This window comes from Indicator indicator, chromosome 11, assembly GCF_027791375.1.
Source record: "Indicator indicator isolate 239-I01 chromosome 11, UM_Iind_1.1, whole genome shotgun sequence".
Lineage (NCBI taxonomy): Eukaryota > Metazoa > Chordata > Aves > Piciformes > Indicatoridae > Indicator > Indicator indicator.
Genome location: NC_072020.1, coordinates 28,927,803 through 28,999,891, shown reverse-complemented (window position 1 = coordinate 28,999,891; position 72,089 = coordinate 28,927,803). Strand labels below are relative to the sequence as shown.

Sequence of the window (72,089 nt, the reverse complement as noted above, 5' to 3'; positions counted from 1 at the left end):
GCAATCAGTACACCATGGAGTTAGGTCAGAGGTGACTATAAAAAAAGAGGAAAGGCTCACTTCATGAAGTACCATCATTTTTCACTTTGAATATTGGTCAGTGTGTTTGAACTTGAGGGGGATTTTTCAGAGAAACACTTTGTCACAGAATTTGTGACTCATCAAACTAGGAACTTTTGCACAGGGAAGTTCTGGTAAAGACCCAAATTAATTTTAAGTTTTTTTTTTAACCTGTGGAAACTTTTAAGTGTGAAATATCTTTTTAAAAACTGATTTCCTGTTTCTGGTTCGAAGCACTGTTTTAAAAGGAGTTAATAAAACAGTAAAAATAGTTGGAACAGTTTCAGGCAATCTAACTCAAACGTTCTTCTGCCTTCCATCCTGCTTCCTCAGTGCTCAGCCATGAAAAGTTGAGTCTTTAACTTTTAGCTCAATTCAGAACAAAGTAAAAACAAAAGTGCAGAAATTTCCCACTACTATGATAACCCTCCACTGGGGTGCTTTGATAAAAATATTAATCTCTAAGGCAGTCCTCTACGAGTGGCTGCCAAGTAAAGTTGTATTCCCCTCTGTGAGCTCAATACAGAGGCACAAGAGCTTCGCATTCATTTTCTTTCTCTTAACCAGTTCACAGTCTCACAGTATATCAGAGGTTGGAAGGGACCTCAGAGATCATCAGGTCCAACCTCCCTGCCAGAGTAGGATCACTTAGGGGAGTCTGCACAGGAATGCATCCAGATGAGTTTTGAACGTCTCCAGAGAAGGAGACTCCACAACCTCCCAGGGCAGCCTGTTCCAGTGTTCCATCACCCTCACTGTGAAGAAGTTTCTCCTCATGTTGAGGTGAAATCTGTGTTCTAGCTTGAACACATTGTTTCTTCTCTTAACATTGTGAACCACCGAAAAGAGCTTGGCCCCCTCCACTTGACACCCACCCCTCAGCTATTGATAGACATTGATCAGATCCCCTCTCAGTCTTCTCTTCTCCAGACTAAACAGCTCCCCAGGGCTCTTTTAATCTGCAGTGACAGCCTCAGTCCCGCCTAGAACGGCTTCTCTGCTGCTAAAACAAAAAGCACATCCCTAAATACTACATAATTCCAAGGAGAAAGGATCTTATTCTTCTGGTTGAAGCAAGCAGTGACAAAGGAAGGAGTGATGCCTTAGCAGGCTGGTGTGAATCACAGCCCTCTTCTGCTTTCACTTCTGCTCTCTCAGGACTTCAATGGAGACAGAGTTAATCCAGCCAGCCTGAGAAGAAGGAGCCTCACCACAGCCATGCCCTTGCAAAGGCCCTTTGACAAGAAGCACCCCTGAAGGAACGTCACAGAAAGGCTCTCAGCTGTTTGTAAAGTATCCCAGTTCATCCTGGTGGAGGGGACAGCCATGCTTTATATAGAGGGCATTAAGGAAGGATTTGCTCAGCCAGGAGCAGACAATGAAGCATTTTAAAGCTCATGTTTACACAGACTAGTCAAAGGCTCGCCAGCACGCATGACAAAAGCTAAAATGAGACTTCACTGCATTTCACACCACACTAATTGTTCCCATTTATATTGCTAATTTCCAAATTAGACAAAACTTTCATTTTTTTTCCATTGCAGCAATAAAAGTAATGACTCCTTGGCTCTATGTTTTGAAAAAACAGACTGTATTGCCCATTCAGACAAAGTAAGTTAATTTACCACTTAAATGCATTTTTTCACTTCATTCTAAAACATCTAATTTGGTTTAAGAAGTTTAACAAGTTGGTTTATTATTGCTGTAATACAGAGAGATTTCATTAAATGACCTGCCACCTTCTATCAGCATCACCACGACTACATGCTGCCCTTGGTTTATTTTAATTTATAGGAATGTTTTGCAACTTGCCAACGTGGATTCCTAGTAATTCAACAGAAGTACAAGACTGGCATGGAAAGCAAGCCAGTCACTTCCATTTCCCCTGTGCTCCACATTTCATTTTCACCCCAGTTTCACAGCCTGGTACTTGCAGAGCATCAGATCTAGACACTCTCCTGGTGTGTAGTACGAGGCCTTCCCAGCTGGGAGCTTTTGCTTTCCTACACATCTTCGTCATTATCTTCAGCAGTGGCAAAGTGTTGCAAAGAGAAAGGCTATCTCCACAGACAATAGTTCACAGTCTTGAGCTTTATAGGTCAAACCTCAGCATTCTAAGTTTGTTTGCACACTAGCAGGGAAAATTGGCCTCACAACATGTGTACTGCTTGCTCCACAAGGCACAAGCCTCTAAAGAGGCTGTTTGTTGCTCTAGCCTTGTTTCTAGCTTGGTGTTTAGGAGCAAGCAGCCAGTAGCAGCAATGGGACAGATCATGGTAGCAGTGAATGCTTCTGATGAAAATCACAGAATCAACCAGGTTGGAAGAGACCTCCAAGATCATCAAATCCAACCAATCACCCAACCTTGTCTAATCAACCAGACCATGGCACTAAGTGCCTCATCCAGGCTTTTCTTAAACTCCTCCAGGGACATCCATCCCACCACCTCTCTGGGCAGCACATTCCAATGGCCAATCTCTCTTTCTGGCAAGAATTTCTTTCTAAGATCAAGCCTAAACTTCTCCCTGCACAGCTTGAGACTGTGTCCCCTTGTTCTGTTGCTGGTTGCCTGGGAGAAGAGACCAATTCCCACCTGGTTACAACCACTCTTCAGGTAGTTGTAGAGAGCAGTAAGGTCTCCCCTGAGCCTCCTCTTCTCCAGGCTAAACACCCCCAGCTCCCTCAGCTGCTCCTCACAGAGTTTATGCTCCAGGCCCCTCAGCAGCTTTGTTGCCCTTCTCTGGACATGTTGCAGCATCTCAACATCTTTCTTGAATTGAGGGGCCCAGAACTGAACACAGTACTCAAGGTGTGCTCTAACCAGTGCTGAGTACAGGACAGAATGACTTCCCTAGTCCTGCAATCCCCAGGTAGACGCAGGTTAAAAGAAATGAAAAGAAAACGAAAAGGCATCCTTACTAGATACTACTGCCTGTAAATACCAAAGAGCAGCAGAAGGTGTAGCAATATCCCCAGCTGCAGGCTCTAGTAACATGTGCCAAACACCAGGACTTGAAGGAGCAGCTATGCTCCCCAGTAGACTTTCAGGCTGCTGCTTCGTATCACCCAGATTTAGCTCCATTTTACCTAGAGCTCACTGTAAGTGCCACAGACTTCCACATTGCTGCCTCTATCCACATGATGCAAATCAACTGGGTGTTGGAGAGATAAAGCCCTACACCCCCATACTCTGCATGGCAGGGGCAAGGGGGAACAGCTGTTCCAGGGAGCTCCTGGGACAAAGAACCAACATCTGGAAATGAACAAGTGGTTCAGCTAACAACAAAGCCACTAGAAAACAATTCCAGCTGTTCTTCCAGCTGTTTACACTGACAGTCTGAACAAAGATGGTCTCAGCAGTGTAAACACACAGGTTTACTGATAAGGGGAAGAGTGAGGAACCTCCAGGTACCATATCCAGCCAAGAAGGGCAAGGTACCAGGTTTTGGCACACTGTGTGCAATGGAAAGGGAGACATCAGGGAAATCATAGGAAGTGCTTAGTGAAAATGAAAAGGGCCTTGGAGATCATTAGCTCCTGTTTCACACAGGCCATGGGGTCATGGGATGCTCATGCTACAGGTGAAAAAGAATGGTGGAAACTGTGGCTGGTTTTTCCTTATCAGACAAACATCAGCTGGGCAATCTGAAAGATCTCTTGAGCAGCCAAAGCAATCCCTCTAATACACTCCTCCTCCAAAAGCAGAACATCAAAGATGACTTCCAGCTGCAGTGCCCTTATTTCTTATTTTTGAACAATAGAAAAGTTCTGCTTGAAAGGAAGAAGACTTCAGTGAATCTTCAGACAAGACTCTTCTGTAGCTCACCACCAGCTCTAAACAGGGATCTCTGCCATCTCATGATGTCAGACTTTTACTCTGTATATATTTCACCTTCTGCTTCCTGCCTTTGTGTAACTGCCTGTCTCATATTAGAAGCTGACCACCCATTCTACTGAACAACACATATTGGCCATGATTTTCAATGCAGTTTTATATACACTAGCCAAACTATCAATATTTCCACGATTTCCTGCTCACATTCAGTTGAGGTGACTCTGCTTTCATAACCTCATAAAGCACCAAATGAGGAAAATACTTATTGTGCTAATTCCACTGGTAAAGTTGCATTTTTATCCTCTGAGATGTCTGGAATCACTAATACACAGTCACAGAATCACAGAAACATTCAGGTTGAGGAGAGACCCTCAGGATCACCAAGTCCAACCCAGAACCCTACTCTACAAGGGTCACCCCTAAACCATAGCCCCAAGCACCACATCCAAACCACCTTTAAACACATCCAGGCTTGGTGACTCAACCACCTCCCTGGGCAGCATATTACAATCCCTGACCACTCTTTCCCTGAAAAAGTATTTCCTAATGTCCAGTCTAAACCTACCCAATTGTAGCTTGAGGCCATTCCCTCTTGTTCTATCACTAACTACCTGGGAGAAGAGACCAGCACCAGCCTCTCCACAATGTCCTGTCAGGTAGTTGTAGAGAGCAATGAGGTCTCCCCTCAGCCTTCTCTTTTTCACACTAACCATCCCCAGCTCCTTCAGTCACTCTTCATCAGATTTATTCTCCAGGCCCTTCCCAGCTTCCTTGCCCTCCTCTGCACTGGCTCCAGCACCTCCACATCTCTCTTGTATTGAGGTGCCCCAAACTGGGCAAATTGTCAACGTGTGGCCTCACCAGAGCTGAGTCCATTAACTCATTGCCTAGAGAAACATTTTTTTAAAAAAAAAGAAAAAAAATGACATGTCCTCTACAGTTAACTGTATGGTAATTCATGTCCAGAACCGAATGACCAGACACTCTAGATCTGCACAATTACTGTGCTGTATGCTTTAGCAATCCTGCAGTTCACAGTGATTTATATTTACAGAAACCCTTTAGCATCCAAGGGCTTTTTAAACAGCAGCCTCACAGAGGAAGAAGATTTTTTTCCTTCAGTAACACTATTTATTGTTAACAAGAAATGTCATCATATTTATCATCAGCAAATCATCCCAAGCCTGCAAAGCACCAACCAGCTGCATGGCTAATTTATAAAATCCATTACTATTTGAAATTGTTACTGCATGCCAAAAAAAAAAAAAACAACAAACAAACCCAAAACACCGTAACAAAGAGGATTGACTTTGACACCTAATTTCCTTCTGTTCCTACTTGGGTAACAGTCCAATTGACCAAACAGACTCTTTGTTTTTCAGTAGTGTTTATTATTTGCCTTGCAATAGTGTAACAGGAGCTTGAGCCTTTGACTAGATCAAGGCAACAGCAGTGCCATACAAACACGGAATAGGAGATTGTTCCCTGCCCTGAAGAGCTTACAGTCTAGGAAGCTGCCCCACCTTTGTGACAAGGACCTTTTTTGTTTTTTTCCCCCACACAAGAAAAAAGATGAAATGAGACATTCACCACAACAGACACAGACATTCATTTTTAAGCCTGAGAATAAGAAGTTGCAAAATGTGGAAGACAAGGACTCAACAGTAAATTGCCACAGGTTTTTAAAAGTGCACTATAAATAATCCCCCAAATAGAAAAGCTCCTGTCTGTCCTTTGCTTCATTGCTGAATTACTGAATTAACAGGCACACAATGAGGAGGAGGAGAAGTAGAAACCCCATTTTAATTTACAGGTTTTTCTCCTTGATGCCCCTTTCTCCCCCCTCCTCCCCCCCAAATTAACCAGATCCCTTATTTCCCCAGAGAATAAATTGGCACAGGTTCTATAGAGAAATGTGTACAGCAAAGGTCAATAAATTTATTCAGTGTTTACAAAAATCTGGAGCTCTCCTTGAGTGTTATCATGGGTTGTAGGTTATTTTACAGTCTGATACTCCATTTTGTAACTCCTAACAAACACCAACCTGCCTGAGAAGCAACCCTTCCTATCCAAAAGTCTGCAGCCCACAACACATACACAACTAAAATATTTTTAGAAGGTCTAAACAAAAAATCACCAGCATTTTAGTTCAAAATGAGCCTCTCTTAAGACTTCCATTAAAACACATCTTTAAAATTAACTTCCCTAAGTTTGTAAATAGGCTGCCAAGTAAACCATTTGGGAGCCAAGAAAAATACCAAAGCTAAGAACAATCTGAAGAATTCCAGCACTGCCCTTCTGAGCACAACATGAATCTCCCTACTTATGGACAAAAAAAAATATTTTTGGTCTAATTTTGTGTATGTACATAAATACACACACACACACACATATATATATATTAAAAAAAAAATATTCACAGACCCTATTATTCCATGGACATAATAGCCAAGAGGCAAATATTAAGCTAAAGGTGCTGGGTATTAATGTGATGATTTATCAACGAGTGTGAGTGGCTGAAAAACAAGAGGTTTGTTCTGTGTAAAATTAAATTTCTTGTCTTATTCCCAAAAATTCAAAGCCCAGGGGAAGTGGTAGGCATTTGGTGGAAGGAGTTTTCTGGCAAAAATGCCACTGTTTTCAGGTCTGCTGTGTCTAGGGAAGATCTGCCAGCCAGCCAGGGGCCTGTGTTAGGGGTTCCAGCTTAATGGCAGACTGCCTGAGGCCCTGGGATCATTAACTTCCAACATAATTAGCCAATCTATCAGGCAGATTGCACTAAGGCTGAGGACACCCAAAAGAAATCCAAGGAAGTGTCAAGGTGTGAGTGCTGAGGCTGGAAGTGTGATGTGTGAGTGCATATGGTCACTTGGAACTCAGTAAAATGTGGTGGTGTGGGTTTTTTTCTTTTTTTTTTTTTTTCTTTTCTTTTCAGTGAAACAGTTCAGGCTCAAACACAGATTTTCTGCCAAAAAAAAAAAAAAAGGAAAAAAAAAGGAAAAAAAAGAAAAATCTAGGTGATGCTGGAAAACCTCCAAATACCTCTCTAACCTGAAGGAGATAGACTGTGCTTACTGGAAGAACCAGGACTAATTTAATGTGCAGTGGGGGGTGTGTGTGTCTATTTTTTAGCAATGAAGATAAAAATAAACACGGAGCAGCTGCCCACTTCACCATGCAGCAGTCACAGGCTTCCATCCATTTGATAGACCACAAATCTGCATGGGAAGCAAAGGAAAAGGGGAGCATCCTATATTTATGACTATACTGTACTCACCTAATATAACATTACCCTATTTGCCTTTAGTACATCTGCAGATGTATGTAACTGAGAAACTGAATATGAGCAGGCAGTGTGAGCTTTACAGCCCAGAAGGCAAATCACATCCTGGGCTGCAGCAAAAGATGCATTGCCAGCAGAGCCAGAGAGGTGATTCTGACACTTTGCCCTGGTGAGACCTCACCTGTGTACAGGTCTGGAGCCCTCAATATAGGAAAGACATGGACCTGATGGAGCAGGGCCAGAGGAGGGCCATGAAAATGCTCAGGGGGTTGGAGCACCTCTGCTACAAGGACAGGCTGAGGGAGCTGGGGGTGTTCAGCCTGGAGAAGAGGAGACTCTGGGGAGACCTAATAGCAGCCTGGCAGTACCTGAAGGGGGCTACAGGAAGGATGGAGAGAGACTGTTTGCAAAGGTCTGCAAGGACAGGACAAGGGGCTTTGGCTTTAAGCAGGAGAAGAGTAGATTTAGATTGGATATCAGGGAAAAGTTCATCACTATGAGGGTGGTGGAACACTGGAACAGGTTGCCCAGGGAGGTGGTTGAGGCTCCTTCCCTGGAGATATTCAAGGTGAGGCTGGATGAGTCCCTGGGCAGCCTGATCTAGTTGGGGATGTCCCTGCTGGCTGTGGGGAGGCTGGACCGGATGAGCTTTGGAGGTCCCTTCTGACCTGGCCCATTCTATGATTCTATGATATTTTGATATGCTACATGCATATAATATATAGGCATATAATATGCATATCAGCATAGAAGCATCTCTCTCTCTAAATTTAGTTAGTTGGCCATATTTGAAAAATGTATTACAGGCAAAAGAAAGCCTTAGCATGTCAAATGGAGCCATGCACAGTAAACACCACCCTCACACACCCAAAGTCTGTCTCTAAAGCAGACATTACTGTGCTCAATTGTGCACAGGTAAAATACAATTATAAGGATGTTGCATCGAAAATATGCAAATATTTAGATTGTGGAATAATGATTTTGGGTATTACAGTCCCACACATCTTATGTCTGAAGAGGTGAACCCAAGCCAACCTCATGAAGTTCAACAAGACCAAGTGCAAGGTCCTGCCTCTGGGTCGGGGCAATCCCAAGCACCGATACAGGCTGGGCAGGGACTGGCTTGAGAGCAGCCCTGAAGAAAAGGACTTGGGGGTGTAGGTGGATGAGAAGCTCAACATGAGCCAGCAGTGTGCACTTGCAGCCCAGAAAGCCAACCAGATCCTCCCCCTCTATTCCACTCTGGTGAGATCCCACCTGGAGTACTGCAGCCAGTTCTGGAGCCCCTGTTACAAGAAGGATCTGGAAGTGCTGGAACGTGCCCAGAGAAGGGCCACAAGGATGATCAGAGGGCTGGAGCTCCTCTGCTGTAGAGACAGATTGAGATAGTCGGGGCTGTTCAGTCTGGAGAAGGTCTGAGGAGACCTTCCTGTGGCCTTCCAGTATCTGAAGCGGGCTCCAAGAAAGCTGGGGAGGGACTTTTTAGGGTGTCAGGCAGTGATAGGACTCGAGGGAATGGAACAAAACTAGAAATGGGGAGATTCAGATGGGATGTTAGGAAGAAATCCTTCCCCATGAGGGTGGTGAGACACTGGCACAGGTTGCCCAGGGAGGTGGTGGAAGCCTCATCCCTGGAGGTTTTTGCAGCCAGGCTGGATGTGGCTGTGAGCAACCTGATGTAGTGTGAGGTATCCCTGTCCATGGCAGGGGGGTTGGAATTAGATGATCCTTGAGGTCCTTTCCAATCCTGACAGTTCTATGATTCTATTTTGTAGTAATGGATACACAGGGAAAAAGCACAGCAGTCAGAAAGATGGAACACATTTTTTCACGTGGCTCAAAGTTCATAGCCAAACCAAAAGAAAGCTCTTACTCTAAGTTAAATGTGTCACCTGTTCTTCTTCCTGAAGATCTTTCCAATGTTATTTTTGGGGAAAAAAAATAATGATTGTGCTAATAATACTACTGAAATAGCTTTCTTTCTCAAACAGCTGTCTACCTTTGCTGTCAGTCAAGAGCCCGTTACCAAAATTCTCCTCATCCTTCCTGACAATGATCTCAGCAATTAGCAGTATTTATTAGAGCCAGCATCCCTTCTCAGCCATCAGGGAAGAGCAGCACCTTACATAATTTAAAATGCTAATGAAGATGTGAATTTTTCTCTCTCATGCAGACTTTCCAAGAGATTTTCTTGCTTTACCCCCTTCAGTGTGAAGGAATTTTCATGTCATCTGTTTAGGATCAAACCTGATCACCAGAGGCTCTGCACTACAGACTGTAGCTGCCAGCCTCCTTGGTGGGGATGGGATGCTCAGAACACTCAGTATCTGTGCTGAGGTTTCTTCAATTCATTCTCCCCAGTACTTCACTTCTCCCATTTCTTTCTAACATAAGTTTGGCAGGCTACAAAACATCTACTTGCCTGAGTTTTCCCAGTGGTTAGATTTTAGGTGGTGAACAGGAAGAAAAAGAAGCAAGAAGACTGATCTGTGAACCTCTTGGGTTTTGATGGGGTGTTTTTTTTTGAGGGGGGGTGTGTGTGTATTTGCTTGTTGTTTGTTTTGTTTTGTTTTGCTTCCCTTGAAGTATCATTCCAGCTGTAAGCCATGCTTAGATTCTGCTACCACATTTCCACTCTGTAAAACAACAACTGTCATGGCCAGGCAAGCAAGATAAATCATTACAAGTAATAAATAAATGCAGCTCAGAGAGATTCATTCTGTGCTACTTCAGGCAAACCCTGGTTGATTGCAAGTTTCTAGGAAAAGTAACTTGTGTCCTTATTTGTCTACATAAAGTGCCTAGTACACATCAGTGCTTTTATAGAAATAGATACTAAGAAGAAGACAAAATATTAATAGTAATCCTCAGGATATCTGTGAGAGGAGCAGATACTTGCCTCTGGGTGATGTAAAGCAAGAGACAACTGAGGGAGTGAGCATGGTCTAGGGAGAAAGCCTCGGAAGCATTTTCTGCAAAAGCTGTCTGAGTCACTTTCTTTCCTTTTTCTAACACCACTGTTACTAAAAATGTTGCTTAGACCAACCACAAAGCTGGCACACAAAGTGGTAGGAATAAAAAAACCAAACACTCCCTGTGTCCTTTGGTTTATTTGTTTCTTCCCATGACTTCATGGAACAAACCAGTGGCTATTTTTCCGTCATGCACTCAGTGCACAGCTGATTACTCACTCTCATGCATGTAAATGGTTGAAGTGCAAAGCCAGCCAAGAATGCCCCTGTTTACTTCTAAATTTAAACCCCAGCATCCAAGAGAATTGTAAACCTGATTTTTCTAGGGCAGCACACTTCTTTCATCCTCCCAACACTACAGTATTAAAGAGAGATCTCTTAATTGAAGCTGAGTTCTGATCCTTGAAGCTTTATGATGCTGCCTGTGTTTACAGGAGCAGACTATTTTTCTCCAAGCCAGTTCATATCATGCATGGTCCTCTCAAACTCTCTTCTGAATCCTGAATGTTAATGTCCCTTCCTCCCCCCTGGCTCACCAGGCAATCAAGCTGTGCAGTCTAGATGCTGCACAATTTCCATCAAAAGGCTTGTATTAGTCCCCTAAGTCCAGCTTGCACTTTTAACAATAGCATTTAATAAGCTATATTATTTACTATATTCAGATAACAGAGCCCATTAGATCCACCTGCCTTTACTCAATGCTTTTGCAGAACCTAATTTGTGCACTCAGTAACCTCATTAGCCTCTGAACGAGTTGGAGCTGCTTGCCAACATGAAATGAGGGCTCTGGGCAGGGATGTAATCTGGTCCATTGTGCAACTTTCAACCAGTTTCACCACTGCAGTAGCCTTTTTTTTTTTTTCTAATTTCCTTTTTGTCACATGCCTTTCACTTCCATAAATAGAAAGGAAAAACTGCTCACCCACAGCCAGCCATTCACACACAACTGTGACTTAAGAGTCATGGAGAAGTGGCAACAGTAAAAATTGTAGTCATCTACAGCTGTGGCATTGAGAGGAAGGCAGCGTTTGGAAATTCTTGGTTTTAAAACACTTGACTCCAACCTGGGGACAAAAGCTTGTTTAACTATACAAGCAAGCTGCTGTAGCTGAGAAAAGTTTTCTCAGAGCACTGAGTGAGGCATGAGCCTGATAGGAAAGAAAGGCTGAGACTTTGGACTCAGAATTGTAAAGCCCAATAAAGGAGAGTCCTGGGGTACAAACACCAACCCCTCAGGCACCAGCCTGATCTGGCCTCTTCCACCTCAGGCTCCTTTAGGCTGTCTCAGTTAAAGTGAGTAATTTGCTGGACCTGACCCTCCTCCACAAGGAGCTGGCATTTTTTCCAACACACACCAAAAAAATGCTCTGGAGAAAAATTCCCAATAAATTCAATTTTATGGAATTTCCTATCTGCTGTCAAAACCTTGTACCTTCCCTCAACCCCATAGGAGCAGTTTTCTGCAGTCAGAGAAGAAAAGCCAGCTTTACACAACGTGGAAACCTCCCAGCCAAATGGCTGAGGCTGAGCAGAAGCATTTTTTGGGGGGGTCTTTTTCAAATGGCTAAAATCAGGCATTTATGCCCCTGCACAGTAACTCACTGAGAATAGTCTCATTAAAAAAGCAAAGGAAACTCAACCTCTTTTGCAATCAGAGAAGACAAGAAAAACAAGAGAACATGGGAGATTTAATTGGGAGATTTAAACCAAATCAAACTAGGAGACTACGTGATGCATGTTTTTGTGTGTTGCTGGGTGCTGAGCGCAATCAGAGGAACTGGATTTAGCAAACTGGTTCCAAACAGCTTGTACCAGTGTCTACCCAGGTACACTGTCTTGCGGGCACACAGTGCGTGCTCCTCAACCTGAGACCTAACTGCATCACAAAAGGGTGATACCCCTTGTTCACTATCCAGAGCCCCTGTATTGAGGGATGGAGGTAAAACCAGGCAGTTTCTCAGGGATCTCTGCTCCAGGAGGACAAGGCAAGAGATTCCCTCCATCCTCCCTAGGTAGAGATAAGGGCAATTTCCCACTTTCAAAGCTGGTATTCTCAGGTGCTAAAGACAGCGGTAACTGCTCTCCTTCTTTCATTTCACCTGAAAAGGGAGGAGAAGGCCAGGAAGCTACATGGCACTCAAGAGAATGGGAGATCTCTTTTTTTCCCTCCATTCCACACAAAAACACCAGCCACTTTCTGGAAAGGTAGGAGCCACTCACCTCACAGTTTCAAATGAGCAGGTCTCAAACACTGTTGGTGAGATGCTCAGCTCACCCACAGCTACATCTCCAGGCAGCTGCCAAAGAGTGGAAATTGCTACAGCTGTGGCTTTCAGGGAAAGGCAAACTTTGCATACTTAGTTAGTTAATGTCACCTGAAGCCCAACAGTGGGATACAGTAAGTTGGCAAGTGGCAAGGTACGTGGCTAGCTTTCTGTAAAGCACCTACAAGCACTCTGTGGGGCAGTGGTGGAAACCAGGCATTTTGCAGAAGAGGCATGTTTAACAAACATGGCAGAAAACGAAAAAATCTAGGTGGTCTTACCACTCCCTTTACACTTACAGGGAGATAAAAAACAGATCTGCAAACTACCTGTAGAGCTTAAAAAAATATTATGGAAAAGAAACGGTAACGTCAGCCTCGAATTAGCCTGGCTGCCCACAGAAATGTAACTGCAGTGTATGTCAATCTGTCTTGCCACTTGCCCTGACTATCTTTTGAACCAGTTGACCAATTCTAGCTGAAGCTGATGGAGCAACAGATGTCCTGAGATTCAAGAAATTTGGTAGCTGAAGCAAAGCGAGAGACGCAGCCTGTGGTCTGAGCTCCTCTGCTCTTTCTTGGCTGTCCCAGCAGCAATGACTTCTGCCTGCATGTAGTGAAGAGGAAACATCAAGGGGAGAAGAGGGCAGGAGAAGGAAGTTGGGGGGCAAAGGATAGATGTGTGAAAAGTTTAGAGGGATGTCTGGGCTTACCGAAGTGGAAGCAAGGTGTGCAGAAAGAGCACAAACGAATAAGAAACCAGGCATCACCAGTTCCAGTGCTCATAGGGAAAAAAAAAAACAACTGTGTAACTGGCTCTGAGTGTTTTGTGTCAATCAGAAGTATCTGGAATGGCAAAGGTTTATTTTTTTTTAATGTATTCATAGGTTTTAGTGCTTAAAATTTCAAGGCATTGCATATCTTTGCTATGGGACTTCCTTTAACCCCTTTGCTGCTGGTCCTTCTTGCATCTTCTGTGCTGCGGCAGAAGGTGACTGTTTTCTTTTGCCGTGCCGGTGCTCCATAGGCAGGAACCAGGGTATCTGTGTTGGGGTTTCTGAAGCATAAAGTGGGAAAAAGCCAAAAGAAAGACTTTTTCTTGTCCTGGGAAGGCAAGAGGGGAAATAATGAGGCAAAATAAAGGTGCCGTAGGGTGGTTTTTAGGATGACAGCTTAAATAAAAGTAAAGAAGTCATTGAAGGAAATCCACAGGACGAGGGGGAGACGTCCCAGTGCTTCACACTGGAGATGATTCTGATGGCTCCTCAAGTGAGATTTTTCACTTAGAAGATCCCTCTTTATAAATATTAAGGAGTGTTAAGGCAAAATCCTTACTGGGCAATGCTTTTGAGAGACAATTATTTTACTTAGCAATTGAATTTGCAACCTTTGCTGCACTTTCTCACAGCTGGCTGGGGAAAAAGTTGTCTTCAGTGTTGCTTTCTCAAAGGTTTTTCAGAGCAACACTTGAAAATTTCCCAGTGTAGGACCCTGCTTGTGTGACCTAAAACATTTGGGCTCAACTTATTTGGTTGCTGCCAGTGAAGGAGGAAGGCTGAGCTAAAAAGCCCCACAAAGCAGCCTTTGATTCCAGTCATGCCAATCTTTTCAACTCCCAGAGAACTGGGGCATTTATTTTGTATTTTTTTCATGGAACAGCTCTGAATTGCCTTTTTCCTGCCTGGCTCCCTGCAGTCACCAGTCCTCCTCCTCTCCTTCAAAAAAACCCTGCACACAGAAGAGCATGGAGGCAGCCAGGCATGCCTCCACTGCTTTAAGGAGGGAGAGCCACTACTGTACTGGTGTAAAGAGCCATTCATATAGCTTCCCTGGGTATCCTTCTCTCCAGACTCTACGGAGGGCCCCTTTTTCCACTTGGATGTCTGAGAGAAGGTAGCGTGGGCTGAGCAACCTTGGAGAGACTGACTGTTCTCATGTTGCTCTGGGTAAATGTTCTATGGCCAGCACAGTGTGGTGTTCATGTTTCCCTTTGCCAATAAGGGAGAATCTGGAATTACAACACACCTGAACTACAAATATTACCACACTTCCCAAAACTCGGCACAACCAGCCTGGGTGACCTTGCTGGGGAAGTTAAAAAAACCCAGAGGGGCAATGATGACTATTTGTGTACATGAACACACACACACACACATAAAAAAATTAAAAATTGTTCTTCTAGAAAAGAGAAATGTTACTGACATATAATTCCTTAAGACTTAGTGTAAGAAGAAAAAAAAAAAAAAAAAAGAAGAATTTACCAACGTACCCCAAAAATGATGCCTGGTTTTGGCAGACAGACACCACATCAGCCTCAAGGCTGATGCAAGCTGTTGGAGACCATGCAATTTCCCACATTCACATCTTGGCAATATTCAGTATTCATATAATAGTTATCTGGGGGCCAAAACTAAGGAGTTGCATTTCTTCCTAACTTCTGTTCCTTTCAATAACGGTAAGCAGAACATTTATTACCACTCCCAGGTATTTTAAAAGGGCTGTTCCTGAAAATCAGTACTGTACCTTGGTATCACATACTGGATGCAACCTTTTATTGTATTATTATGTACATATCTTTAAGATATGACCATTTTGTTATGAATTTGGAAGCCTCCTTTCCACTCGTTGCGGTGCCTTCAATGCCAGTTAAGACTACAGAGAGACAAAAAGGCAATTTCTGTAAATCCCTCAGTACCTCACAACTCTGATCACTGGTGGTTTAGAAATGTGTGCATGCTGTTTAAATGAGAAGTCAATGGAATTAAGATCTGCCAACGGATAGATCTTTATTTCATATTTTTGATGTTTACTTCTTGATGTTCTGTCACTCCTGAAGTGAGAGCACAGCATCTGCATTTTCAGAAAGTCAGTGACATAATTTAAAACAGAGAAAAACAGTGGTCACTGAGGTGGGACATACACTTCTTCATACAGACCACATGGTCATATTTGGCAAATACTTCCTTGACTGGAAGTCTCTGCTTCAGAAGATGTGGGAACTAACCACGTTAATGTTTTTGGTTTTGATTAGAGGCTGTATTTTAAAACCTTTCTCCTCAGCTTCTGGCTTGGACAGTCTCCTTTGCCAGAACAAGTTCCCTGGACGCCTTTATTACACCATCAAAACTTCTCAAGCTTGATTTTGAGAGATACAGTAAAGCTCTGTATAAGGAAAAAAAAAAAAAAAGATTGAATGGAAGCATCCAGAGCTAAGGAAGGTAAAGACTGAAGCACCATTGCTGGAGATATACCCATGAGGGGTTAGCAAAGTCATAGATGAGAAAGCTGCAAAGTGTTTAATCAGGAAAAGGACATCCTACTTAACAAGTCTCTCCAAAGCACACAAAGTGAAATCTTACAAGTTGCAAAGCTGAGGTACTGGCACCTTAATACTTTCAAACCTGTGCTTTGTCCCTATTCCAACTATAAAGACATCTATAAAAGTGTGATTAAGGCAAAATGACTTGTCTTTGATTCTGTGCCACAGAAGAATGTTCAAGGGGAAAGGCTGATGATTGAGAACAGTAAGTAATTTTAAAGTGCTTTCTATGCCATTCCTGCTATTGCTTCTGCCTCTCATGGCCCTGTAATTTCTTCACAATAACTGTCTGGTTTGCATTTGCCACTGAGATCAATAAAGCTGTGTTAATTAAAGGAAAATCTGCTGGAGGTTCTGCTTTTTTCTTTGGGGTTTATCTTGGGCCCTGGCTGCAACACCTCACTGACCCTGACCACAATGCCAAATTAGGCTTAGTCAAATGGACACATGCTAGGGTACAACCTGACCTTTGGTGTCAGTTCCACTAGCACAAGTGTGCCTCCTTAACATCCCCACAACAGACTCCCTTCCTCTACAAAGTGACTTCAGGGGGCAGTTAAGTATACAAAATACCTTGTGCATCTATCTTATTATTCCAAATAAACCATCATAAGAACACATTTACAAAACAACCCTAATTACCACAGCCACTCCACTGACACATCATTCTTGAACAAGACAGAGCTGCATTTGTGTTCTAAATATACTTTTTATGCATCTTTGCCTTCCTATCTGTAAGCTGAAGGACAAAATTATCCCTCTGTAAAGCTGTTTGTGCAACAGCAGCAGAGATAAGGACTTGGTGGAAGCCAGGAGAAGGAACTTCACCAGCTGTTGAGATATAAATGTTAATTCAGCTGGGTACAGAGTTTAAAACCCTACAGTGGTGAATGGCAGATAGTGAATAACTCCAAGTTATTTTGGCTAGCAAATGCCAAACACAAGAGGTTTTCACTACACCAGGCAACACGACCACTGATGGACCAATCGCCTTCTGTAAAAGCAGTAAGGCAGACAAGCAGCTAAACAACTTGGGTTCACCAGAGCACTAGTGCACACATACTGCTAGTGGAAGGAAAACTGAGAAGGACAAAGAGCAATGATGTGCTTTCCAGGAGGTAAAAAAAAAAAAAAAAAAAAAGGCATCTTCTGATGCATTCTATGACACCTATTTTTCACTAGGTTCCATGAAAGCAAGCCAAAAGAAAAACCAAAAAGGCATCCCACTGAAAATAAAACAGATAGTTTGAGGCTCATTACAGTGGGTATGGCCTGCACCTACATGTGGGCTGAGGCTCCTCTCTGATAGGCTTCTTGCTTTTAAAATATATCACAAACACACACAGAGTCCAACCATGAGGCACAGATCTGTCAGGCAGACTAATGTCAGCACTTCAGCCTTCTTAGCTGTCAGGTCTGATTCCAAACAACCTTTTGTCTTCTTGTTCCGGCTACTAAATTACAGATCAAGTGAAAAATGTAATTATACCTCAAGAGGCCATGGGGAAAGCATCTTAAAAAAACATCAAACTGTGAGCTGAACAACAACAACAATAATAAAAAGATAACCTAGGGTTACCTGGGGTGCATAGCTAATTCAAAATGCTTCACAGTCCCAGGTAGGTTATTATAAAACTGTTTCCTATTTGCTGGTTTCTGTTTTGCAGGGACAAGTACCACTCCCCCTGCCATATTTTTCTGTGCACAAATGTAGCCACTAAATTTTCAAAGAAAGAAAAAAAAAAAACCAAAACCCTGAAGGAATATATTTTCCCTCAATCAGCTCCAAGTATACTATGTTGGGTTGGAAGTGCTACTGAATACTGAATTAATGTGGGGGTTTTGTAGTCATTTTTTTTTCCATTTGATTTTTGGAATTTAAAATATCCAAGGACTGCTTTTCCTGGATTCTTACACAAGTCTATAAAAATATAGTTACTCAAAATCCTAGAGCATTCTAAGCAACACCTGGCAAGAGAAAATTGCTGCTGGTGGTAAGAGTGCAAACCTCCAGAACTCTTAACCCACTCTACAGACAATCAGAAAGGCTGATGATGGCTGAAGTTTTTTATCTCCACTTCCTTACTAATGTCATGATTCTTACCCTTATTCAAGGATTTGAATGTACAATTTAAAAAGAGAATAGGCAGTAAAATGGGAAAGCACTAACATTTTGGTCACCAACCCTTTATTTGCAGTCTTCTACCTCAAATACAATTTGCAGAAGAATCAAATTCACCATCCCCAACTCTCTGCACCAGAGAGTCTTCTGAGTTGGAGAAGTTACTAAGTACTAGCGTGCACAGTATTCCATTCCCAAATTCAGTCTTGAATTTCACTGCAAGTGAGGCATTCTGCCAGCGTGGTAGAATGTGTAGTAGAAACTCCAGATACTAAATTGAACTAAATGGACTGATTTCTTCCCATCACAAAACTCTAAAGACACTGAGCAGGTGGATGTCTGAACTCCACCCACATTCTTATGTGCAATGCTTTAATATTCCCATTCCTGTCATCCAACGAGATGCATGCACCATGATCTCGAGGTAACCTGCTCAGAACAGCAGCCCATGTGCTCTATCAACTATGCTTATAAAATTAGAGAATCATAGAACAGTCCAAGCTGGAAGGGACATCAGTCAGCAGGGACAACCCCAACTAGATCAGGCTGCCCAGGAGCTCGTCCAGCCTCCCCTTGAATATCTCCAGGGAAAGAGCCCCAACCACCTCCCTGGGAAACCTCTTCCAGTATTTCACCACCCTTAGAGTAAAGAACATCTTCTTGATATCCAATCTAAATCTGCCCTTCTCTAGTTTGAAGCCATTGTCCCTTGTTCTGTCACTGCAAGTACTTGCAAACAGTCTCTCCCCATCCCTCCTGTAGCCCCTTCAGGTACTGGCAGGCTGCTATTAGGTCTCCCCAGAGCCTCTTCTTCTCCAGGCTGAACACCCCCAGCTCCCTCACCCTGTCCCTGTAGCAGAGGTGCTCCAACCCCCTGATCATTTTTGTGGCCCTCCTCTGGACCCTCTCCATCAGCTCCATGTCCTTCCTAGGCTGAGGGCTCCAGACCTGTACACAGTCCTCCAGGTGAGGTCTCACCAGAGCCAAGTGGCAGAATCACCTCTACTTGTGCTGATGTATTGAACAAGCCATCTGAAATGGCTCTATGAGCTGCCTATGCTGTACCTGTTCAGCAGACTGGCTTGCCACAGCCCCAAGGCACTGGACTCTGTGGGTGCCCATCACAGCACACTTGTCCACGTTTCTAGCTCTAGGCAGCTCTCATGGGACAGCTACGTGCCTTGACCCACGGCTATGCTGACTTGCTGCAATTTCAACTGGGGCAGTATTGTGCCTTTGTTGTAGAGAAACACCGATCTGAAGAGGAACAAACTGTACCCCAACCACTTACTTTTTATTTTCTTTAATTGGCAACATAAAATTTGATGAGGACTAGGACAAAGAAAATTGCAGAAGGTTTTGCATTGTCTCCTGATCTTCAGTGGAGGATACAGAGCTTCTCCACTGCTCACATGAAGAATGAAACTTCAGCCACTGAACTGCAAGGTTACTGAAAAAAAAACCACACATGGAAAATTCCCTACAAAGCATCATATGGAAGTTATATAAATTCTGCATTGTAGGCAGCATCTCATAAGAAGCAAGTTATATCAAATGATGACTTGATTTTATTCGATTGGGATTCTGCCAGCCCACAAAGAAACCACAATCCAGCCTTTTTCTCTTCATTCTTAGTGCTTTGAGGTCTACAAGAAACCAAATTATGTGAACAATGTCCTTGAAAATACACTCTCTTTAGTCCAGTCTCTGCTGGGATACTTCATTTTCAGCCATTCTGGAAGTGCCTAAAGCTTTGTCTGCAAATTCACTTGGCTTAACATTTAGCAATGCATTATTGACCAGATGGATTTAGGAAACTGCACTGATTGGATAAATCGTATTATAAGGAAGGGAAGAAGGAAACAAAAGGAAATTTTTTTTCCTCTACTTTAAAAAAAAAAAAAAAATATATATATATAATTAATTTATTTTAAAGAGTTGCCCAAGTATCTGTGTATTTATATTGTAAATCACAGCTTTGTGATTGCAGCCCAGCAGCTGTTGGGGATCCAGCCACTGTGTAAGGGGAATGGAGCAAAACTAGAAATGGGTAGATTCAGATTGGATGTGAGGAAGAAATTCTTCACAACAAGGGTGGTGAGACACTGGAACAGGTTGCCCAGGGAGGTGGTAGCAGCCTCATCCCTGGAAATTTTTAAGGCCAGGCTGGATGTGGCTCTGGGCAACCTGATGTAGTGTGAGGTGTCCCTGTCCACGGCAGGGGGGTTGGAACTGGCTGATCCTTGAGGTCCCTTCCAACCCCAACAATTCTATGATTCTATGAGTCTATACAGGGCAGCAGATCTCAGTTCACTATCTGAGTACACACTCTCTTGTCCTGAGAGCTGGGAAAATAACAGACATATGAAAATATTACAGAGTGCTGGCATCAAAAGATACTACTGAAAATCAAAATAGGTATAAATCCTACTCTGTAATATGAACCTGTCCAGATTCTCCTGATGCCAGAGCACAGATGCTTCGGACACATTTTAGATGTCCTAAGGCAGGCTGTAGGATGTTCAGCTTTCACCCCATCACATTCCCTGGCATCAGATAACAAAATAGCTAGAGCTAGAGCAGAGATTGAACAGGGAGTGTATTTTCAAGGGCATTGTTCACATAATTTGGTTTCTTGTAGACGTCAAAGCACTAAGAATGAAGAGAAAAAGGCTGGTTGTGTGTGAGGACAGGAATAAATTAGGAGAATGGGACCTTCTGCTCTTGAAGAAGACAGGCATGTCTGGGCATTGCCAGTGAAAGGCAAGGGAAGCATGTGTCCCCATAAGAATAATAATAGTAATCCCCACTCCTCAGCAACAGCCCAATGAGCACAGCCCAGTTCAGACCTAGATATTTAGCTTCCTCTCTATATGGCCCACTTGGTCTGTAATGGCTTGCACAGAACAGCTCACACAACAGTTCTGCTGACTCAGAGCTCCGCACATGAGCTACAGCAGAGCAGACTGACAGAAGAGAGTCATAGAATCAGTCAGGGTTGGAAGGGACCTCAAGGATCATCCAGTTCCAACCCTCCTGCCATGGGCAGGCACACCTCACACTACATCAGGCTGGCCAGAGCCTCATCCAGCCTGGCTGCAAACACCTCCAGGGATGGGGCCCCAACCACCTCCCTGGACAACCCATTCCAGGCTCTCACCACTCTCATGGGGAAGAACTTCTTCCTCACATCCAGCCTGAATCTCCCCACTTCCAGCTTTGTTCCATTCTCCCTAGTTCTATCACTCCCTGACACCCTAAGAGGTCCCTCCCCAGCTTTCTTGTAGCCCCCTTCAGATACTGGAAGGCCACAAGAAGGTCTCCTTGGAGCCTTCTCTTCTCCAGACTGAACAGCCCCAATTCTTTCAGTCTGTCCTCACAGCAGAGGTGCTCCAGCCCTCTGACCATCCTTGTAGCCCTTCTCTGGACACCTCCCAGCATGTCCAGATCCCTCTTATAACACGTGGGGTCTCACCAGAGCAGAGTAGAGGAGGAGAATCACCTTCCTCAACCTGCTGGCTGTGCTTCTCTTGATGCAGCCCAGGATGTGATTGGCTTTCTGGGCTGCAAGTGCACATTGACAGCTCATCTTGAGCTTCTCCACATGACAGCTCATGTGGAGATGGGAATCATCTCAGAAATCTGTCTGGTGGTGGACATGGGCCAGCAACATACAACTTCCTTCCAGGGAGAGCTGCAACAGCCAGCACTAGAGAAACCTGTGCTAGTGAAGCTTATTTTCACGGTATCTGCAGTTTCTTCAAGGTATCTATCATCATAGAATCATAGAATTGTTAGAGCTGGAAGGACCTCAAGGATCATCTAGTTCCAACCACCACCAATCCAGGGATACCTCACACTACATCAGGTTGCTCACAGCCACATCCAGCCTGGCTGCAAAAACCTCCAGGGATGAGGCTTCTACCACCTCCCTGGGCAACCTGTTCCAGTGTCTCACCAGGCTCATGTTGGAGAATTTCTTCCTAACATCCAATCTGAATCTACCCGTTTCTAGTTTTGCTCCATTCCCCCCAGTCCTATCGCTGCCTGACACCCTAAAAAGTCCCTCCCCAGCTTTCTTGGAGCCCCCTTCAGATACTGGAAGGCCACAAGAAGGTGTCCTCAGAGCCTTTTCTTCTCCAGACTGAACAGTCCCAACTCTCTCAGTCTGCCTCCATAGGAGAGGAGCTCCAGCCCTCTGATCATCCTCATGGCCCTTCTCTGGACACATTCCAGCACCTCCAGATCCCTCTTGTAATAGAGGCTCCAGAACTGGACACAATACTTCATGTGGGGTCTCAGCAGAGTGGAGCAGAGGGGGAGAACCACCTCCCTTGCCCTGCTGGTCACACTTCTCTTGAAGCCCAGGCTCTGGTTGGCTTTCTGGGCTGCAAGTGCACACTGCTGGCTCGTGTCGAGCTTCTCATCCACCTACACCCCCAAGTCCTTTTCTTCAGGGCTGCTCTCAAGCCAGTCCCTGCCCAGCCTATATCGGTGCTTGGGATTGCCCCAACCCAGAGGCAGGACCTTGCACTTGGTCTTGTTGAACACATCCTGAATTCAGAACGTTAGACCAGAACACTTAAGATGTTATTTTGCTGGTAGAGGCTCAGTGCCCTGCCCTGGTGACGGCTGTGGCATCGCCTTTGCTGAAGCACACAACACGTGAAAAGGCATTGCTGTAACCTAGGTGCATTTATTCTTTCAGCAGTGGAGAAGCCACAGCACATGGAAAATTGCAGCTTGGCTGACTTCACAGATGTCATACAGACACAGAACAAAGGCATATTTTCTGCCTTTGAGTTCCACCACTGGATGCCATTACCTTAAAAAACCAGCCGTGAAATCAAAAGCTGTTTTGCGTTCACACAAGGAGAAACATTTGGTTTCCTTCATTTAACTTTTAAAATGCAGCCCTTCAGGATCATGCTGTGCCTTTGCATATCAACCCCTCCCACTCTTTACACAATTCCTCTCAGACTGGACCTTCTGTAGGACCACTGTCATGTACAGCCTCCTGTTCCTGACTGCACTGCATTTAGTAATCTGTGTACTGACACAGTCGTGACTTTGAAGCTAAAGAGTAACTTCAAGGCTGAAGTAAGCAATCCATCTTTGTGTCAAGTTTCTTTTTTTCAAGAGCAAGATGAATCCCTGTCCTGGAAAAAGGGCATCAGGTGATACGTACCCAAGAAACTGAAGCCATCCCACAAATGAGTGTCAGCAATGTAAGATGCTCTAATAGAGCTCCTAGAAACTCTTACATAAATATGCCACCTAGTGTTTAATTGGGACAAGTTCATTCATAAATCACCTTCACCCGTTCCTTCCAAGCTGTTCCCTGCAAGTCTAGGTGGCATAGACTCTGGCTGAGGTAGCTGGAGACTCCTTGTCCACTTTTGCCCTCTCCCAAAAAACTCACTCTACAGCTTTCTCATTGTAGAATTCTCTCCCTCTGCAGGGACTGTTTAGCTCATGATGGACTCTGCCAAACAGGCAAACTACACTCCCAGCTCATCATCCTCATTTGAGGAAAAAAAAATAGAAAGGGGTAGATTCAGAATGGATGTTAGGAACAGGTTTTTCCCCATGAGGGTGGTGAGACACTGGAACAGGTTGCCCAGGGAGGTGGTAGAAGCCTCATCCCTGGAGGTGTTTAAGGCCAGGCTGGATGAGGCTCTGGCCAGCCTGCTGTAGTGTGAGGTGTGCCTGCCCATGGCAGGGGGTTGGAACTGGATGATCCTTGAGGTCCCTTCCAACCCTGACAATTCTATGATTCTAACCCACACCTCAGACTGCTGTGAGCAATCCAGAAGGCACTGAGAACTGGTCCTGGTGGATCACCCCCACTGTAAAGATCCCAAACAATCCAAATGGATTTCAGAAAAGCCAAACAGCACTTGGCCCAGCACATGGGCAGGGAGTGAAGGAAGCAGGGCTTACCACATTCCCCTGCCTGCAGCAGCTGGGTACAATCATTCTGAGAAGCACAGGCACTACCCCTGGCTTACGACTTGCCAAATTACCACAGCAGTATCTATTGTTTAGATGGATGGATGAACCAACAGAAAGTGAGAAAGAGGCTTTGGAAATATAACAACAACTATTTCTCTGGACAAGCAACAGAGACATAATTCCTCCTGAGGCTATGGCAATGCTCTCCTCCTTGCCTCTAGCCCCTGGTTAAGAGTGGCACATCTGATTTAAACGCACACAACTCTCTCACTGGTGACAGAAGAGATACTCCAGGTAAGTACATGGCTTGGCCCCTTTTCATGTGCTTAAAACATCCCAAATTATCTTCCTACATTTTCTAATCGAGATATTCTTGATGTTTCTGTCATGGACACCCATTGTGTTCCCAAGGGTTAAATTCCTATATTGAGTCACATCATAGCACAAACCACCCTGAATGTTTGATAATGTCTTGTTTGCACTTTCTCCAGATCCCTGAAAGTCTTAAATGAAACTCCTGTCCCGGCAGTAGTTCATCAGCTACCTTTCCTCAGATTATCAAGCAGCTGCCTATCTTTGCTTGAAATTCCTCTGGTTACTTTTGGTCCATGTGACCATGTTCATGTGCCAACCAACTGGAAGTAATGGCAAGAGTATGATTTCATCAGACATTGCTAAAAATCCATTTATTCTGCATCTGCTGCATTCTTTTCATTCAGTACTTTTATAAATCTTTCAAAAAGGCAATCAAGTCTAACTGGCAGTATTCATTCTACACAACCCACACTGATGACTAGGCACAGTCCCACTCTTCTCCAGGGCTGAGAATACATTACAAGGATGAGTCCATTGTGACACTTGTACATTTCACACCACAATGTCCTCCTCTCCAAATGTTAGCAGTTATAAAAATCACAGAATCAAACAAGGTTGGAAAAGACCTCTGAGATCACCAAGTCCAACCTATCACCCAATACCATCTAATCAACTAAACCACGGCATCAAGTGCCTCATCCCCTCTTTTATTAAACACTTCCAGGGATGTTGGCTCCAAAAATCCAAAATCACTAGTTTCTGACCTTTGCAGTCTCAGCCTTAGCTGAGAATGCTGTCCACAGCAAGTGCTTCAGCATGGCCAGTACTAGTTGTCAGCCTGCCCAGGCTGCTGCCTTCCTCTGCCTGTCAGCTCCAGCGAGCTCTGCTAGCCCTGTAGATGAGAATGCAGCTGACAGACAGCTGCTGACCCAGCCCACAGGTGATTGGGGAGATCCCCACACCTGGATTCACACTATTCAAGCTGCATGCTGGGGGTGCAGGATGCTGAGCTGGCTCTTTGTGGTGACAGCCCAGATCAGAGAGAGAACATTAGCTTGGGCTCCACATGTGACTTCACTTGAGTGCCCACATGCCTCAAAGGTGAGACCTTCTGCACCTTAAGTATGGAAAAAGTGGATATGACAGAGGTTTTATGCTCAGGAAGGATAACATCTACAGTGTGATGGGAGAAGTGCCAGTGAGCATGTAGGGACATAGAAAGATGGCTATTCCTTGGCAGAAGGTCTTCAGAGCATGCAGGATACAGAAAAGGAAGAACTCATGTATCTTGGCTAGCTTTAAGCATTTCATGGAAGCCATGGACATAAGGATCATAGCTGCAGGTAATTTCTCACTAGTGAAGTGACAACTCACAACTGAATCACAGAATGGTTGGATGGGACCTTAAATACCACATCTTTAAGTGGGGGTCAGGCTCTTCTCCCAGGCAACTTGTGACAGGACAAGAGGGCATGGCCTGAAGCTGTGCCAGGGGAGGGTTAGGTTGGATATTAGGAAGCACTTCCTGACAGAAAGGCTGATTAGGCAGTGGGAGGGACTGCCCAGGGAGGTGATAGGAGAGTCACCATCACTGGAGGTCTTTAAGAAAAGATTGGATGTGGCACTTGGTGGCATGGTTTAGCTGATGTGGTGGTGTTAGGTCGTAGGCTGGATGTGATGGTCTCAGAGGTATTTTTCAGCCTCAATAATTCTGTGATTTCACTAGACCAGGGTGCTCAAAGCCCTGTCCAACCTGGCCTTGAACACTTCCAGTGAGGGGGCATCTCTGGGCTACATGTTCCAATGCTGCACCACCATCATTGTAAAGAATCTTTTCCTAGTACCTGATGTAAATTTCCCCTCTTTCAGTTTAAAACCATTATGTCTGTCCTATCACTACAGCTCCTGATAAAGAGTCCCTCCTCATCTTTCCTGTAGTACTCCTTTAAGTAGTGGAAAGCTGCTGTAAGGTCTCACTAGAGCCTTCTTGTCCCTAGTCTGGAATGTACTCTCCTCCCATGCTCCTTAGCTACATTGTTAAGATGTCTTCACCTAAACAGGATGATTCAGAGTGTAAATAATATTTCTTTTCAGTCGCAGAAAACCATGGAGAAATAGGAATAGAAGGTACTTGAGGGTTTTTTTTTTCTCTCCAGCCTGCCTCCAGGTACCAGTGCTACCTGTGCCTTTGCTCCCAGATGTTTTCTAACATGTTTCTGTGACCTATAATGAGGGAGGTTTTGTTATTCTCTCAGGCACTCCAACCCTGTGTTTCACTGTTCTTCCTTTTCTAAATCCCTTAACAGCTAACCTGCAATGTCCATGACTGTGTATTTGAGGTCTATCACCTCTTTGTCATGCCCAGCATGAACACAAAGGACAGGTTATTTTTTTTCCTTGTAACTAGTCAAGCAAAGGTATGACCTAAACAAGTACATCACTGAAACCACTTATTTTCTAAGCAAAATCTAAAGGATAAATATTAGTTGCTATTTAAACATTTTCCTTTTGACAGTAATTCCAAGTCCTCCACTAATAGAAATTATTCTCTCATTCTTAAGAAGTTGAATGCTGTCTTCCAAGATCAAAATATGGCAGTTTAGAGGTGCTTGTAAAAGTTTAGTGCCTATCCCTATACAATGCCTATTCCTGTCTCTCTGTGAGACAATCAAGTACAGATTTTTTCCTTTAAAAATGCCTTTTCATTTTCCAGTGACAATGAAATGAAATGTTTATACCAAAGGCTCCATCCCAATCCCTATGGAACTTTGTTAGTACTAATTTCATACAATCAAACTATGTAAAGAGTATAAAATCCAAGGCCAGAAAAAAAAACAATTAAATGTATCACAGTAGAGGTTGGAAGGAACCTCCAGAGATCATCAGGTCCAATCCCCCTGCCAGAGCAGGATCACCCAGGGGAGTCTGCACAGGAATGCATCCAGTTTTGAAACTTTCCAGAGAAGGAGACTCCACAACCCCCCTGGGGAGCCTGTTCCAGTGCTCCATCACCCTCACTGTAAAGAAGTTTCTCATGTTGAAGTGAAATCTTCTATGTTCAAGTTTGAACCCACTGTTCCTTGTCTTATCACTGTGAACCACCAAAAAGAGCCTGGCCCCCTCCACTTGACACCCACCACGCAGATATTTATACACATTTCTTAAATCCCCTCTCAGTCTTCTCTTCTCCAGACTAAACAGCCCCAGGGCTCCCAGTCTCCCTTCATAAGCCTTTTTTTTTTAATAACTCAAACTAAGCATGGTTATTATGCAACAAACATTTAGCTTTATTAGCATTATTAATATGTTCATAACAGGAAATTACCCAAGAGGCAAAGATTAATTTATGTATTCAGCAAAGCCCAGCTGCAGATACAGTCTTGTACCTGAAGAGCCAAGGGGTGTTTGTCTTTGGACTCCTGCAAGCACTTCTGGTGTATTTAATCACTTTTAGTACTAATGTGACATTCTCATTTCAATCTGCAGTTCTGGAATTCATTTGGCAACCTTTCTAAGACCCTGGATTGGGAAACATTTTAGTGTTAACAAATTTCATATTCACCTTTGCTCCAAATGCTTAGCAGTGCCCTAAACTGCTCCAAGACCCAGTGAAATCCGTCGGGATCCTCCCACTAATTTTAGTAGCATTTGGATCAGATCATAGAATCATAGAATTGTTTTGATTGGAAAAGACCTCTAAGACCATCAAGTCCATCACCAAGGCCATTAAACCATGTCCCCAGGTGCCATGTCCACATGTTTCTTCAACACCTCCAGGGACAGTGACTCCACCACCACTCTGGGCAGCCTGTTCCAATGCCTGACCACTCTTTCCATAAAGAGATTTTTCCTAACACCCAGTCTAAACCTCCCTGGCACAATTTCAGGCCATTTACTCCCCCATCCTATCACCTGCTACCAGAAAGAAGAGATTGCCCTCCATCATATCATATATCATATATCATATCATATCGTATCATATCTCATATCATATCTCATATCATTTGCATCACATCATCTCTGTAAAACCATTGTCTCCAACGTACAAGCTCTCTTCAGGCATAATCACATCACTTATTCTGCTTAAGGCAAAAGTCACGAATCCTAAGCTGATGGTAGTAACATAAACCAGGAACCTGGAGAGATGTTAACAGCTCAGGGAAGCAATGTAAGCAAATACTTTGCAATGGAACCTCTCTTTCTCTTGATTCCCTCAATTTACATTACTGTTAAAAATGAACCCAAATTACCCCTCTCCAAAATCCTTGCCTAATCAGGCAAAACATTAGGTGTTAGCAGGAACGCCACAGTCACTCCGGTGCCACAGGATGCCACGAAGCAGCATCCCTTTTCTTGTGCATAAATATAGACAGCCAGAAGGAAGGAACTGAAAAAGCTAATTTCCATGGTTTTACTTTGGTAGTATTGTTATTTTTATTTCTTATAGATTGCCCATTTTATATTTATGATGCTTTAAAGAGAAAAAAATGACGCTGTAAGGAGTCACAGCTGTAAGGAGTCACAGCTGGAAACTACAGAAGAATACCAACACTGAAAGGCAAAAGAAAATGATCAGCCAGCTATATTTCCAGGGAGATGGTGTTTGTCACTCAAAATATAAAACTGCTAAAAATACATACACTGGTAGATCCACTGTATTCATATAAACTCCTCCTCCCTGTGGTACAATACCAGAGAGTACTCTGGATGAAATCACTACTCAACTGCTAACAGTTATTTAAAGCAGACAACTGGGTACGTAGTTAAGTACTCATGTCAGGGCATGCTACAATTAAGCACACACCTGATAACCTGGGTGGAGGACACTACTCTTGCAGGACAAGCTTGAGTGACTGTGATGGTTTTAGGGCTATGCCTTTAAAATTTCACAGATCCTGAGCAGAAAGTAGTAAGAATGTAAATAAATCACTATTGGGTGTAAAAAAAAAGAAAAATAATGATTATTCTAAATGATTCCATTGGAGAGATAGCACCCTTTAAGATTTAGTACTCAAAGTTCAGTCTGTCTGGTGTGTTTCTGCAGTCTATCAGGGTGCTTCTATGTTTCTCTTCTTGCTTTCTTCGCTGAAGAAGATAACAAAGCTGCATACTGACCTTGAACACTAAGTCTAACATAAATCTCTGTTTCTTCTTTCTCTTTCCTTTGGCCAGGGGGGTCTGGGGAAGGCAGGAAAGGGGGAGGCAGAGAGACAGCTTTCCTGGCTTTGGCCAGGAGGGTTTTTTGCTGTTTCTGTTAATTGTACATATCTGTAAATACTGTGTATTTTGTATATATTCATTGCATTCCACTGTAGACTGTCGTTTTTGCTTGTAAATGCAGCCTCATTTTCTTCCAAGCTGAGCTAGTCTGGGATAGTTGACGTGGGAGGGGGAATTTCAACCCACCACAGTGACTGAGGAAAGGAATTAGTTACTCCCAAAGTAATTTTCATGTGTAAGTTTGCTGCTTCTAGCAGTACCTTTAGTCACTGCACATGCTGCTGGACGGTGCAGCTAAAGGCCGCTTTCAGGGGCAGGCTGTATGTTGCTGCTTCTCAGTGTGGTGTCTGAGCATCTTTCAGGCAAAATCAGTACTGCCAGGGAGAAGTCTCTTACCAGTTCTGTGGCTGTGCATACAGGAGTAAGACTGGAACCCCTAATAAAAGAAGGTGGTGGGTTGTCAATATCCCTGCAGCACAGGGCATTTTAATTTGTTCTGCCCAAGCATGTTGCAAAAAAAAAAAAAACAAACAAACAAACAGTGAGTTGAAGGCAATGTAAAAACACCACATCAAATTGTGAGTACAGTTACAGCCCAGGGTCTGCAGGAACAGATGTTCCTGCTCACTATCACCTTAACCCCATGATCTACTGCTGGGACAGCTCAGTGTTTTGCAGCTCAACATCTGGGTAGACATCCCAGCAGAGAGTTAAACACTAGCTGGCAACCTGTAACAGGATCATTAGGGGTTTAGAGGAGCTGCAGAATGGGAGGAATAATGAATAAATGAAAGACTGAAAAGATTTTGTTATCGTTAGCTAACAGCAGTACCTGTAGAAAATTCAATGAAGAGACATAAATGGAGTAGTAAGATGAGGCTAAAAGGCCTTCAGGAAGGGATGTGGTATGAATAACAATGTGCAAGTGTAAATACTTAAAAAATTGATACCAAGTCAGATGTGCTCTTGAAATTGTCTGTCCCTTGTGCAGTTTTGATGTGTGGGGAACTGTGCTGCCCCTAACAAATTGAGTTCCATAACCAGATTACATCTCCAATTAAGGGGTGCTAGAGAACAGTCTTTTCTGGAAGTCCTGCATTTTCTTCTGTGGGAAACTGTGAGCAGCGTGACTAATAAGGACAGTAACACCAACTACTACTCCTACTTCCTTTTCTGTCACCTTTGCCTTTACAGGAATAGCTTTCTTATCTGTCTATTATTTGTGTGGGATTGTCTGCTGAGGAAAACCTACAACTTTCCAGACTGCTCTGTAGCATGCTTGTCTTTAGTCCTAGCTGCAGCATTAACTACAGGGTCTGTCGCTCACACTTCAATGCCTGGTACTGAATTCTAGCAAAACAGGCAGAGTGCCTGACATGCCAAGCAGCAGCACAGTTTTTCTGTACCGTCTTGCTGCCCTGTGAAGAGGCCACACACAGCTCATTCTTGGTTTAGCTCAAACTGCTACAATGTTCTTTACAGACTGCCATTGTTTTAAATGCTCTTGCTGCTCCTGGCAGGTACTTGCAACCAGAAAGCAAAACAAGTGCTGCAGCCCAGGCTCCATGCAAACTCATATTTCATGTGCAACCAGTATGTTTGAACTGAGCCAGATCCTGCTTGCAGAGAAACTGATGGGAGCTTTGCCAGGGTCTGAGTAAGCGGAGACCTGGCACTGACAAAACCTTCCTTAATCTTTACTGCATTTACCAACAGTTTGTCTTCTGTCAGATAGGTTAAGAACATTCTTTTGGTAAACACTTTAAGCTCAACCCCTGCCAGAGCTTTTCTTTAACTCCAGCCTGCCATTGTCATCACATCCACTGTGCTAACATGAACACTTGAGAAGCTATAAGGCAACCCCAGCCAAGGAACTGCTCCTGCCCAAGATCAACACAGCAAAGAAACAAGGTGTGGGGCAGAGCCTTTGCCTGACACAGTGTCCAGGTCCCATCCAAGGCATGGGATGGCTGTGGCAGTGCATAGGGCAAGTCACAGCAGTGAGAATGAAAGTGCAAGAACAGGGAACTGGGATGGTGTCTCATCAGCAATCACAGCAGCTTTTATCTGATCAGAGCATTCACGAAAATCCAGCTTGCATTTACTTCCAACAGTTCAATTCTTTGACTATACTTTCCAAATTACACTTGTCAATGTAGGACTAGAAATTAAGAATTTTTTTCCTTGCCTGGGATACAAGGACCACTGATGCAGTAAGTGCAGCAGTTGCAGGGTAACATGGTATGTGACAGCAATGAATGTTTCAGAACGACATTATTTACTGACAGATTACTGCAGATTTTTCACTCCTACAAGTGAAGATTATTTGCTTACAGCAAGTGGCACTTCTCCTACATTCACTAGTAACATGAATTACTGGTAATTAAGTACAGGACATACCAGTATCAGGTACTTATCTGCCCTACATCTTCTAGTACTTGCCTCAAGTACAGCATTCCATAAGCAGAGCAAACATAAAGCAGGTGATCACAAATTGTCCAAGCTTAAACCACAACCTCAATCAGACAACATACAATCTTCACATGTTCTTTGCACACACACACACACACACAAAATCTATTTCTTCATCCCAAATCCTTTCTGAAGCTGCATCTTGATAAAATGACAATTGCCTACACTGGTAAGAAAGTATTTGCATCATGCTGTTCTCCCACAACACTTCCTTCCTAAAAATGATTGCAGTTCTTTGCAGACCAAAGCTCTGTTAAACTATTTGGACTAAAATTTGCCATCCGTGTCTACAAATCTAGCACCTCTTTAAAGTCAGACAGAAGTAACTTTCAGATCAAACACTGGCACTGTCTGAAAGTGCAAACATTTTCTTAGGCATGAACAACAACAGCTTAATCCAGCCCATGTATCACACCCCACTTCTGGAACGGGCATGACTCCACTAATTATAACCTCAAAGAAATTATCATGATGGGAGCAGACAGGTACCCCAGGCAGTACCAAGACATTTCATCTGAATGCAGGCTTCTCCTGCCAGCCCATGCCTTGGTGGCCCCCTTCCATCGACCTGCCCCACGGGGAGCAGTGGCTCTGGAGTGCCTGAGACATTGAATAATCACCGCTGCCAGTGTGGGAGGTGACGGAACGAGCAGACTCCCCAGATGCTGTTAACAAACTGCTAAGGAGACAAATGCCTTCAGCTGCACTTTCACACTCTGGAACTGGTTTCAGTATAAAACAAAAACTCACTTGTAAAAAGCCTAATCTGTAGGAATACTGATGCTTAACCTTAGAGCAGTGAATTCTCACCTTCCCCTTGAAAAATAATGAAAGCTTCATCCTGCATATATGCCTTTCCCTCCATCATTTCTGAAACACTCAAAACACCAAAAAAAACCCCAAAACCCCAACATTTTACCTGTTCATTTGGTCAGAGAAAACATATTTTATGAAAAACTCTGATTTTTCACACATGCAGCAAAGAAACGTCATCCTGAATATTCATCCATTTATTTCTAGGGGTCTGGAATTTATTGGAGTAATTGAAGTGGGCGAAGGTTTTAATTTGTGGGCAAACCATGGCCTCTGTCTAAAATGGTATACAACATAAGAGAGCCTCAAGCAAAACATCTGACACAACTCACACTGAACTACCACTCTCCCATGTTACTTTTACTATTTAAAGTTGATACAAAATCAGTCATTAACTTCCCTTTATCCTCGTTTGTCTCTATGTGCTCTTTCTAACACACATTTGGTATTTCACCAGCTTATTCCAAGGCCCAGTCCATACTTTATCTGAAGTTACTGTGAAGAATAAATGGGAATCTTGATGCCTGAATCTTTGTCACAGGATCACAGGATGTTAGGGGTTGGAAGAGACCTCCAAAGGTCATCAAGTCCAGCCCCCCTGCCAAAGCAGGACCAGAGAATCCAGCACAGGTCACACAGGAATGCATCCAGATAGGGCTTGGAAGTCTCCAGAGAAGGAGACTCCACAACCTCTCTGGGGAGCCTGTTCCAGTGCTCTATGACTTTCACAGTGAAGAAGTTCCTCCTCATGTTGAGGTGGAAGCTCCTGTGCTGTACTTTATATCCATTGCCCCTTGTCTGTTACCCAAACCTGTCATGAGCTTCCCTCAGAAACATATGAATCAAAAGCAACCATGGTAGGCTTCACCATACAGACTTAAGTGATTTTCTTTCCTTGCTGACAATTTACTTGACATAAAATTTCTTTACATAGATTTGCATGAGATGATGAAAAACTACTGGTACCAGTAGAGAAGCCCATATGAAGTCCTAACTATCAATAGTGAGGCTTCAGCTGCTGCAGCAAATCTTCAGCCTGTGAGCTGCTCACTCTGCCTTTTTAGCCCCACTCCTCTTGTAGCTGTGATTGCTCCTACTCCTCCTGGCAAGAAAAATATGGTAGAAACAGCTGCTATTCCTCCTGCTGCTTTCCCTCAGTGGGAAGAAGGCAGAGAGAGTCGCCAACAGCATAACAGCTTAGCTGAAGCCAGCTATTTTTATACCACAGTGCAGCCACACAGCCCCAAAAACTAGATGAGCACCGATGCACAGTACTGCCTTTGGCATCACAAGCTACCTGAAGGCAGGTCAAGAGGTCAACAACACTTGGAACACTTTAACTTCTTTCAGCCACAATGCAGAAATCACTAAAGAGGCTCAGAGGTGTATTTTCTCTAGTGACAGCAAGTCACATCGAGGTCAAACATTTTCAAGCACCAGTATCTAAGGATGCAGTTATCCACTCACTTTAAGCCAGTATCATCATCTTTTAAGCTGTCACCAGAAAAAAGTCTTGCCCTCTTCTTTGTGTTGCATTTCCACTCATATGAGGTGGATCAGGTAGCAGATCTGACTGAACATTCAAATGATTTTTCTTCTGGCTGAGTTTTCAGTCTGGAGCTGTTTTCTAGTGTCACCTGCCATGTAGCTGCATAAAACTGAAGATCAGCAAAAAGGTGGCTGTGAAACAGGGAGGGCAGGGATCCCTTCAGCAACAGTTTGCCTTCTTTGCTTTAAAAGAGGTTTTTTACAGTGCTACTCAAAACTGCCCTGGCTGAAGAAGAACACTGAATCCCAAGCATAACAGAAAATACAGTGATACAGTGTGTTGGGAACCACACAGTACTAGAACAAACCCTTCTGAAGTCTTTGAGAGATACAGAAGACCATTGCTCCTCAACTGTAGGTAAAACAACACACCTTAGAAACTCTGCTATTCCTTGTACAAAAAATTAGTCCCTTGATTTCCAAGAGAATGCAGCATGACTTTCAGCTGTTAGGATTGCTTATTGCACCACAATCATGTCATAATATTTCCAGTCATCCCAATAATGGTCCAGTATTTTCTCAATGTGAAAGAAACCTCTCAGAACATCCTCTGAACTGTTTTCCTGCCTGCAGAGAAACACCTACACAAAAAATCCTGTCACACTGCATTATGTTTATTTCTTAGTGGGCCTCCAACAAATCTGAAATTCACTTTCTTGTGCCTGTTCCAGCACTCTCAACCAACCAATCAAATGAATGAGGATGAAACTCATTTCTATAGCATCCACTCTTAAGGCATGCTATAATACCACCCAGTTTAACCCAAACTTATTTTCCTCAGGGGATTCATTTTAAAATAAAACTTGAACTTGTTGCTGTGCCACTCTCCAAAGGACTTCTCTGCACCAGTGTGCCTTCCCTAAAAAATGTCATTGATGGAATGAATTTCTTACAGAAGATGAACAGATTTACATGTCAGGTCAGTTCACAGGATCACAGGATGTTAAGGGTTGGAAGGGACCTCTGGAGATCATCGAATCCAACCCTCCTGCCAGACCAGGAACAGAGAATCTAGCACAGGTCATACAGGAACACATCCAGGTGGGTTTTGAAAGTCTCCAGAGAAGGAGACTCCGCAACCTCTCTGGGGAGCCTGTTCCAGTGCTCTGTGACCCTCATAGTGAAGAAATTCATCCTCATGTTGAGGTGGAACCTCGAGTGCTGTAGTTTCTATCCATTGCCCCTTGTCCTACCACAGGCTGCAGCTGAGCAGAGCCTGTCCCCTCCCTCTTGACCCCCAGCCCAAGAAACATTTAGAAACATTGATTAAATCCCCTCTCAGTCTTCTCTTCTCCAGACTAAACAGCCCCAGGGCTCTCAGCCTCTCCTCACAGGACAGTGCTCCAGGCCCTTCATCATCCTCATCGCCCTCTGTTGGACTCTCTCGAGTAGATCCCTGTTCCTCTTGAACTGGGGAGCCCAGTACTGGACACAATCCCAGTCTCAGTTACTTGAGCAATTATTAGTACTGAGGATTGCAAACCAGTCCATCATCAGACAATGTAGATATGTAAACTCAACAGATAGCAAATATTCTAGAAATGTCCTAGAGCAATGAGGAATCACACAAAAAAGCTGATCTTTTTCATGCTCAATATTACTATATGACAACAAACTCCCTCTTTGCTTCCCAAATACAAACCAGATCTAGCTCCCAATTAGCTAGCCAGCACACTGAACACTAAAATAAATCACCAGTCACACTGCAGAAGTGGCAGCAAATCAATTGAGCACAAACACCAGACTCAAAAAGGAGTTGTCTTTAACAGTTCTTACTGCCTTATCACCTTGAAAATGAAAATAACCACATCACTTCTCACAAGATTGTTTCTTGCATGTAAAATAATATCACATCTTGAGATGCAAAATTTTACATCCTTAGATGGCTACTAACTTACTATTTTATCATCACAGAAATAAGCCATTGCCCATACAATGCTATGGAATATGGGTGCATGAGAGAAGGAGATCAAGGAAAGCCCACTCCGTATCAGAAGAGTGAGAAGAAAGGGAAGCAAGCACATAATATCCAATTTCAGACCCACCAGAAGAAAGGCAAGAAAACACACAGTATCCCAATTTGAGACCCATCCACCAAAGACTTGGCAGAAATGAGAAGCTTTTCATTATGGAGTAGAAAGATAACAAACTTGAGCTATGGTGAAGGGTCAGTGGGAACCAGTTTCATGATCTGTTTTTGGGATGTGATTGAACATGTGTGGACAAAGAAAAGTAACTTGTTCCTATGTCAGACTGTGTGTGTGTATATATATGTCTCTTTGTGTGTATATATATGTGTATATATACATGTATGTCTGCATGTATTTACACAAGGAAAACATTTGCAATTGGTACTTATTAGACAGCTTTCATCATTAGCTCCAGTCAGGTATTAGTCTGGAACCAAGATCACATATAAACTTTGCAGTGAGATAGTAATACTTACTGAAGCATAGAAAACCAGAAACAAGTCTTTAGACAAAACACCACTTGTTTTTTTTTCTCTCAGGTTTGATAGAAAGCCTGGCAATAATTGCCAACTTTAAACTGAGTGCTTACCTTTTCAACTGGAGTATTTTCTTCACTGGTTACACTTGCTTTTCTTGATTCATTTTTTGTCCTGCTCAGCCTCCGTGAGACTTTTTCTCTGAGCAAAGTGGCATATCCAATGTGTTCATAGATGGGGTTTGTTGTCATTTTGGAGATATACTCAGAAGCCTTTGTTTCTATATACAGTGTTATCAAGCCATCTGTAACCAGATCGTGGATCGATTCAAATCTTTTCTCGCCAACGAAGTGCTTCCCATCGTAGAACAGCCTGTAGTTTAGGGTCTGATTCCCAAATCTGCAAATACCAGAACAAAAGGAGGGAGAGAAGAAAAAGAGAGGAAAGAGTGAAAGGGAGAATCCATACTGGCAGAACACTCAGGAGGTAATTTCTCTGACAAGTCTATGGAATATGCATATGGCTGCAACCAGATCTCCGTGGATACAACTAAAGTTCAAACCAAAACAGAGAGCCATGAGGCTGATTAGGGGACTTGAACATCTCCCCTATGAAGAGATACTGAGAGCCCTGGGGCTGTTTAGTCTTGAGAAGAGAAGACTGAGAGGAATTCTGATCAACGTCATAAATATGTGAGGGGTGGGTGTCAGGAGGAGGGGGCCAAGCTCTTTTGGGTGGTTCACAGTGATAGGACAAGGAACAATGGGCTCAAACTAGAACATAGAAGATTTCACCTCAACATGAGGAGAAACTTCTTTACAGTGAAGGTGATGGAGCACTGGAACAGGCTGCCCAGAGAGGTTGTGGGGTCTCCTTCTCTGGAGACTTTCCAAACCCCCCTGGATGCATTCCTGTGTGGAATACCCTGGGTGATGCTGCTCTGGCAGGGGGTTGGACCTGATGATCTCTGGAGGTCCCTTCCAACCTCTGATACACTGTGAGACTGTGATACTGTGTAAATCTGACAGCGTCTCAGGGACCAAACTGCAGAACTGAGGCCAGTTCTCCATAACAAGCCATGTGACCCAGGTGTATGTGGTTTAAATCTAAATCCACAGCAATCCAAGGCATCCACTAAGGATCCACTACCACAGGAGAGGTTTGCATAGACCAGACCTTATACTGGGAAGTGTAATTATGTTGAGTGCTTTTCCATCCCAGGGCATTTCTGAGGTGCAGAAACAAGTTGCTTATATCACCACGAGTGTACTTACAGTCAGTGAAGAGAGACAGGCACCTCTACAAAGTAATTCAAATCCTAAGGGTCTCAATCACCCTCTGGTAGGAAGCCAGGGAGCTCCTAATTCAGGGACCTAATTAAACACCCAAAGTTCTGTAGGTTCATAACTCTGGCCCTGTGCAGCTCTTTGTGGCAGGTGTAATCTACAGGTGTTTTGGAGTTTTTTTTTAAGAGTTTTTAAAAAGCAAAGTGCTGTAGTAGCACATTGGGTGTAGAACACCAATGTTGAGATCCCATTCTTGATTAAAAGATTCAAAGCTAGGAGCTTGGGTTAAATGGTCCTTGCGTGTAGCATCAGAAGTGCAGATCTCTGCATACTTTGTTGGGCATTCAAACCCAGCTGTTTAAACTTTATTTTTTTTTCACCCACATTAATACATGAATACCCAATTTGCTGTTGAATTCAGTTTATGATTTGATAAATAATTATTCAGACAGATTTAGAAATCATGCTGTTGTGTCAAAACAACAGGCACTTTGCCACAATCCCCATCCTTTGGTAGTTCTTTTTATTCTTTATTTTGAAATCTTTCCAAAACTCTTAAAAAAAATAAAAAGGCATTTGTTCTTTTTCAGCTGACGAAAGTTGCTTTTAATTTACACCACATTTTGGTTGGCATGAGTCACCAGCTTCTCCAGCTCTACCATCTGCACATCAGTACAAATTCTGAGAGTGATTTCAGCACCATATTGTAGCTACTTTGAGTAACTCCTCAAAGGATTTTTCTTACTTACAGGCTATTATTTTGGGTATATCCCACAGAAGTAATAATACTGTAAACACTGAACAAGATTGTCAAGGAGTTTGTTTTTGTCGAAATCCAGTAGAATATCTAGTCCTCTTGTTGCTAACTCATAGCACATTTAAGACTGTGACACGGGCAGGTTTGCAATGGCACAGTTACACCAGAAAAGGCACCAGTGAGGGGCAGTGAGGCTGCAGATTGTGTTCCCACTGAATTTTGCACTTCTTACTTCTTTGAGAAATAGCATCCCATGCTTCACACTGTGTTTATACAGCAAACTTGAATTCCAGTAAGGGAAGAAACCTGAAGTCTGGTATGCTGCCTTTGACAGCTTGTCAGCCACCAGACTTCATGATTTTCCAGGATGACCCAGGATTATTATTGCCCATGGTTGCCAATGTGTCTGTATAGCACATCACTGAGCTTGGAGGACAACCTGGCTGTGTCCTCTGCTGGGACACTCCCCTGTTATGTACTCCCTCACATCACTTACACAGTTTTCAAGAAGCTCTTTATAACACTCTTTATCTTTATAACACTCAAATTTATGCACCAAGAATTTTGAGAACAGGCACAGCTTGCATCAGCAAAGAGACTTTCCAGCCAACTGCTAAAGGAGTGACAGAACTGTGCAGTGCTGTGATTGTCAAACTGCTGACAAGAGGCTATAAAATCACTCCATTGCCACGCAGTGGACTAAGTAGCAGTGGACACAGATTTCACTCAGAGGAGATGGATATGACCTCATTTAAACACATCTTAGATTAGGACTATAAGCCTCTATTAAAGCAACATTTACCTGAGAGCGAGGGTATAGCAGCCTGGTTGCCTCTGGCTTTCTCTAAGAATATAGGCTCCTTCTACACCAGCAAGGATTTCATCTGCTTGCTCTCGTGAAATGATCCCATGAAACCTAAGGGAAGACATTTCAGTGACTTAAACACCAACCTGAGCAGCAGCACCTCATTCTCCAGCCTAGAAACTGCTTGAAAACATCAGCATCACGGTTTAAGCTGTCAGGACAGTCATCCAACATAGAGGCAAAACAAAGCTTACACAAGCAGAAGAAAAATGACACAGTATATGCAGTTTCACTCAGCATAACGCTCAACTGCACCCAAAGATTGCTTTTTCTGTAAATGCTCCTTTTTTATACAACTTTTCTTCTCTTTTTCACAGAATCACAGAATTTACAAGGTTAGAAAAGACCTTTGGGATCATCAAGTCCAACCTATCACCCAACCCTATCTAATCAGCTAAACCATGGCACCAAGGGCCTCATCCAGGCTTATTTTAAACACCTCCAGGGACAGTGACTCCACCACCTCCCTGGGTGGCTCATTCCAATGACCAATCTCTCTTTCTGGGAAGAATTTCTTCCTAACATCCAGCCTAAACCTCCCTTGGTGCCGCTTGAGACTGTGTCCTCTTGTTCTGCTGCTGGTTGCCTAGGAGAAGAGACCAACCCCCACCTGGCTACAGCCTCCCTTCAGGTAGTTGTAGACAGCAATGAGGTCTCCCCTGAGCCTCCTCTTCTGCAGGCTAAACACCCCCAGCTCCCTCAGCCTCTCCTCACAGGGCTGTGCTCCAGACCCCTCCCCAGCTTTACTGCCCTTCTCTGGACACGTTCCAGCATCTCAACATCTTTCTTGAATGCAGGGGCCCAGAACTGGACACAGGACTCAAGGTGTGGTCTAACCAGTCCTGAGTACAGAGCAGAATGACTTCCCTGCTCCTGCTGGCCACACTATTCCTGATGCAGGCCAGGATGCCATTGGCCTTCTTGGCCACCTGGGCACACTGCTGGCTCATGTTCATCTCATGTTTCATCTCAGCCTATGCCCCTCTTCCTTGTTTCTCTTCTAAAGGCCTTACAACATTTTGAAAACTAGGCACAAAGGCATTATCTTTTTTTCTTTTTTTTTAAATGGAGATGACAAAATTAAAGCAAGAGGTCATTCTTATTATCAGTCCACTTATTTTTTTTATGTTAACATTGCTTCCTCAAATGTGTAAGGGAAGCTGAGATAAGAAATGGCAAGTGGACTTGAGAAAAATACTGGTCTCTTCCTACCAATGAGCTCCATTCAGTGTTGGAAAAAAGCAGTACTTGTCTGATTCTGTTGTCACTGCTATATTAAGAAAGGAAGAGGCCCTAGAATGCACAATTAACCTTACAGCAATCAATATTTAGCAGTGATCTTTCTGTAAGTACAAATGCAGTCTTCACAGCAGTTTGAGTCTTAACTCCCACACACATTTCACTAGCTGGTAAGTCTCCGTGGATCTCCTTAGAAGTTTTGAAAGTTTCTATCTTTGCTGCTGTCTGGAAAAAAGGAACTAAAATGTACTGGCCTGCAGCATCTTCTCTTTTCTAACAGTACATACAAATTGGCACGTTTGTAACGCTGCCTCTGGCTCAATAGTGAAAGAGAAGATAAACACATTGGCTGTAAATGCAAGCAATGTTCTGGTCTCTTTATGTTGTCTTTTCACAGCTAGTACAGGTTGAAAATATTAGGGTTTAGGTGATCTTTCAATTCAGAAATATGTAAAGCGATTCATGCTCTTTGTCTGTACTGGTGGGGGATACACTTACTTACTGCCACATCCAAACTGAAACAAGCATCTCCTAGATGACATAAATCAAGCATGTCCTTACCAGTAAACTCATAACAATTCACAACTCTTGTTAAAAATAATGAGCATAAGCTATTCACCACTGGAAAAATCTACATTTAACAGATACCTATCAGTATGTTGCTGTTCATTATAAAACACAGCAGGCTTTAGGTGAGGTGTTAGGAAAGAAGCACTCCTATCTACTCTCAATTTAAGAGATGACTTGGACAGGATACTTGAGACACCTGTGAAATTTCTTTTACCATGAGTGGCAAGCACTGGGTAAAATCCAAGCTTTCCCATGGGCATTTTGGGTACATTTTTATAAGGGCATAAACCCAGTTTGTACATGGCACAAGATCTCCTGAGCTTCAACACCTGCCTCTGGCAGCAGCTGACCAGGAATGCCTACAGAAGGAGTACAGGAAGCACTAACACGTTTCTTTCACTTCACATCACTGCTCATCTATCACTGGTCGAGCTAGAAGATGTGCCTGATCAGCTGTGACCTTGCCCTTCATGAATCTGAGAATCTCATTCTTAAACCCTTTAACATCTTTATGCTTTTGGCCTCTGCATGGCAATGAACTTGAGAGGACATTGTGCATGTCCCCCTCTTGGACACCCAGTGAGGAAGACTTGTCAATTTTCCTCCTATGGTAGGAGCTGCATCCCTTTGCTCAGCTGTTGTTGCACTTTGCTGTACCTTTTATTTCCTCTACAAGTTTTCTAAAAGCAAGAGAGAAGGAAGGGGCAGAGAGGGACCAGGACTATGTGCACTATTTAAAATGCAGCCACATCATTGATTTATATAATAATATGGTTGGTTTTTTCCCCCCTTTTCTTTCCCTGGAAATTCCTAATTCACTTTCCAAGCACTACTGAGCACTGAGTCAATTGCTTTTATAGCACTGTCCCAGTGGTTCTGAAATCTTCCTGAATGATAAGTAATGTGATCTTGCCTGGGCAGGTTCCTGAGGTGACTTCTCACAGTTCCTGCCAGCCCTGCTGCTTCACAAACTCTGAGTATGCCAACAGCCAGACAGGTTCCCAGATAAGAGACTGCAGTAATGGTTTTTACAAGTCTTCCTGTAGGAAGTGTGATGGGTTACTGAGGGAAGTACTGTCTTTAGCTCTGTTATACTCTAGTGGCTAGATCTGAATTCCCTGTTGTCAAAGATAATACTTTAGAAAAGAAATTTCAGTAATTAGGGGCAAAGCTGCTAGCTCTTGAGGGTTTTGATGGTAGAAAAGGATCATTAAATACAGATGATGTGTTTGGGGTGGAAAGAAAAAACAGAACAGAGCATCTAAGTAATTTAGGTGGCAATGAGGGCTAGGGCCTTAGCAGATCAGTAGAGGTCAAATGCCAGATCCAGGTGGTTGCTGCAGTGGCTATGCCTTTCAGCTTCACCCTCCCAGATCTCTGTGCCAATGCCCATCTCAAGCTCTTTATTGGCAAGAAGACTGCTGAGCACAAATTAATTACTCTCTAGTGTTCTGTTATTTTCCTCACAGCAAAAGCACACCTCTTTAGGCACTTCAGACCTTGTAACTTCAGCAGTTACAGGGCAGTGGTATATACACATTATTCCACGGCCATCTATGGTGGTAGAAGCGTAGGAACATATACAAAAAGGTAGTGGGAGAGGCAGCTGATGCTCTCCTCCCACTGCAAGCCCATTGTAGGTCCACTGGGAGGTTTAAATGACAACCAAAATAAAAGGAATAAGTATTCCACACAATTTAATTTTTTTTTTCCTAAATGATCCTGAGAAAGTAATCTTGCAGGCTCAGATAGCAGCACAGTCTGTGGAATGTGAGCAGTGCTGGGCTGTAACACAAGTAAATTATTAGGCTTTCAGTGTATTTTATTCCCAGTTGAAGTGAAAGATAAAATCAAGTATTTTATGAGACTTCCACTTTCTCTTTTTTCTTTTTTTTTTTCCTTTTAAAGTTCAGAACAACAGCTTTTGGATGCCCCTAAAAGATACTTAAAAGAAGAAAAATACTTACTCTCGTCCATAATACTTTGGCCTGTTCTCCACCTAAATGTTGAAAGAAAGGAAAAGATCCATCAAAACCTTTGGTTTTCAATAAATTAAATAAAAATCAATTATGCTTGATTATCAACAAGGACTGCTGCACCCATCTAAGTGACAAAAGTCAGTGGATTCAAAATGGTGACTAGAACATGACTATACAGAAGAACAGAAAAATGGAACCAGAAGAGGTGATTTTTTTAATGGGTTTTTGAGGAAAAATAACAGGTACCAATGGTGAAAAAACAGAACCACACGTAAAATATAAAATGTGACCAAATGCATAAAAATGAGTACTGCAGGTTTGCCCAGCTAGCATTTATACCATAAAACAAGGCTATGGTCTAGCAGGAGATGCCTCTGCCTATGGCAGGGGAATTAGAACTAGATGGTCTTTGAGGTCCCACCAAACTCAAGCCATTCTATGATTCTGTTTTTGTCATATACCTTTTAGCTTCTTAAAACCACATTTTGCCTATACATAGCAACTGATTGGAGATTAAAAAAAAAAAAAAAACAAACAAACCAAACCACAACTAAAACCCAACCCAAACCAAAAACACAGTGACATATTTTTGGGGAAAACAAGGTTTCTGGATTTACACATAGCCTTCGACTCCTTGAAGTCTCAAGCACTTGCAAAAGTACATCAAAAGCTTCTGGAAGGACTCGTAGTTACTTTAAAGACCAAGTTTTAGGACTACCACGTTCTTATCCTGAAACTCTGCATACGCCTCATTCTCTTGACTCATTTCCCAAACCTCAGCTTTTCATTAGGTGCTCGAAGTGCAGGCCGGCTGGGCAGGGCAGCGGCAGTGCCAGCAGGGGGCGCCGCTGGGCAGGGGCGGGCCGTGCCGGAATCTCTGGCACCGCTCGCTCCTGCCCGGAGGCGCTCCGTTGCTGGCACCGCTCGCCCCTGCCCGAAGGCGCCAGCAGGGGGCGCCCTGGCCCCAGCTCCGACGCGGGCTGGAATAGGGCCACAGCGGCCGCGGACGGCGCACCTCCACACACACACCCCTCCGCTTCTCCACATACACTCCATACCCCATCCCACACAGCTCCACACACATCCACAACCCTCCACAGCCCCCCACATAACCCTCCACACCACCCCGCACACCTCCATCCACCTCACACACACCATCTCCTGTCTCAACTGCCGCTTGCTTCTGACTGGTGACAAGCACTGCTTGGTTCTTGTTTTGATTGCACCTCATTATTTCCCTCAGAGAAACTTTAATTTCTGAATAGCAAACGCATAAATGTCACGTTTTTGATTCAATAACCTACATGCCAGGCACTAAACCTGCGGCAGCTGACTTTCTGCCCTGCAGTCAGTGACGCTTCGGCGCAGTGCAAGAGGAACGAAAGGTTGTATAAGATAATGAGAATCTTCAACGGGAGCCCGATGGGAGTTTCAATCAAGTCCTGACTGCGCTTCTTTCCCAGCTCGGCGCTTCTTTTCTAGCACAGCACTAACAATAGCAGTATCATACCCTTGGAGCCTAGGAATAATGCCTCAATGCAAAACACTTTTGAGCTCTGAGGGGCAGGAGGGAGAGGCAAAACCAAGCACAGAAGTGAAGGGAACAAAATCAGAGGGACTGCCAAGTGCAGGGGCTGTTTGCCTGTGTGCGACTCAGAGAAGAAAGTATATTTATTCTATTTTTGTTGAATTTATATATATATATATCTTTTAAAGTTAAAAAAATAGAAAGAAAAAAGCCATATTAACCTAGAAAGGTTGTTCACAGGATCACAGGATGTTAGGGGTTGAAAGGGAGATCATCAAGTCCAACCCCCCTGCCAGAGCAGGAACAGAGAATCCAGCACAGGTCACACAGGAATGCATCCAGATGGGGCTTGAAAGTCTCCAGAGAAGGAGACTCCACAACCTTTCTGAGGAGCCTGTTCCAGTGCTCTGGGACCCTTACAGTAAAGAAGTTCCTCCTCATGTTGAAGTGGAACCTCCTGTGCTGGAGTTTCTATCCATTGCCCCTTGTCCTACCACAGGGTGCAGCGGAGCAGAGCCTGTCCCCTCCCTGTTGACCCCCAGCCCTCAGATATTTAGAAACATTGATTAAATCCCCTCTCAGTCTTCTCTTCTCCTGAGAAGAGCCCCAGGGCTCTCAGCCTCTCCTCACAGGGCAGTGCTCCAGTCCCTGTGTTCATCTTTACTAACATCACATGATACTGCCTTGCTGTCACCCTTATGAGCCTTAATGACTCCTGAAAACTAATTTTTATCTTCAGACTTGAAAAACAGGTATCAGAACCTGGGTTAAGTAAGACCACCAGATGCTGTCTTTTCCTTCATGGAAACAAAGGCCACTGAGTACACTGAAAACAGGGACAAGGAACAAAGAGATAAACTTTAATTCCCACAGAAAACTAAATAAAAACTTTACACCACAGAAGGAAAAAAAAGTCAGGATTCAGAATTTGCTTATTTTTTAAAAAATTGCCTTGATTGTATGCATAAACCAAATGAACCCCAACACTTTCAATGTACCTCAGAAAGATAAAGAAATAGCAGTACCAGCACTCACCCTCAAACTATATATAAAGTATAAAACCAATCTGGAAATAACTCCTTGAGCAAATGGAGGCACATTTTGTATCCTTCTCACAACACCATTTATAAAAAAAAAACAAACCAACAAACCACCAACCAAAAACCCAAAACCAACCAACCAAATTTATCTGTGAATTTTTTCTTCATTTGAATAGCAACTGCCTGAACTGCCCTGGACACAGCAATTTCCATTTTTTCCCTGCTATTCAGGAGCTAAAAGATTTGCTCTCTGAGAATCCACACAAAGCCCATCAAATCCTGTATTCGTCTTCCACAAAACAGAAACCTCCCCTCCAACACTTTTTAGCATCCAAGTCTAAAATAGTCTCAATTTCAGCACTTGGCCTTAGGCAGGAGAGATACTTCCTAAAATGAAGCTCCAGATCTGCCAGACCATCGAGGTGCCCCAGAATCTAAAAAATCCTCTCATGCTCACTGCAACCTTTAGCCTGAAATAATCATTTCACTCCTAACCAACTTTACCACTAGGAAGAAACACAATGAAATAAAGTTTCAGCAAGATAAAAGATCAAAATAACATCAGGGTCTCTACATCAAAACCAGAATGTTAGAATGAACTTGGAAATAAACCAAAAGCCTGGACAATTGATAGAGCAGAGGCTTGAAAGTATCAAAGGAGCCAGTAGGTCTGTTTTGTGCCCACCACAGACTCTGTACAAACTTCAAGGGAAATTCTATATATCCCAGAAGGCAAAGGTGACTGAAATTCAGTTGGGATTAGCTTTCCCTCTCCTGCTGTAAATGGGCTTGCACACACACAAAGCCAGGCAGACCTGCCAAAGAGAATTCTTAGTGGTGGAAAGAACAAAAAAAACCCAGGTAGAGAAGCCACTGTTTCCTGATGGCAGGAGCCTGGAATAATCAGCTTTATTCTGAGGACACATACACTTAAGATTTTTTTCGTGGATAACAGCTATGAAGAACCCTCTCATCATTTTCTGTATAGCCCTCACAATTTCCTTGTTCAAACACTGACCACCTTTCTCAGCTGATCAGGTGTTTTGTCCAGCATTCTGCCCCATCTCCCTAGATGTTAAGCGAGGGGAGGGATCAGAGGGTCTTACAGGACTTACAGACAAAACCAAAGTACAAAACTCAAGTGAAATTATGCAAGGCAAATAATAGATTTTCTCTAGCAAAAGGATATTTTGCCTTGAAGAGCTCCACTGCTTACTTTTACTACTTTCATACAGAGGATAAATCAAACAGGTTCTCTGTCTCCCCACTAAAAGTAAATGGCAGCTTTCAATTCAAATGTGAGACAGTAATTCTCTGGCTTAGAAAAAGGTATTATTGCCAATATCAAACCAAAACTTGTTGCAGAGCAGGCACTTTTAGCTGTTGTTCCAGGAACCATGGGGGAAACACTTAAGTTTACTACTTAAAATCCACAGTTGTATAAATTATGAGTAAGCAGTGAATGGCTAAACTTGAGTTTTAAACTCAAGTTATATTGACTGGGAAATAAGATGTATGGTGAAGCAGCCTAAATCGCTACTAACCCAGCACTGTTATGAAGCCAGCAACATTCAGTGGCATCTAACCTTGAAGCATGCTCAAAGAGAAATGTGCAGTGTGCACTTGTAGCCCAGAAAGCCAACCAGAGCCTGGGCTACATCAGGAGAAGTGTAGCCAGCAGGTTGAGGAAGGTGATTCTCGCCCTCTAATCCACTCTGGTGAGACCCCACCTGGAGTACTGTGTCCAGTTCTTCAGCCCCTATTACAAGAAAGCTATGGACATGCTGGAATGTGTCCAGAGAAGGGCCATGAGGATGATCAGAGGGCTGGAGCTCCTCTCCTATGAGGACAGACTGAAAGAGTTGAGGCTGTTCAGTCTGGAAAAGAGAAGGCTCCAAGGTGACCTTCTTGTGGCCTTCCAGTATCTGAAGGGGGCTACAAGAAAGCTGGGAAGGGACTTTTTAGGTTATCAGGTAGTGACAGGACTAGGGGGAATGGAACAAAGCTGGAAGTGGGGAGATTCAGGCTGGACATGAGGAAGAAGTTCTTCCCCATGAGAGCGGTGAGAGCCTGGAATGGGTTGTCCAGGGAGGTGGTTGAGGCCCCATCCCTGGAGGTGTTTAAGGCCAGGCTGGATGTAGTATGAGGTGTCCCTGCCCATGGCAGGGGGGTTGGAACTAGATGATCCTTGAGGTCCCTTCCGACCCTGACTGATTCTATGATTCTAACTCGGCACAGCTCTCCTGGCATTCTCCAAAGGCCTTTGGAAGTTCACGTCTAAGACACCCTGCATACTCCAGCCTTAACTCCCAGCCTGCCAAACCTGATTGCCTCTTCCCACCCTAAAAAAAAAAAAGCCCTGACTTGTACACTTAGTCTAGTTTTACAAGTTTGGGGGTTTTTGGGTTTGGGGGGTTTTGTGTGTGTTTGGTTGGTTGGTTCATTTTTTTCCCCAGTGTTACAGCATATTCTTCAAAGTGTGGAGTTAGTTGTATTGGAGTTTGAAGTCAACACTGAGAAGGAAGTAAGCCTTAAAAAAAAAAAAAAAAGGCACTAGCTCTCAAAGCTAATTCAATATCTTAAGCCTACATAATTTTTATGTTTACTGAATTTTAATGCCCTGGGATTTGTGGCTTCTCTTTTGGCCGGGATGGTTTACCCCTGACACGACATACTCCTGCTAATGTAACAGATTATTGTATTAAAATCCCACACCACCCTGCAAGATAACTCATCACAAAACTACTGGGAGTCATGCAGGCAAGAGGTGAGCATCCCCTAATGTGACAGATCTTCACTGCAAGCACTGACATTGGAGCCACACTGCACTGAAGATTCAAAGATACCCTGAAGAATTCTTTCTGTGTAAGTATACCACAGAAATAAGATAACCCTAATTTTCAGAAAAATTTAATTTCTCTTCAGCTTCATTGAACAAGACATATTTCCTTATCGAGTGGCCAAAGCTGAGCTCTAAGAATGCCATGATGAAAATTTAGAAATCCCTCTGGGATAGCAATCTGTCTGTAATTCAGAAGGGCCAACACAGCATAATGTTGGATATCTACTTATTTCAACCACTGCGTTAATGCATCCATGAAGAGAATATAAAAGGGGAAGGGAAACAATAAGGTGGGTAGCTGCACCTGGCTCTCTCTGTTCTTTTCTCTAGTACATAGAAAAAAAAGCAGAGAAAGAAGACCCAAAAGCTAATAACATCAGTGTGTTCGCTCAGGGCAGGCAGTGAGGCATGTTCCCAAAGGAAGTTCAATTTGATATGTTTTCTGTTTGGAAAAGTCCTAATTATTTTTGAGCAATTTTAGCTGACTAGATACAAATATGGTGTTTTGTTTTTTTTTTTTTTTCAGGTCAGTTTGACATAGAGAAATAGAAGAGTTGAAAGAGAAGCATTCAAGACAAACCCCCCACAAAATAAACTGTACAGAAAAGGAGTTTAGTGTCTGAATTGTTCAGCTTCTGGCAGAACTGTCATAAGCCAACAGTTCAATCAACAACAGAAAAGGATTAAAGAAGATTGTAAGCTTCTATTAAATGGAACAAGAGAAGAAATAAATTTTAAAATATTGTATCCTCCAGATTTTTTTTAAAGAAACTTCTACTTAGATCAATTCGTGTGCCCAACTTTATCTCTGAATAGGACAAATGATTTCATGTTAATGACTAACAATTTAAACTGGGAGCACGTTCTTTTTGAAAGGAAGCATTTCTCTACCTTTTTACTACATTCTTACAATTACCTCATCAATCTCTCTGGCACCATGTTTTCAAAGAGAAGCAACTCTTAGTTTTGCAAAAAATATATGGTGAAGCCTGCTGATAAATTTGCTAGCAGGAGTGGCAGCAACGGAAGATCTGTACTCCCTGGCCAAAGACAGGCCAGTTATAGACTCGCACTGTGTACATACATAATGAAAAGCTGGTCTTGCCCACTGAGATTTTCAGCTAATGGCATTCAGCATGACTGATGGGACAGGCTTCATTTGACAAACCTATCCAGCATGCACAACATCATGAATATGTTCCTGTATTTCTGCTGTGTGATGAGGGAGGAGCAAAGACAATCCTCAGAGACAAACCAGTAATGCAGGAGACCCCAGAAGGTATTGCACCGGTGCTGCACAGAGGCTCTCCAGGAAGGTGATGGAAATACTTTTGGAAGTCTGCATCTCCTTTTGGCATTCAGTCACAGAGTCCTAGGGAAGCTAGCATTAGACAGAGACCTGCTGGAGAGAATCCAATGGAGAGCCACGGGGATGATTAGGGGACTTGAGCATCTCCTCTGAGAAGAGAGACTGAGAGCCCTGGGGCTGTTTAGTCTTGAGAAGAGAAGGCTGAGAAGGGATCTGATCAATATCTATCAATATCTGAGGGGTGGGTGTCAGGAGGAGAGGGCCAAGTTCTTTTCAGTGGTTCACAGTAATAGGACAAGGAACAATGGGTTCAAATTCAAACACAGAAGATTTCACCTCAACATGAGGAGAAACTTCTTTACAGTGAGGGTGATGGAACACTGGAACAGGCTGCCCAGAGAGGTTGTGGAGTCTCCTTCTCTGGAGACTTTCAAAACCCCCCTGGATGCATTCCTGTGTGGACTACCACAAGTGATCCTGCTTTGGCAGGGGAGTTGGACCTGATGATCTCTGGAGGTCCCTTCCAGCCCCTGATATACTGTGAGACTGTGATGGCCACTTGATGGATAAACATTTAGCCACGTGATGGTGAGGGACTACAGTGCCTTCTGCAAAGTAGCTGCGAGCAAGATGTCAAAATCATTCAAAATACCAGAAGGCATTAGACACATCTCTGCAGTAAAGGATCCTGACATTGTTACAGATCATCAAACGAACATGAATCACTGAAGCTGCCTGTTGCAAAAACTGCCAAAACCAGAATATCACACTGGGTTATAAAAACAAGAGTGCAGCCAACAAACACTTTACAGTAATCCTCTACTTGCAATGTCCACTCTGACAGTCTCCAGCTGGAATATTGTGAGAGTGCGTCTGGGCAGCACATCTCAAGCAAGACTGGATCAAATAACTGGAGTGAGCAGGGATTAAGCAACTGTGAAAGACATGAAAAGAGATTGGCCTAAAGAAAATAAGACAGAGAGGGGCTGAGGCAGACAGGTACTTTCCACTCTCAAGAGGAAATAAAAGAATTTGTTCTCTGTGTGCTTACTAGACGTGACAAGACATAATAGGCTTAAACTACAAAAAAGAAAACAGACCCTTGATACTGAGGAAATAATTAAACACTAAATAAATGAGCAGAGGTGGTGATGAAATCTTCAGCTTTGAAAGGCTTTAAGAAGAGGATATGCAAACATCCTCTCCTGATGCAGGAATGACAACCTCTTGAGTTCCTTCTGGCCTCAAGATACAACGATTCAGCCTGTTCCTCATCTCTGCTGGGACTGGTCTCAGGAGACAGAGATTAACAAGGAGCAGACTGAACAGGGTGTCTAAATCACACATAAACCCACAGTAATACCATGTCTCTGCCCACCTCTGTGAGGCTCTCAGAAAAGAAGACAGCAGGGAGAAGGCAGTAGATTGTGAATTGCTCTAGAGGAGAAAGACAACCCTTAAACGATTAAACTGGTCACTGTTTGCTTAAATAACACAACCCAGTTTAAGCCTACCAGCACAGCAAAGCACCAAGCTGTACTGGAGATATTCGAACAAAACACTCTGCTGTCAAATTTACAGCACTGGGAAGAAAGTAGGAGTGAAGTTCTTCACTACTGGGAAGAATATAAAGGAAAGACAGAAGTGAAGAACATGAAGAATGCTCTCACTAACTGCTGCTCATAGCTGCAGAGCCTCCCTGCTCCACTGATGTGCTGTAACATACAGAGAAGGTAAGATGCACAATGCCCCTTTTGCAGAAGGATAATACATTACAAAGAAACACAGGAAGCTCAGCAGCTCTGACAGTTACTGTGGCACTTACTGCAGGCTGATTTCCAATCAATCAAGGTTATTTCTGTAAGTCTTAAAGAAAAAGGGGGGTTTTGTCTGTTTGGGGTTTTGGTTTGGTTGGTTTGGTTTTGGGGTGGGTTATTTTGTTTTAATTTGTTTTGCTTGTACCAAACTTTCAAAAGAGCTGCTTTAAAGTGTCCTTTATGAGGGTATTTTTAACTCAGGTTTGTTTCCTATCAGTGACCTTGGTCCAGCAGCCAATAATCAATATACCAGATGAGATACTATAAACTCCAGAAGGTAACAAAAATCTCCCCCAACACAGACATCTGCTATTGTTACTAAAGGAGAGTGTATTTCTTTATGCTTTCAGCTCTAATAGAAAAGAGCAAGATTGAACAAGAAAAGAAGGGGGAAAAAAGGTATTTTCTCACCTAGTAAAGAAAATAATGTGCTTCTGAACACAAACCAAAATAAAGCTTAATCAAGAGAGCTACTGCTAAATAGCCAGAGGAGACAGGGTCAGGTTCAAACAGCTTCAACAGCAAAAGCAGGAGCAATTTATTTTGTTACACAGCTTCCATCCAGCCAGTAAGGGCTTCATTAAATGTAAAGAGGAATATCAATGTTATGTTGAAGACGAAACTAAAAAAATTGGAGTATAACATTTAAGGTGTGCTCCTTTTGTTTCAGGAATGAAGTGTTACTTAAATGGGAGGGAAAACACCCCTGGCAGCAGCAGATAAATGCAGTAAGTCCTATCAAAGCTCTAAATGTTGCTTGGAACTCTGGAACAGTGAGAAGCACTGAAGCATTTCTGTGACACATGCCACAACAGTTCACAGTACCTCTGCACAAACTTATTGGTGTTATGTCACCTGCCCTAATGTATCTCCAAACCCTGTGTTTCCTAACCAGCTCACTGGTGTTTGATGTAAACATGTGGCCCTTCAGCAAGGTGCCTAGGGAATGAGCTTGCCCAGTGCCAAATGAACATTTACAACCAATCTGCTAGACACTGGTTATAAACTACAGTCTAGGCTGAAGCCGTGGAAGTAAAATCAGCAAACAACCCATCAGAACTAATAGTGAACAGAAAGGCAGAAAAGAAGACAAGCCCCTGTGCACCCCTGTGGGGTCTGAGAGACACTGCCCACTTTGTGACACAGGAAGAACATCCCTACATGGGAACAAGAGAAGGATGAAAGCAAAATCCAAGCAGGAATAGAAATATTGATTCAGTTTATCTCCTCTTGTTGATTTTTATGGTACTGCTCCTCTAACTCCAGACGCTTCCTTTAAGTCAGGCTTAAGGAATAAAGGAGCTTGGATAGTGCTAGCTACTTTCTTGAGTCTGGAAATGGTAGAGATTCTGTTAGCTCCTCTGCAAAATACTAAGTCAGAGAATATGTATTTGCCAAATGATGAATGACATAGTAACTTACAGATGCTTTCCTTTCAACAACACTCAATATTTTAATAACTACTGATGAGACACACGGTTCATAAAAATCTATCACATACAAGCCCTTACTAATCTGCATAGGGCAGTTAAGATGTCTCACTATGCATTATTTACTCATGATGGTATATCAAACAGATTTTGGAAACAAAAGATAATCAGAAAGTTACATTACAAACCTGAATTCTCTTTCTGAATCCTGAAACTCACAAGTCCCTGTTTGAGAACCATACAAACTCCACCATGTTCCTGCCTGCTTCTCTTCAGTCTTCCAAACAGACCTAACTGGCTGATTTGATCATTCTGTGTGTGTAGCCATATCCAGAATCACAGAAAACATCTGGTTGGAAGAGACCTCAAAGATCATCCAGTCCAACCCTCAACCTATCACTGAAGGGTCAACACTAAACCATATCCCTAAGCACCAAGTACACATGCTGCTTAAACACCCTGCAGGGACACTGGCTCCATCACTGCCCTGGGCAGACCATTCCAATGTTTGATAGCCCTCTCTGTGAAGAAATATTTCCTAATATCCAGCCTGAACCTCCCCTGGTGCAGCTTGAAACCATTTCCTCTAGTCCTGCTGCCTGACACCAAGGAAAAGAAGCTGGCCCCCTCCTGGCTCCAACCACCCTTCAGGTAGTTGTAGAGAGCAACAAGGTCTCCTCTCAGCCTCCTCTTCTGCAGACTGAACAAGCCCAGCTCCCTCTTAGATCATGTGCTCCAGGCCCTTCATGAGCCTCACGGCCCTTCTTCTCTGGAGATGCTCCAGCACCTCCATGTCCTATACACATAAGTGTACAGGAAGTATGGGAAACAAGACAGATGGATGTGTAAAGCTACTGTATTTATTCACACTAGGAAATACAAATTCATCAACTACTCAATATTCTGTGTTTCTCGTAATTCTTGACTCCTGAAAAAAGACATTAGACCCCTCACAAAGCATCAGTCAGACAGCAGAGACAGTAAGACTCCCTTCTACATATTATTTAACCAGACACAAGGAATAGTGGTCTAAGCTGGAAGAGATAGATAAATCTATTCAAGCACAATGTTTTTTCACCCACAGGTAGGTTTATTGATAAACTTTATCTAGGTCAAGACAAGAACCACAGAATCATAGAATCAACCAGGTTGGAAAACACCTCCAAGATCATCCAGTCCAACCTATCACCTTCTAATCAACCAGTGCAGAGGAATTGCTCACTTCACCATCTATCCCACTCCCCTATCATAGAATCAACCAGGTTGGAAGAGACCTCCAAGATCATCCAGTCCAACCTATCACCCAGCCCTATCCAATCAACCAGACCATGACACTAAGTGCCTCATCCAGGCTCTTCTTAAACACCTTCAGGGATGTCGACCCCACCACCTCCCTGGGCAGCACATTCCAATGGCCAATCTCTCTTTCTGTGATGAATTTCTTTTTAAGATCAAGCTTAAACTTCCCCCTGCACAGCTTGAGACTGTGTCCTCTTCTTCTGGTGCTGGTTGCCTGGGAGAAGAGACCAAGCCCCACCTGGCTACAACCTCCCTTCAGGTAGTTGTAGACAGCAATGAGGTCTCCCCTGAGCCTCCTCTTCCCCAGGCTAAACACCCCCAGCTCCCTCAGCCTCTCCTCACAGGGCTGTGCTCCAGACCCCTCCCCAGCTTTGTTGCCCTTCTCTGGACACATTCCAGTACCAGAAGCAGGCTTTCATTTATTTTTGTCTTGAAAACTACCTACAGTCAGCATCATGTGGAAAGAAAAAGAACCAGATGCAAAGGCTGACAGGTACACAAGGATCAAAGGAAATAAAACATTTACAAGAATAGCAAATTCACAAGCATAGACATGCACACATCACTCACATCCAAGGAAAAATGGAGAGGAGGATGAAACTTCTCAAAGAAGCTTTCAAGCAAAGCCAGTGGGATAATGAACAAGCTCACCAGTCCTTAAAGACAGCTACATACAATTTGTGCTCATTAGTCAGAAGTCACTGTCTTGCCTTCCAAAAAGAAGGCTTTAACTTCTCAGTTTTGCAGTGATCAATAAATGCATCAGTTGGTTCATACCATATTCCTCTGGTGAGGGTGAACACCAGTCACATTTGAAAATCATAACCTAGAACATTAGCAAATCAAACCCGATGACATTCAAGTGGAACAGACAAACCTCTTCTGGTTTTGTTTTCTTTCTAACTGTAACTACCTTAAATGAAATATTTCCTATCGTGTCTGCAGAATAATTAGAAAGATTTCTTCATCAGTCATTAGTCAATGGACTGTTAAATAATGAGGATGATGTGGCTTCATCTCAGTGCTCCACCACCTTACTGCAGAAGGGTGAGACTTTGTGGACTCCAGAAGAGATGAGATTTCCTATCAGTACTTAAAAGTGCCTTGGAAAAAAACTGGCAATTTTCTCTGGTCTGATGAATACAAAGGAATTGTGGACAAGCAATATTCCACCCTCCCTTCCTTATTTCATTCACTGCTGCAAATCACAGGCATTCTATGAGATAAAATCCACTATGAGGATACCACAGAAAAATGACATTGGGTATAAACCCACACTTTAAACACAGCAGGAAATCCTGCATGTGGCCTGTTTAGAGGGATGCTGGATGCAAAAACAAATTTACATTCCACGTGTCCTCTGCATTATTTTAACCAAAGGCCCTTTCTGGCTTTCAACTGTTTTCAGCCCCTTTCAATGAAGCCAAGCTTTCTACTTTCACTATGGGTTTTCAGCTGATGAAGTTTCTTTTTCCTGTTAATATCTACTCAATATTGCTCTTCAGCTTCATTTGCAATCCACAGGCTACTGCTGTGTCCTCCTGGTTTCTTTTTGTTTCTATCATAAAGACAGGATTATAAAAACATAATTAAAGCAGCAGCAATATTAAAAGAATTTGAAGATATGGCCTCTATTAAGTCTTATATGCACAAACATTTTCATTAATGAAAATAGGTTTCAGAGCAATTCTGTTCATTTTCACTTAATTGCTGGCTAATGGGGTCTCTTGGTGTGTCACTGTGTGTGTTCTGAGGTTTCTTCCTAAGCAAAAGATAGTATCAGATTCTGAATTATCTCAGATAAGCTCTGAGGACTGACAGGAAGAGAGACCTTCTCATGGTGGTGTCTGACTTTTTGCAGTAAGGTGCTTTGAACAAGTGCCATGAAAATTCCCATTTACTCCCATTATTTACCACCAATTTTATGGCCAATTTCAGTGCCTATTACAGCTCTCTAGTACTTCACCACAGTACAAACATTGCTCTTAGACAGACGAGGACAGAGGGAAAGAGGAAATATTCAGTTTGCAAAGGTCACTAAGTGATCAGAATAAGGAAATTCATGGAAGACTTATTGCAATGATTAAATACTTATTATCCAGTCAGATCCACTGCACAAACATCTTACTAAGGCTTAATTTTAACAACCTTGCTCAAGCTTACCTAATCCAAAGCCTTTTCTTACATAAAACTTTTTTGTACCTGAAAGAAAGGCTAACAAAAGCAGCCAGCATTTTTAAAGCCCTTTGCAATATTGCTGTTGTTTAAATGATAGCCTGCTAAACTGCATTGCTCTCAGCTTGACTCCACTGCTTCAGAAGAAACTATAAGGACAACTGAATAAAGAATAATTTGCAGTGGTTGAGTTTTGAGGATGTGCCATGATCCTGTATATTCTCTGCCAGCAATGTAGGAGATGGCAATATCATTATTATGTATCTGCTAGTGACCATTTCAACAGCTGTGCTCTATGAAATGCCACGATCTGTGCATTTGTTTTGATAAATCTGGGTAATGGATACTCAGAGGGTCTAAATAGTTCCTGACCCTCTGATGGTTATAGAGAAAGACTCTCAGTAGCACAGACTGAATGTGCCATAATTATTTTAGTCTTTTACAATCACTTAAGCAAAATGAAAAGAGGAGATATATATATATATATATTTATAGGTGTTTTTCTAGAGAAAAATCTCCCTTTTCTAATCATATTTGCTTTGACTCAAGAAACCGTAATTTTTATGCTTTAAAGGCAGAAACAATAATTTCCATTGCTGCTGACACAACCTATTTGGAATTCAGAACGACGAGGAAGGCAATTAACTGACATTTTTCTACATAATAATATAACTTAGGGCTCTAAGGCTTTGTCTACACTAGGGAAATTTAGAGGAGTCTCTCATTGTTGCTGACACTGGCTTGGCCAAGGCACTGCTAGGAATATGCAAGGTCTAATGCAGATAAAATCACCAGCCTCAAAAATTGCTGTCAGCAGTTAAGACTTTCTTTGAAGAGAACAGGAATAGCACTCACAGGTATAAATATCTCTACACAAGTAATCTAAAAACTCAGGGGTAAGATTCACCGCCTCTTCACAGGAAATTCAGAACAAGCCTATTGTTTAACCAAAAATACCCTCAAATAATGTCACATTTTTTCCTTAATTCTTCTACTTTGTTAAAGCCTCCGTTTCTATAAAGGATATTTGAACTTTGAACAGTCTACTCCTGAAATATTTCTTGAAATTAAAAATTCTTTAAGATGTTACTATTGAATAAGACCAGGAAATTGAAAGCTTGAATTATTTTCTGAGAATGTGATTTATTTATTTTTTTAATCAGCATTTCTGCAGAATGAAGCCTAAAAGATGCTTCCTAACATAGCTTCCTCACAGCACAAATCAGATTCTTTGGTGCCTGTCATCACACTTGCACAACACTTAAAAGCTACTCCACCACCTGAATGGCATTTTTAAATGAAACTCCTTCTGTTTTGAAAAATAAATCATTAAAACGTTGCTGGAAGGAATATGGTTACAAATGAGGATATTGGCAGAAATCCAATGTTATTGGAAAGCAGAGGATAGTCACACTCATCTTGCTGCCAGTGATTAATTAAAAGCAGTTAGATACCTGAAGCCCTAAACCAGTTCATTCAATGTGATTCCCATCGCAGGAACGACCTGCTTCTGCTGACAAGATATTTATGCAGGCAAAATGAAAAGGGGAAATGGTGATAGCAAAGCTCAAAGACACAAAGACGTAAATGTTCATGTTTTATTTACAGCCCTGCTTTTAGTCTGGTGGTTTGAGTATCAGCAGAGGTGATTTCTGTCCCCACAGTAGAGTTAATCAAGAAATCCACACATTCAGGTGATAGAACGACTGAGATCTGAAGCTAAAAGCGCTTGTGACTAAGGAGTAACAAAGAGGTAACAGAAGAGGAAATGAATGTGGAGAATGTGAAAGATGGCAATGGAAAAGAGGGAGGAGTGATGAAAACACAAGCCCTATGAGGAGAGGCTGAGGGAGCTGGGGTTGTTCAGCCTGGAGAAGAGGAGGCTCAGGGGAGACCTCATTGCTGTCTACAACTACCTGAAGGGAGGTTGTAGCCAGGTGGGGGTTGGTCTCTTCTCCCAGACAACCAGCAACAGAACAAGAGGACACAGTCTCAAGTCGTGCCAGGGGAGATACAGGCTGGATTTTAGGAGGAAGTTCTTCACAGAGAGAGAGATTTGCCATTGGAATGTGCTGCCCAGGGACGTGGTGGAGTTGCCATCCCTGAGATGTTCAAGAGAAGACTGGACGAGGCACTTACTGCCATGGTCTAGTTGATTGGATAGGGCTGGGTGATAGGTTGGACTTGGTGATCCTGGAGGTCTCTTCCAGCCTGGTTGATTCTACGACTCTATTCTATGATTCTATGAAAAATAAAACTCAAGCCTGTCAAGAGTTTATCTGTTGGTGTTACGGATTTTGTTTGCAGCAGATGCTTTGATTTCACAGAATCACAGAATTTACCAGGTTGGAAAAGACCTTTGAGATCATCAAGTCCAACCTATCACCCAACACCATCTGATCAACTAAACCATGGCACTAAGTGCCTCATCCAGGCTTACTTCAAGCACTTCCAGGGATAATGACTCCACCACCTCCCTCGGCAGCACATTCCAATGGCCAATCTCTTTTTCTGGGAAGAATTTCTTCCTAACATCCAGCCTAAACCTCCCCTGGTGCAGAGGGGCCCAGAACTGGACACAACTACTCAAGGTATGGTCTTACTAGTGCTGAGCACAAGGCAGAATGACTTCCCTGCTCCTGCTGGTTACACTATTCCTGATCCAGACCAGGATGCCATTGGCCTTCTTGGCCACCTGGGCACACTGCTGGCTCATGTTCAGCTGCTGTCAACCAGTAAACAGCACAGAATTGGGCAGTTATGAATGAAAAACATCTTCCCATAAACATGAAGGATTTAGAACTGTTTGAAATTTTTACTTTTGCCTGGAGTAGTTTTCATCTTGAATTATACAAGAGAAACACCCTCAACAGAGTACAGTTCCTATGATGTACACATGGACAGATAAACCTAACCTGTCAGTCACACATCCTGCTGACACCAGATGTTGGCTGAGCATCACGTTGCATACTAAGTAACTATCATATTGCCAATTAATATAATTCTACACACATAACACAAAATTAGATTTTGAGATCCTTCTTTGTAGCTGACAGTAATTAAGGACTAATAAGACACCATCTTTAGTGAAGCAAGCCTAAACAACCATCAGATTACACTTAAGTCCAACTAGAATCAAGAAAAACACCCTCAAAACACCCACCTTACAGTCTGTGTGCCGAGGAAATGCTGAGAGGTGCTACAGGAACAGAGTGTTGAATTTTCCCTCTAAAACCAGTATGGAGTTCTACTCTCTATAAAGCTGATAATATGAACCACAAGGAGCAATCAGGACACCCCACTCACAGGATCACAGGATGTTAGGGGTTGGAAGGGACCTCCAGACATCCAGTCCAATCCCCCTGCCAGAGCAGGACCATAGAATCCAGCACAGGTCACACAGGAACACATCCAGATGGGTCTTGAAAGTCTCCAGAGAAGGAGACTCCACAACCTCTCTGGGCAGCCTGTTCCAGTGGTCTGTGACCCTCACAGTGAAGAAGTTCCTCCTCATGTTGAGGTGGAACCTCCTGTGCTGGAGTTTATATCCATTGCCCGTTCTTGAGTCTAAAGAAATAATTTCAATACAGCACACAGGTAAAGACTTCACAGCTGTACATTTACTCAGCTTACTTGTGCAGATAATCTTGCTTCTAGAACAAGAATACAATTGATACTTTAAAAGCACGTTTTGCCTTGATTTGGATTTTTACATATGTAAGCAATCTAACAGTGCTTTCACTGAGTAAGCTTAATACATTTTAGATCACATTTTTTCAGATTAAGTGACATGTACCCCTATAAAATGAGTTTACATTGTAGACAAGTATTCCTAAGCATTCCATGCTAATTAGTCAGATTTTCTCAAGTTCTTCCTCAAAGTAGTTTCAGTGTGAAATAGATACATAAAATATTAAACTAACTTTTATCTCACACAAAGTGAAAAACTCCTCACTGAAAGTACATAGTTTACCTTAACTACTTACAACTATATGACTACTAGTTAAATACCTGTTATGTGATATTCATTCAGTAAACCCCTTGATGTCCTTTCCTTTGAAGAACACAGGATACAGAGACTTACCTGTCAATTATTAAAGAATTTTGGAGAGGAAGAAGGTATTTCTAAAACCTTTCAGCACACATGCACTGGAGTCCCAAAGGGCTATGGTGTGATCCTTCTCCCCAAACCTTGTCTTTGACAGGGAAAAAAGATGACACAAGGGCTCACCCACTCTGGAGTTTTACTTGATCTTCTTAGCATTCTGCACATACGTCTTGGGATCATCCCAAACTGACAGGGCTTGAAGACTTCCAATCTGAGGCCAAGACCCTGCTCTCCCTGCCCTGAAACAACTGGTAGATGGCACTTGAGAGGAAAATGCAATGGCTTTTTAGTTAAGGCTCTGTGTGGACTCAGAAAAATTGGATTAAATTCCTGGCTTTACTATGGATATTCTTTACCATGCTGGACAACTGCTAGTGCCTTGGTACAAAACCCCCTGTCCCATGCAAAACTGTTTTGAGACTGTATCTGTTAACATTAGACAGATGCTGTTCTAGGGCTCTGCTTCAGTGGGTGCACAGTGTGGGAAGCAGGTAGAGATCAGGGTGATAGTTTCTGTCTCCTTTCATATCATCTTTTACATCTTGTGCAATCACTTCATGTGCTCAGTATTTCTGTTACTAGCATTACATGACTAGCTGCACAAAATTTGTCCCTGACATTGCAGAAAATAAATCTATCAGGGTTTTATTGATTGAGCTGAGACATCTACACGTTTCCCATTACTATTATGCCATGCAGGTTGAGGAACTGACATACTTAACTGAGTAGAAATGGAGAAATACAGGAAAATAAAACAGGCAGATAAGATGACACAACCCTGTGGATTTCCAAACACCCTCTAATCTTCTAAGCTTCTGTGACAGAACTAAGCTCTCTGGCTATCACTTCAGTATGTTAATTTGAACATAATCCTGCCCAGAATGCATTCAACAAACTGGAGCTACATGTATCATGTTGAAACATACCACACAGACATTAATATGCAGACACAGGAAGAAAATACACCTTCATTTTGATGAGGAAACAGAAAACTTTAGGCAGTATACAGAAAAGCACACTAAACAATGATTAATGAGCATCTGCCTAATGAAGGTGCTTCTAGTGGTGAATGAGGTCTCTGTGCCTAATTAGAAAATATGAATCTGTTTTAATGAATCAATCTCAAGAAAAATTATCGTATAAAAGAACTGCTCAGAAAATTTAAAGTGAACACTATCCACAGACTGCACAAAAGATTATTTTTTGGCAATCATAGGCTGCTGACAATTCATCAGCTTTAACAAGGTAGAGCAAAAGAAGAACTGACCTCCCGAGGACAGATGATTCTCTTGGGACGCGGTGCCTCTTGTTGCAATTGATACACTGTCAAACACAAAACCCAACAGATCGTTAGAAGATGGCAACATACACAAACTTTCATTCAGCTGAGGCTTCTTAGCCAGAGGCTGCTGAGAAAAAACGTAAATGCAAAGTAAAAGACAGCAGCAGTGGAGGTGTTTCAGTGTATCTGAATCACTCTTATGAAAATAGGTTGTTGACCTGCAAACTAAGTGAAGTGATGGCTGATTTAACTTTCAGGAGTATTATGTCCTTTTGTACTTGTTGTTATGCTTCTATACCAGGGAAGACTAGCTAGAAAGATTTATTAGGTGTGTCTCAGGCTACAAATCTCACTTTTGCATACACAGCACTGTAACAACTCAAGAACAGATTGCTCCCAAGTAACAGCCGCTTTTTGGACAGGCCAAGAAGTTCAGGACGGGGTGGAAGGGTTCACCACAATCCCATAATTTATTTCAGGCTTTGCTGGCTGTTCCTGACGAGCAGGCAAACATTCCTTTCAGAGCAATTACACTCTATTCAAATGGCCTTGGATCAATTTTGTGAATCTTCTGAGGGCTGGAGGAAAGAGACCTGAGGCTAGGGGTAGTTGCTGAACCCTGGCCCCCAGCCTCTTCACTGACTGTATTTAATGAGATCCTCTCCTTCTTTTCCACTTCAGAGTTGCGAGAAGAAGCTGACATGCAATGACAGTAATCAATTCCAGTGCAGACAGACTGTCTCTCCATAACTCCAGTAAAAATCCCAGAGGTTTGGACTGCCTCCCTGGAGAAAGGCCTTCTGCCTGCTGACCCTCTAGTATTTGGAAACATCATGTCGTGTCTGTGAATTTTTTGAAAAGATCAAGTTCCTAGACAGGGCTCTTCGTAGTGCTTGTGCAACTCAGAAGGATGCCCCGAAAGGCGACACGTTATAGGAGGAATATAAATGCCTGAATGCTTGATAAACACAGAAGCCCTGCTGCAGACAGTGAATTGAAAAGAGAAGGTGTTACTCTTCTGCACCTTCTCTTTATATGGGGCCCAGAGGAGTGGAATCAGGGAAGGGAGCACATCCACAGCTTGCACCCAAGTTTGTCACTCAGGGGTGTGAAAGCTTTGGAGGCTTCTCTTCCCTGCTCATGTCAAAGTAGAAAAACACAACACGTCCTTTTTCTGACCCAAACTTCATTCCTGTTCTTTGGAGGGGCACAGAAATAGAGTTCATGATTTCTTACATTCCCTCTGATTTTTTCTTTTTTACTAAGGTTTTGGATCTAACCTGAATCATTCAGCACTGCCAGATCTCCTGCTACTTTTGCACAAGATTCATGATAACTTGTGGTCTTTCTTACCTCCTGCAATTTTGTAACTAAGACCCAAAGCCTTCCTTTCACTCTTCTGTGATGAAAAGACTTGGTATCCAAAAGTATCACCAAGCAGAGCATGAAAATTTTGCTTCAGAGATTGCTTTCTAAAAAACTCTTGTTCTGGAGCCAAATGTCATATTCTCAGAGTCCTTTTCTGAGTGTCTGAAGTCATTATAACCACTGAGACAGGAAGTTATGGATGCTTAATACTTAACATATCTAAGAGAAAAACAGTAAGTTTTTAATTTCCTGATAAAATTTCCAGCAGAGAGAAAGAACTATAAGGATTCAGAATACTGCCAGAATATGATTGCTTCACATATAAAGTAAAAGATCTACTTCCCTAACTGATTAATTCAAATTTTAATTGACTAACCATACTTTGTAAAAATCTGGGGTTTCAATAATCAAACTTGTTAAATGTCAACTGACATAGCAAAATAAGTCAGTGGAGCTGTTTCTAAGATAACCTTGATAGCTGTGGTGCAAAACAAGTTGGTCTGACAAGCATGCAGGAAGCCTGTCTTGTGATGTGCTGCATTTTTGAGAGATGGGAAAAGCAAAGAAATGAAATGACCAAAAGGATCTCTGGGGCTGATCATGCTGGAGAAGTAAGGGTGGAAAAAAGAGTCAGCAGGAAGAAATGATCATCAAGAGAGAGTAAATATATGAAAGACTTGAAGGAAGACACAAACCCCTGGGTGCTGATAGGATGCAAGTGGGGGATTCATGATGCATGCAAGGGAGACAAATCCTCTTAACTATATTTTGAATAGACTAAAAAATGCTGCTGCCAGTCTCAGAGAGGCACAGGTAATTAATTAATCTGAAGTGAGAAAGATATCTTATTTATACATACATTGAAGGAAAATGTAGCAAGATTATTACTATACAAATAAATAATTATTAATACCACTACCACCAATAATAATAACAACAATATTATATGCTTAATGTACAAGATGAGAAAGTGGCCCCAAGTGACAAGCACAACTGAGATCATGAATGGTGGCAATCACAGAAAACATAATGAATGGGAAATGGCTTCCTGGGAAAGACAAAGAATTCAGATTTGGTCATATTAGCTTTAAATGGAAGGATATTAAACAGAGAGCTCAGTGGAACTACTGGAGAGAGATGGAGGGAGAAAAGCTAGATCTGGAAAAGAAAGAAAGGACTGAGAGCCGCCAGTGTCATCATGGTACGGGAGGTCAAGCAATTCAACAGGACACAAAAACCAGAGAAGACACAGCTGCCAGGGATACTCAGAAAAGGCACACAGCAAGGCAAGGGCAGAGGAGGTAAAACAATAGTGCAAGTGCAGTTAAGTGAAAAATGAGGAAGAGGCAGTACCTCACAGACTAAGGTATGAAGGAGCAAAGTGTGTCCTACCAAAAACTCTGTTCTTTTCTGGAAAGGTTCTCTGTGGTTCCTGCTTGAAATGACTGCTATATGAAAGTCTGCAAACAGGCTCTGAATACAAGTGCAGTATTATGTCTAAGGTGACTTGAGAAAAATGTGCCCTACAGCTAAGTTCCAATGAGCACAGACACCTCATTAAGTGACCTCATTTTCAGAAATGCTGAACATCCTACAGCTCTGCCCCACTTTTTTCAAAGTGCTGGGCACTCATACTCTGGCTTACATTACTGAGACCCCAGCATAGTCCAGGGGATGTTCAGAAGTTCAGAAAATCCATGTCCCTATTGAGCTCCTATTGTAATAGGAGCCTCTATTACAAGAAGGATATGCATGTGCTGCAACATGTCCAGAGAAGGGCCATGAGGATGAGCAGAGGGCTGGAGCACCTCTCCTGTGAGGACAGACTGAAAGAGTTGGGGCTGTTCAGTCTGGAGAAGAGAAGGCTCTGAGGAGACCTTATTGTGGCCTTCCAGTATCTGAAAGGGGCTCCAAGAAAGCTGGGGAGGGACTTTTTAGGGTGTCAGGTAGTGATAGGACCAGGAGGAATGAAACAAACCTAGAAATGGGTAGATTCAAATTGGATGTTAGGAAGAAGTTCTTCCCCATGAGGGTGGTGAGACACTGCCAACAGGTAGTAGAAGTCTCATCCCTGGAGGTTTTTGCACTGGTTTGGAACTGGATGATCCTTGAGGTTCCTTCCAACCATAACGATTCTATGCCCCTCACTTACTTGCTCAAATGGCAAGCAAGCCCTGCCTTTCTGCCTCATTTTGCTCCCTACACCTCTGAAAATCTTAGAGTCCAATATATATAATGATACGGTGAACTGAAATAACAGAAAATCATTCTTTTTTAATACAGTGATAAGTAATGACTGTCATCTGACCCAGTCTATTCCAGCATTTAGAGCTGACAGGTAGGTTAGAGACCCACTGTGATCATAAAAAGGTGACACTTGAACATAACAATGCATTATTATTTCAGACCTGAGAAAATTAACCCTATAAAAAGTCAACTGCATTACCAAAAAAAAAAAAAAAAAAAGTATTAGTACTGCTTAGAGAACAGCACCAGACTGGGAATAGGCTTCTGCTCATCATCAGATGCAGGTGAAATGCACAGTAATAATACACATGAAGCATTAGACCAAAAGGTATCACTGCAATAGAAAAATGCAGGAGCTTTTTTGTTTGGCCTTTGAATATCTTTCTCGGTTTCATAATTCAGATAGTTTGTCAGCATTCGTGGTACCATAATCGCTTGGGAGCTTAGAAAGCTAACAAAACTTTAATTTATTATTGAATTTCTAGGGGAACGTTTCTTTGAGATGTAAAGTACCTTGTTAGAATCTCTCTCTCTTTTGTTCCTGCTAGAGGACAAGTCGTGTCACACGAGATGAATAAGATGAATCTCTGCAATATGTTTGAGATAGAACTGTCTAATTCCAAAGTCTGATCTAAGAATCAAAGGGATGACATACAAAAATCAGCACTTACTCCTTTTCTGCCAGGGAAGAAGAACTATCACCAGTTTCTTCATACTTTTTTTTCATTCTTCAGTGTGCCAGGAACTCAAGGTTTCTTCTTTGACTTGCCTATGGATAGTGGTCACTGATGCTCTAAAGAGAGCAAAAGTTCCTATCCCTGTTTTTATAAAGCAGCAAGGAAACATACTGCCTTCTCTCTGAGATGTTGCACAGAATTACTTGGTTTTACCTCCTCAGCCTCATCTCAATCAGGCATTTATCTACATGCCAAACTTGAACAATATAAGCTGTCCTATTTCTGCAGGATTACTCACAGGCTTAATTAGGAACCTAAGTGCCTGGCTGAAATAAAGCCTTAATTTCTAACAAAACTGAGTCTCAGACACTGTGCTTATTATCTGATGGAGAGCAGAAGGAAAGGAAACTTTGTGAGGAGCTGAAGCAAGGCATCAGCTGATGCTCTTCTCCTTCCCACACTGCTTCACACCAGTGTAATGATCTTAAATAATAAACTTTGAAGTGACATTGACACTAGACTTGCTTAGATCAAGCCAAGCTCAACAGTGGTAAAAGAAGAAAAAAAAAGAGTTGTTTACAGCTCTTCAAAACTCAAGCATATATATGCTGTGGCTGTGAGCCAAAAATGACTATGCTGCTTCCGCAGTCAAACACATTGCCTACTCATCACACAGAGCAGGTAAGATCATTGGTTCTGCTTTAAGAGTCATAGAAAGGTTTGATTTGGAAGGGACCTTAAAGATCATCGAGTTCCAATTACACTGCCATGGGCAGGGACACCTTCCACTAGACCAGGATGCTCAAGGCCTCACCCAGCCTGACCTTGAACCCCTTCAGGGAGGGGGCATCCATGACCTCCCTGGGCAACCTGTTCCAGAGTCTCAACACTCTCACCATAAAGAATTAAGAGGGTAGCACAGCACTGAAGCAGGTTCCCTGCAGAGATGGCAGAGGCTCCATCCCTGAAGGTTTTCAGGACTGGGCTAGATAAAGCCATGGCTGTTGTACTCTAGAGCTGACAATAATCATGCTTCAAGTGAGAAGCAGCATCAGCTCATCTTAGGCATGCCTGCAAATCCACACCTGTGATTCTTACTTTTCTTTCTTTCCTACTTCATTGATGACAAGAAGGCAAAATGCCACTTCATATAGTATTCCTAACATACAGCAGACTACAGAAGGAAATCTGTTATTGGCTATGGATTTGTTGATCTGTAACTTGGATATAAATGCAATCAAATCCATTGCCTAGAGACTGCTGGCTGCTAGTAACGTTACAGATTGTTTCTCCCTAAGTCGCTTCCTGGTAATACAAAACTATTCTTCCCTTTTTTTTTAATCCTCTGTGTCCCAGGGCTATAAGAAAAAGTCTGAGAAACCTTGTAATTGGTGAAACCTATGTACCTTCTAACAATTCTTCATAAGCAAGAGAGGATCTCCATTAGAAGCGTCCTTTTTTTCCAATACAGCTCAATCAAGCCTGGCCATTATGCCAAAGAGTAAAGCTTGGATTCTGAAAGCTGTTCCACTTTGATCAGCGTTTGCCCATGGATATCTGCAATGATGTATATTTGAATGCTTTGATTTCATAAACAAGAAAATCTGCCTTTGTTGAGAACCTAGAAGGACTGAAGCCCTGATGCCAATAAAAGGCAATATACTGCACCTAAATATATCCAGGACTTAGAAACCATAGAATTGTCAGGGTTGGAAGGGACCGCAAGGATCATCCAGTTCCAATCCCCTGTCATGGGCAGGGACACCTCACACTACAGCAGGTTGCTCACAGCCACATCCAGCCTGGCTGCAAAAACCTCCAGGGATGAGGCTTCCACCACCTCCCTGGGCAGCCTGTTCCAGTGTCTCACCACCTTCATGGGGAAGAACTAGCTCCTAACATCCAATCTGAATCTACCCACTTCCAGCTTTGTTCCATCCCCCCAGTCCTATCACTACCTGACACCCTAAAAAGTCCCTCCCCAGCTTTCTTGGAGCCCCCTTCAGATACTGCAAGGCCACAAGAATGTCTCCTTGGAGCCTTCAGTTCTCCAGACTGAACAACCCCAACTCTCTCAGTCTGCCTCCATAGGAGAGGAGGTCCAGCCCTCTGATCATCCTCGTGGCCCTTCTCTGGACACATTCCAGCACATGCATATCCTTCTTGTAATAAGGTTTCCAGAACTGGATGCAGTACTCCAGGTGTGGTCTCAGCAGAGTACAGCAGAGGGGGAGAATCACCTCCCTTGACCTGCTGGCCACACTTCTCTTGCTGCAGCCCAGGCTCTGGTTGGCTTTCTGAGCTGCAAGTGCTCACTGCTGGCTCATGTTGAGCTTCTCATCCACCTACACCCCCAGGTCCTTTTCTTCAGGGCTGCTCCCAAGCCAGTCCCTGCCCAGCCTGTATCGGTGCTTGGGATTACCCCCACTGAGATACAGGACCTTGCACTTGGTCTTGTTGGACTCCATGAGGCTGGCTTGGGGCCACCTCTTCAGCCTGACCAGGTCCCTCTGCATGGCATTCCTTCCCTCCAAAAACTTTATACAAAGTATCTCAATAGTATGTGAGCAAACTTCAGAAGTTACTAGACAAAACACACTGAAAATGATTGTTAAATAGTCAGTAAACACAAACCGGTAAAAATGAAACACAAAGACTGCGTTAAAATTGTGATGAGACAGGAGAGAATATTGCATCATAGACTAATGCTGTTGGACATCACCTCTGTAATTAATTTACCAGCTGGAGATTTTTTTAGCAGAGTAAAGAAGCATAACACTTATGCTTAACTTAACTTAATAACTTAACACCGCAATGAAAAACTTCTGTCTGTAGCTAAGCAGTCTCAGCACTAAACGTCTGTAACCTTAAACTATTTTCTGCATTTTAGAGCTGTGTAACTATTTCCAAGGTCATTCATGCCTGGGGTTCAGATGCTGAGGCCATGATTTTGTCTTGACCACAACACTGGCATCGTACATAGAATCATAGAATCAGTCAGGGTTGGAAGGGACCACAAGGATCAGCTAGTTCCAAACCCCTGCCATGGGCAGGGACACCTCACACAGGCTGGCCTGAATAGGAAATTATATATTCATCCTCTACTAGTTCATTCTTGGAGTTTTTTGTTTGTTTGTGGTTTGGGGGTGTGTGTTTGTTTTTTGGTTTGTTCGTTTTGTTGGGTTTTGTTCTGTTTTGTTTTGTTTAATTTAAAATTAAAGTTTCCTTTGGACTATGTGCAAGCAGAAGTAAGCAAACTTTTTTTCCACTGCACGCAGTGATCTGTCTGCTGCACCACCAGGGCAACTCAGAGAAGATAAGGAAGGCATGTGCTTATTTTCTCTGACTTCTTAATGAAAACTTCCTGCAAAAAAGGAAACATCTGTCATTTCAAATTCTGGTCTCATCAGAGTAGAGTCAATGGGAGTTTTTCCACTGATTTTGAGTAAGCCAAGTTCCTCTGCTTAAAAAAAAAAAAAAAAAAAATCCACTCAAGTGTCTGCTTCTTTCCAAGGACCCAGCAATGTCTGCTGGCATGGTTCATCTCAAATCAGTACTCTCCTGCTGACTTCTAAGGAGGTTTGTTACTTATACATGTGAAATACTGCAACAAAAACCTGTGTGGTAGTTTTTGGCTGATGCCTAGGAAATTTTCCACACATCTTGAGTAGAAAGTGATAGAATGTAAACAAATTACCATTGGATGTAAAGGGAAAATAATGATAAGGTCTAAATAATCCCATTGGTCTGATAACTAGCATAAAGATAGTTGTATAAACTAAATTTTTCTCTTTCTTGGCTCTTCACTCTAGCTGATACTAGCTGGTTGCTTCTGCTGGCTTGCTGACCTTGGCTACGTTTCTTTGTTGTGGCTAAGTACTAACAAGGTACTCTTTGCTTTTCTCCTCTTTCTCTTTCCCTTGTCCAGGGGGAGAAGAAAGGGAAGCTGTGGGTAACCCCCTGGTTTTGTCCAGGGGGTTCTTGTGTTGTTTATAAATTGTAAATACATGTAAATATTGTATATTTTGTACATATTCATTGCATTTCATATTTTTAGATTTTAGTGTGCTTGTAAATAGAGCTTTATTTGCTTCCAACTGAGCTAGTCTGGCAATTTTATTTTGGGGGGGCATTTCTCTCAAATTAATTGGGGGGGGGGTAAGTTCAACCCACCACAACCTTTAAGTCACTAGAAAACAGTGTTCTGAGGAGCAATATTTTTTGTAATTTAAGGGCATACTCAAACTTTGTTTGAAAAAATGCCAGCCATTCTGAGGCAGAATGTCATTCTCAGGTAAATATAGAGATGATGTCTTTGAAGTCAGCAAGATAGTTAAATGTGTGTAGAAGTGAAGTCAACAAGTTGATTCCAGTCTTTAAAATGAGACATGCACACACACGTATCTACTGTGATCCTTGCCTCTTGGTAATGGCACTGCACTGAATTTGAAGTTGCCACAATAAAAGAGACAACTTTTGCTTAGGGTAGTTCTGTATCTGAAAAAAAAAAAAAAAAAAAAAGGCAAAAACCTTCCCAAACCTCCACACCCAAAGTTCCAGTTTCATTAAGGTTCCAGTAAAGGTTTAAAATAAAAAGATCACATTTAAAGGGCTATGATGATCTTTTGAGGTCCCTTCCAACCCCTAACATTCTGTGATTTGCTATCCTTATGGTTTGGAAAGCTAATATTTTGTCTTAGATCTATGCTACTTTATTAGAAAATGCCTTTGGAACAAAGCAAAAAGAGCATAAAATATGCACTTCTGCACTGCACTCTATGTAAATTATTTTTCTAAAGGCAGACAGGAAGGTTCAAAGAACTGATAATGGTGTCTCCAACTTCTAAACCACCACTTCAAAAATCAGCTTCTATTGCTAAAGATCAAAAATACCATTATCTTAAAGTGATTTGGTGGCCCATATAAAAAGAAAAGTATACTCAAGTCTGACCTTTAGTAAACATAAGAAGCATTAACCTCTACCTCTACCAGGAATCCTTCCTGAAAAATCTCAGCAGAGAAACCATGAAACCGAGGACCTGCACACTTGTAAGGCAATCCAGAGAGTCTAGCACTCATAATGCTGCTGGACTTGCTCCATGGGGAAAAAAGAAGAGTTCAGATTTCTCTGCTGTCCCATACAGTGATTTCTACAAGCACCTAGTACATGTAAGTCTTTTTTTTTCTAAACAAAGAGAAAGGCCTAACTGTGGCACCTTGATGAGGCACTTAAGATTATTCAAATGTTTCATATACTCACAGTATGATTTCCATATTGGAGGCTGGTATTCTTCAGCATCTAGAACAGAAGTAAGAAGAAGACAAGGTATCAGTCAATTGGCCACTGAGTCAAGCAGCTCTCAGCATGCACTTTTCTGCTGAGAGACCTCAGCTTGTCAGCAAGATTCCTATTTCTTTCCCAAGAGAGAAGCCAGCTCATTTACACCACAGTATCTCATGTGAGAGAAGAATATAAAGTTCAGCTGTTTGTGGAGCCAGTGTGTTTTTCCCAAATCATTCAAATGTAGCAGGAATTAATTCCTCATCAATTTGCATATAGTTGCCTGACTCACCAGTATTTAAAAAAAAAAAAAATTAACCAGACTGTTAACTACATTACTTATTTACTTTGCATGATAAATTGACAA

At 42.7% G+C, this 72,089-nt stretch overlaps 1 protein-coding gene across 1 annotated transcript; it reads right to left on the bottom strand.

The window, feature by feature from the left end:
- Positions 1–36,682: 36,682 nt before the first annotated feature.
- Positions 36,683–71,756, bottom strand: CHN2 (chimerin 2; the record flags this gene model as incomplete). Its single annotated transcript, XM_054384837.1, has 5 exons — positions 36,683–37,022; positions 39,469–39,582; positions 43,308–43,339; positions 62,135–62,190; positions 71,702–71,756. Coding segments are annotated over 5 exons (597 nt in total), but the record flags the coding sequence as incomplete, so codon positions are not given.
- Positions 71,757–72,089: the final 333 nt, after the last annotated feature.